The following is a 69389-nucleotide window of genomic DNA, read 5'->3' as shown; positions in this document are numbered from 1 at the left end:
GTATCTCACAGCCCTTATTCAGCACAGGCCATGCCTTTCCTTGGCATGTGTGGCTTCTTGGGGGGTGAATCTCTTGTTCAGTCCTTACTGTGTGACATAACTGTGGTGGGGAGAGTTCCCTGCTATGGCAGTGCCCACAGCAGTCAGCAGCAGCCTTATTTTTCTATTCCTCATCTAAGTTAAGAGTCTTAACTAGCTAAGTTAGCTAGTTAGAAACCATCTGCAATTTAGTTTCCCTTCTTCCCTGTGGAGTCTGGCTCCTCCCAGCCTGAAGAGTTATGTATGCTAGAACTCACTGTGGCTAGGTGTGTGTTTGTGAAGAGAGAGACAGAGAGAGAGAGAGAGAGAATATGAATCAATGTGTGAACAAGCAAATTGAAATTTATCTAAGAACCTATCTCCCTGCCAGGACGATAATCCTAGAACTAGGGAAGCTGAGACAGGAGCATTTTTTTTTTTTTCTTCACATTTGAGTATCTGGGCAGCAGAAGTTACAAAGAGACCTTTTTTTTAAAAAAAGTTCTTGTTTTTGCCTTAGGTCCCAGAGCCCCTAACAGCACTACTCTAAGAAGAGTATTTTGTATTTTAATATTGCCTAAGGGGACAACCACTGGAGAGAGCTTAAATGGATGTATAACTAAACCTAACCACACTTCCAGAGGAGGGAGAAAGTGTGTGTAAGTTCCAGGCAAGCCTGGGTTCCACAGTGAGATGTCTAAATAAAACCATTGCCTTAATTCACATTGACATAGAAATAGGGTATACTCTCAAAACAAAACAAATAATAAGCCCTGTCTGGTCTTGAACTCCACATCCTTAAACCTTAACCTCCTAAATGCTGGGGTGATAGACATGAGCCACCCACTGTGCACACTGAGACAAACCAAAATACAGTCTCCAGTATAAGATAACCAAGGCTCTGCCCTCATGAATGAATTAATCTATCCATGCATTTAGTGGATTAATGGCTAACGGGTTATCTGGAGAATAGTCTGCAATAAAAGCCCGTTTGGCTGGGCCTCTGGGTCTTCTAGCACCACTTCTGAACTTTGCCAACAAGGCCACCAAGATGAACTCTGGACCAGAACTGTGAACCAAAATAAACATTTTCTCTGACTAACATGTGTATGCTATAACATTGGCAGCAATAGAAAGTGGAGCAAGTAGACAACGTATTTTCTGTTTCATAATTTCATGATGAAATTAATAGATCAAGCCAACCCTGGGCAAGGAGCACCTGTGAAGAGCTATGGCTTTTACATGAAGATTAGATGATTGAACAAGGATACAAACTGAACAAAGATAGGAGGACGGAAGATTCATGTCTATCGTTAAGAAAATCTGTATCCAGACATGCCAATTTTGAAGTCAGAAAGAACTTTAAAATTTTGATGAGCTTATCCATCCATATCTGTTTCTCATCTATTAAATGGGTATAGCGGGCAGGCCGGACTCCCTTACCTAACACAGAGGTGGTGAAAATGTTAGTTTCTTGGGGGTTGGAACTCCTATTATCCTATCCCATAATATATAGATGCTCACACATGCTGTCATGCCACATACATGGGGTGGTTCTCTGGTTTATGACAGTACACCCTGGTGACAACTAGGCCAGTGAGAGACAGACCTGCTTAAAAGACAGCATAGTGCCCTTCTTGTCCGTTCTGCCCCTGACTTCTTCCCTTCAGTTGAGCAGTTCTTTCCCAGAAACCCAGCAGCCTCAGAAAGCTTGCCTCCCCAGCCAGCCAAGCACCTGGGGAAAGCAGCAAGCCATCCAACAGTCAACCACAGATCACAACAACGGGGTGCTGAGTTCTACCCAGGGGAGAACTCCTGGGTAGAGCTGGGCCCTTCTCACGGCAGATACAGCAAGATCTTTGGACTTGACTGGAAAAGCCAGGCACCCAGGCTTTGTGACTTTAAGCAAGTAAATAAATAAATAATACTGCTGGGTGGGGCGGCTCATAATTGGGAGTTCTAGCACTGGGAAAGTGGAAGTTGAGGATTAGAGTTCAAGATTATCCTGGGTCACACAGTGCATTTCCGGCCAGCCTGTCTCAAACGTATGTGCTGGGAGTGTTGCACAGTGGTTAAGCACTTGCCTAGCCTGTACAGAGTCTGGGATTTAATTCTTAGTACTTAGAAATAAATGAAAAAGTGAATGTTGGGAAAGTCAAATAAAGTAGGCATGGACTGCCAATGTTCATGCTGACCCTGGTGTCATCTCAGATGCAAACGGACCTTGACCTGTTGTTTCTAGCCAGCATCTCTGCTCCCCCCCACCCCTTCTCTTCCTGCCTGTTTGCTAAGCCCCTGGCTGGAACGAGAAGCTCTTTAAGAACTGGAAATGTCTGCTCTGTGAGAGGGAGAAGGCCACCCACAGCCAGGCTCTATCTAGTGTCTCTTCCTTGGTGCCACTCCCCACCCTGAGTCACCAGGCCTGGGAAATTCCCAGGATGGAATGAAATGGAAGAGCCCAGCCCAGCTCTGCTCACTGCAAACTCTCTGGGTTTGGAAGGCAGAAGGAGATGATCAATACTGTTGGCATGGCCCCAGCTGACCTGGTGGGCCAGGCCCAAGAAGCAGCTGCCTGTAAGGCCTGCCTGCTGGGGGCCTGTTGGCCCAGTTCTCCTCTGACCACAGACAGTGGCTGCAAGGGCCCTGAAGTGGATTGTGTCATAAATGCCTGAGACATTGGCTCCAAATTAACCACCGGAGCAAATCCACTTTGAGCTCCTGCGTTCTCGGGAGCTTCTCCAGGGCCCTGTGGCAATGTTGATATTCTTAAGAATGATTGGTCAGGCTTACTGCCAGGGAATCCATCCCTCTTAGGCCAGAATTCAAGAAATGTCAAAGAATGCATTACAAAGTCACAAGAAAGCACCAGACTTCAAAGTACCAGGCTTAAATGAGAGGCAGCATGAAGGGGAGAGGGCACAGGGCTGACAGGATGGTCATCCATTTCAACTTCCCTTAGATAATGTTCATAAATATGCAGACTATCCTGAAAAGCAATTCTCAAGTGTTCTTAGTGCTCTCCAGCAGTGGGCAAGGGGTGGCTGCACTTTTCCATTTTGTTGCTGCAACATAGATTCTTAGCACAGCTTTCAAGCAGAGGAAGCTTAACCTATTCAGACACGAGGAAGAGGAAGCTGAGAGCAGTGTCATAGGGGAGGGCTGGGAAATGTGAGCAACGGTGACACTGGTCTGGTACGTTTAAAAAGCCAGGAGTGACCCCCAGCACTAAAATGAAAAACACCAGGACATTTGTAATTTGAGCTAAAATGTTGTAAAAAGTAAAAAATGAAAAAGAAACAGCAGCAGTTACTGGTGGTCCAAGCTTGTGATCTCAGCACTCGTATGCAGGGGCAGGAGGATCAGGAGTTAAAGGCTATAGCCAACTGTATAGCAAGCAGTTTCTAGGTCAGCCTCAGCTCAAAGAACAGTTCTGCCCTAGCACTTATGATCGGGAATCCTGGTGTGTGTGTGTGTGTGTGTGTGTGTGTGTGTCCATTCATTTAGTGCGCACTTATCTGTGAGCTGGAACCCAAATCTCCCCAACATGGACTTCTAGGGTCACCCCAATGTACACCCGCTCCACCACTTTCTCCTCCAACTGCAGTAGCCAAAGAACAGAGTCCGGAGCAGGTTCCATCCTTTCTTACTAACCCTTTTTATTTGCAGAGTTCTGGGTCTATTTATTACCTACAAAGCAATTATTCTACCAAGCAACAACCCCAGTCCTTCTAAGCTTCTAACTCTCCATCAGTTACAATGTAGTGGGAAATCTTCCACCTCACTTGCAACCAGAGCCTCCCTGCTGCTCCTCAGACCCCCCACCCCCCTTGCACTCGGTCTCAGGGCTGTTGACCTTCCTGGTGCCACTGGTCTCGGATGGCTCATACAGCTTCCTTGATGTTCCCAGCTTTATCTTAGGCTACCTCAATCTTGAGGTAGAGGATGACTTGATTGAACTGATCCACCTCCCACCCTCACCTCTTGGGCTGTTCTTGTTCTATTTACTCCTCTGCCTAGCTTTTCCAGTAATCTGCTGCCTAACACTACTCTATAGTTTAGATTCTCCATTGTCTGTAGACCATGAGCTTAAGGTTGAGGTTGGCTCATTCATAGGTGGTGAGTACTCGATGATTATCTCCAGTTACTGAATCTAGACCTGACCATGCAGGACTATATATAATCCAAGATACACAGAAAAGGTTGAGACAGGAGGATCAAAGTTCAAGGCCTGCCTAGGTCACAGAATGAATTCAAAGCCAGCCTGGATAACTGAAATCTTGTCTCTAATAGGTAAAAGATGCAGAGGATATGCTGACTTGTATACTTACTGACACAGAGACACACAAATATCTCCAATCTATTTTTTGAGTGGCCAGACCGTGGGCCTGCAGAACACATCTCCTACTTGAAGCATTTAAGTTGCCAAGCAAAGGAAAGCAGATCTAACCTAAAATACCCATTAGAGAACCCAGATCATTGTATAGGTTGGGAGGGAGCGAGGGAAGGTGAGGTACCATGAACTCAAGAAACTTACACCAAGGAGGTTCAGCAGCCCTGCAAACATCCAGGCACCATCCTCTCACCTGGTAAGCTTCTATGATCCCTTGTGATGACATACAGACTCCCTGAAATCTCTTATAAACTCAGAAAGCCCTCAGTAATTTGCACTTTCAAGGAATACCTTGTTCAGTGGGGGCTCCTGCAAAGGGCAGGCATGGAGGACACTTGCTTTATAAGTGACAATTTTATGGTCATTGGCTTGCCCAACCACCCCATCTCCAGTCAGATGGTGCAAAAAGTGTGAATTCTCCCCTTTGAACCAAAGCTAGGCTGTTTTTGGTCAGTGTGTTTTGTTTTGTTTTGTTTTGTTTTGTTTTGTTTTGTTTTGTTTTGTTTTGTTTTGTTTTAAGCTGTATATGCTTTAGCAAGCATCTAACCCCAGAGGCAGGCGTGGTGGTAGACGCCTGTAATCTCAAGTTTTCTTAGGTGAAGGGAGTGTTAGGTATAGCCAGAGCTCCAAGATATCTTTTCATTGAAAAGTCAGATTATCCTAATCCCACATTTTGTGGGGCTTGTCATGTTGTCCTACTGACTCAGAACTGATAAGCAGCCAGAGTATCCAGACGGGACCTGGTATTAGGGTTGATTACAGCAGCATGGCACGTCGTTTGCAATGTGATTGTGTTGTTCCTTACGGAACTCCTGTTTCTTGTCCCTCCTGAATTGTACTCTGAGCATTTTTTCTCTAGTTTTTATTTATTTACTCCCCCACTCCCCAGGACAGGAATTTTGTGTAGCCCTGGATGTCCTAGAACTTACTCTGTAGACCAGACTGGTCTTGAACTCAGATCTGCCTGCCTCTGCCACCCAAGTGTTAGGATTGAAGGCGTGTGGCACCACTCCCACAGTTTTTTGGTTTTTTTCTTTTTTCCTTGGACAGGGTTTCTCTGCGTCGCCCTGGCTGTCCTGGAACTCACTCTGTAGACTAGGCTGGCCTTGAACTCAGAAATCCTCCTGCCTCTGCCTCCCTAGTGCTGGGATTAAAGGTGTGCACCACCACTGCCTGGGCAGCTTCTTTTTCAAGAGTTTCATGTAGCCCAAACTAAACTTTCTAGATAGTGAAGGATACTCTTGAGCTCCTGATCTTCCTACCTCTTCCATTCTGGGAACTAGAATTATTAGTGCTGAGATTATAGGTCGCTGGGATTACAGGCATGCACCACAATGCTTGGTTTACATAGTGCAAGAGGTCAAACTCGGATGGATGCAAATGCTGCCAAGTGAGCAAACCAACAACAGCGCCATGTTCAGTATCCCATGTACCTCAGTCTGGCCCAGGACTCTGTAGCCAAGGGTAACCTAACCTTAATCTACCTAACCCCCTGCCTCTGACTTCCAAATATTGGCTTGTAGGCATGTGCCAGTGTACCTACTAGCCCTGAACGTATGTCACTAAATATTTTGAAGGAATTGAATCCCCCCCCCACACACACACAAATACATATTTACAAATGTTTTCTAGTCCTGCTGACCACCATCTTTCATGGAGTTGGGGGACTTTTACATAGGACGGGACTCTCTGCTGCATCAAGAGGCTCTGTAGAGCCATCCCAAAGGAGGTAGCCCACAACCACCCTAGACATCACTACTTCCCTCCTACTTTAAATTGCCAAAGGTAGAAGGGCAAAGTGACTACCATCTGATCCAGGAGTCAATCAACCCTTCTGGAGGAGGCAAAGACCTCCCGCTGAGCAGGTACAGTCTTTGCAGAAACCATATTTCCCAAAGACTTGGGAGTGACTTGACGTGGGGGCTTTGAGTTGAATTGTCTTTAATCTTCTGCCACCCAGGAGCCTGGAGCCATCCCCTTCCTCTTATAGACTGTCTGTACCACACAACCAACTAGGCATGTCAGAACCCTGTACCTTTCATATCTGAACCATTCAGGCCATACACACATCGTTAAATTATCTGCTGGTTTTACCTCCATTTCTCAGGTAAACTCAAAGCTCAGCCCATGCTCATGTTCTGGCCCAAGTTTCAACATAGTTTCTGTGAATCGTCAGACCCTTACAGCCAACTTCTCCTAGGCCTAGGCAAGATCAGGGAAACCCTTTCCTTAGCTCCTCAGCAGGCTACCTTGAGGAACGAAGGCTTGTAGTATTATAAGGTTCTTGGCTTTAATAGCATAAGAACATCCCCATTACACCAAGCGAAGATTCTCTTCGACACATTCATAGCCTTCACGCTGTCTCGGCTGGAAAACAAGACAATCTATGTTCACTGTGCCTGCCTCCAACATTCACACAGAGAACCTCCACTTTTACAAAAACCATTGCTGAGCAGAATCATTGCTAAAACCCTCAGTCCTCATCAGCTTTCATACCTGGAGAGCTGGAGCGATCTTGGGAGCAATCGGAGAGCTGGAGAGATCCGGGGAGCAGTCAGAGAGCTGGAGAGATGCTGAGATGCTGAGAGCAATCCGAGAGCTGGAGGGATCCTGGGGGCAGTCGCTTACTGCCTGAGAACCATCAGACACTAGCTTTTATACAGCCCAGTTAAACTACATAATTTAGCCACACCCATTTAGCCACACCCCTAGAGCCAGAAAGCCCTACCCAGAATCTTCTCTAATCCTCATTCAATCTCTCGGAACTCCCTCTGTAGACCAGGCTGGCTTTGAACCCAGATCTGCCTGCCTCTCTGTCTCCCAAGTGCGGGATTATAGGTGTGCACCATCACTGCCAGGCTTCCTTTACATTTCTTAATAAATTTCACTCCATCCCCCCTCAACGGTATCAGAGAGAGAGAGAGAGATGTTCCTAATCTCAAACTAGTTTTAAGTTTTGTTTGTTTGGAATCTAATTATGTAGCACTGGCTGGCCTAGAACTCCAGGCTAGTCTTGAATTTACAAAGTGTTAGGATTAAACAACCTGTGTCACTAAGGATTTTGGTTTAGGTTTTGGTTTGGTTTGGCGTGGTTTGGTTTGGGTTTTTGAGACAGGGTTTCACTATATGGCTCTGTCTGTCCTCAAGCTCAGGGAGACACACCTGCCTCTGTCAGCCCAGCGTTGAGTCCAAGGCATGTACTACCATGCCGGGCTAACATTATCATTTACTTTTATTTTTACTTTATATTTATTAATTTGTTTGTTTGTTTATTTGGGTTTTCTGAGACAGGGTTTCCCTGTCTAGCCTTAGCTGTCCTTACCCTAGCTCTATAGACCAGGTTGGCCTTGAACTCGGAGATTCCCCCAGTTTCTGCTTCCTAAATGCTAAAGTTAAAGGTGTGTCTCACCACCACACAAGGATTACATTTTTTTAGACAGTGTTTCACACTATAGTTCAAGCTGGTAGCCCAGGCCCACCTCAAACTTGATAGCCCAGTTCCCACATTACTTTTTATAAAGTTACTTAAGTAGAGGTTATGAGAACGAAACCATTCCATGGAAATTGTTCCTACAACCTGGGATTATTTGCTTTCAAAACTTCGAGTGTATCAGCCGGGCGTGGTGGCGCACGCCTTTAATCCCAGCACTTGGGAGGCAGAGCCAGGCGGATTTCTGAGTTCAAAGCCAGCCTGGTCTACAGAGTAAGTTCCAGGACAGCCAGGGCTATACAGAGAAACCCTGTCTCTCGAAAAAAACAAAACAAACAAACAAAAATAAGAGATAAGTTAAAAGCCATATATTTGGCTATTAAGATGTCATGGTAATCAAATTTGGAAAGAAAAATGTCCACATTGAATACAATGAAAGACAGTATGATTCGTGGCATTTGTAAAGCTCATCTAAGTTAGTAATCCAAACACTGAAATGCTGACACATTCATGAATTAAAGGAACAAACAGAAAACCCATCCCCAGTATAAGTGCTTTATACTGCTGAGCCACCTCGACCCAGGTTTCTGTGCTTGTTTTGTTTTGTTTGCTTGTTTTGATAGGTTCCAACATAGCCTTGGCTTGCCTGAAACTCAGAGATCTGCTTAACTAACTCTGCCTCCAAAGTGCCGGGATTAAAGGCATGTGCCACCATATCCAGCCTTTATTTTCTATATTTTAAGTTTAATTTTAGGTGATATACAAGATAATGGGTTTTGTTCTGGTGTTTCCATACATATATGCCACTGTGCCTTGCTCTCAGGCCACTCTTCCATTGCCCCCATTCCTTGAGCACATATTAAAACTTCCCTGACAACAGAGGTTGTCTGAAGTATTCCTGAAGAAACAGTGAGACAGCTCCACTCCGCTGTTGTTATTAATTCAAGTGGATACCGTTGAGAGGGGATGAAGTGAAATTTATTAAGAAATGTAAACAAAGCCTGGCAGTGATGGTGCACACCTTTAATCCCGCACTTGGGAGACAGAGAGACAGGCAGATCTGGGTTCAAAGCCAGCTTGGTCTACAGAGGGAGTTCCGAGACAGCCATGGCTACACAGAAAAACCTTGTCTCCAAAACACACAAAGAAAAAGCATGAAATATTCATTACAAAATAAGAAACAAAAAAGGAGAAAAACTGTTCTCAGTATAGGAGAATGGTGCCTTCACACCTTGAAGATTGTAGTACTTTCATTGGCTGAGCTAGGCTTTCATTGGCTGAGCTAAGCTTTCATTGGCTGAGCTAGGCTTTCATTGGCTGAGCTAGGCCTTCATTGGCTGAGCTAGGCTTTCATTGGCTGAGCTAGGCTTTCTTTCTTTTTTAATTAATTAATTAATTAAATAAATTAATTAAATTAATTAATTTAATGTATGTGAGTACACTGTAGCTGTACAGATGGTTGTGAGCCTTCATGTGGTTGTTGGGAATTGAATTTTGAGGACCTCTGCTCGCTCTGGTCAACCTGCTCACTCCGGTCGGCCCCACTCACTCAGTCCCTGCTTGCTCCGGCCCAAAGATTTATTATTTTACTTAAGTACACTGTATCTGACTTCAGAGGCACAAGAAGAGGGCGTCCGGTCTCATTACGGGTGGCTGTGAGCCACCGTGTGATTGCTGGGGTTTGAACTCAGGAACTTCAGAAGAGCAGTCAGTGACTTGCCGAGCCATCTCACCAGCCCTGAACTTTCTTTGGATGAACTAGAATGCTTTTTGTCACTTAAAATGAACATTTCAGAAAAAACATACAGCAACATGATCCAATGTAACAAAGAAATTATACAATGAGTCTGAATCACGCAATAGATCCCTGGACAGACAGAAGCTGAAAAGCCGAGGTCCCAGCGTTAGGAGGGGATGTAGTTGTAAGGGCCCTAAAACCGTTTTTGGTTTTGTTTTCAGTGTCTTGCTATGTAGCTCCAGGCTAACGTGGGACATCCTGACAGGCTACCTTGAACTTGTATCAATCCTCCTGCCTCAGCTTCTCACTGCTAAGGAGCATGCACCACCACACCCAGCTCCATAAAAGTCTGGAACCATAAAGCCTTTTAAAAAAATTTATTTTCAACACTTTAATAATTTTGTGTGAATATGAATATGCATGAGTGCAGTGTATATGCATGTGTGCTGGTATCTGTGGAAGCAAGAGGCATCAGACCCCAAAGATCTGGACGTACAAGCAGTTGTGAGTTGCCCAATTAAGCATTGGGAACTACACTCAGGTCCTCCGGAAGAGCAGGAAGCAGTCTCTCTCTCTCTCTCTCTCTCTCTCTCTCTCTCTCTCTCTCTCTCTCTCATTTTGAGGTGTTTTTTGCTTTGTTTTGTTTGTTTTTCTAGACCGGAATACTGTTTAGTCCTGGCTTCCCTGTAGACCAGGTTGGCCTTAACTCAGAGATCCACTTGCCTCTGCCTCCTGAGTGCTAGGATTAAATGCACGTACTACTAAGGCCTAGCTAGGAAGCTCTCTTAACAACTGAGCTATTCCCCCAGGATCTCTCTGCACACTTTTGGAGATAGGATCTCATCTAACCTACGCTGACCTCAAACTCGCAGGGAAGCCTAGGCTGACTCCTGCCTCCATCCCCAAGGCTGGGATTACAGGCATGTACCAACACATCGGTGGTGCTGGGGAGAGAACCCAGGGCTCTGTGCATGCTAAGCACTCTACCAACTGAGCCACATCCCCAGCTCTCATAAAACATTTTATTTGCTAAAGCCTTCATCCAACCTCCAGCTGCTAAAAGAAAGTTGTTTTTGTTTTGTTTTTATTTATTTTTTAATGTTTTTAAAAGCAATGTCAGTCAGGTGTGATGGCACATGCCTTTAAGTCAAGCTTTTGAGAGGCAGAGACAGGTGGATCCAGGGATCCAGAATAGCGAGGGCTACACAGAAAATCCCTGAGCCTCAGAAGAGGGTGTGGGGGGGGGGTGTTAAAACGGGGTAACTAGGTTTGGTAGTAAATTCCCAACATTAGAGAGACAGAAATAGGGGGAATCACAGGACTCAGGATCATCCTAAACTATACAGCTAAGTCAGAGGCTAGCCTGAGCTACTCTGGATCTTGCTTCGAAAGAAAGGAAAAAAATTACTACCTTGACCTGAGTGATATAATTACCTAGAATATGGGAGGAAGCCCCAGGCTCACTACCTACTCCCTGCTCATCCACCTTCCAACCCCCAAAAGAAAACTCTAAATGAAGAGTCTCGAGGCTACCCTGCAATCTGACTTTAGAGGAAGGTCAAAGTGGCTGGGCCTGAGTCTTTCCCTAGGAAGACGCTGCTGCTGTGGCCGCTCTGCCTTCATCTGTTGTCCACCCAAGGTGTCCCCACTATCTTGTCCTGCATATGACATCAGATAGTATTGAAAATGATACCAATGGCTGGTACAGAAGGAGGTGCCGAGCCAGGCACACCTGAGTCCTGGCCAAGTGTGCCAACTGTCCTGTCCCTCTGGCAGCCCCAAGAGCATTCAGATGATGCCGTTGAATCAGAGACATGCAAACAGCTATCCTCCAGAACCTGGAATGAGTTAGGGAATGAATGAATGAAGCAATCCACCCTTAAGGACCAGGAAAGCCTAAAGCTGTCTTAGTGATAATACCAGGGCAAGCAGTTTCGACACATTCCTGAAATCTAGCCTGTTCCTATCCTACCAAATGTGAATGGTTGAATTTTTTTTTTAAGATTTAGTGTGTGTTGCCAGGCATGGTGGCGCACGCCTTTAATCCCAGCACTCGGGAGGCAGAGGCAGGTGGATTTCTGAGTTCGAGGCCAGCCTGGTCTACAGAGTGAGTTCCAGGACAGCCAGGGCTATCAGAGAAACCCTGTCTCGAAAAACCAAAAAAAAAAAAAAAAAAAAAAAAAAAAGATTTAGTGTGTGTGTGTGAGAGAGAGAGAGAGAGAGAAAGAGAGAGAGACAGAGAGAGAGAGAGAGACAGAGAGTTATATCTACATGTATTTCTGAGTTCTATGTGTATGTCTAGCATCCGTGGAGGTCAAAGAGGATCCTCAAACTATGGATGGTTATGAGCTGTCTTGTAGATGCTGGGAACTAAACCTGGGTCCTCTGCAAAATCAATCAACTGCTAAGATATCTTTCTAGTTCCTGGAGCTCTGATATTATGAAACAGGGTCTTGTCTGGCTGGCCTAGTCTTATTAGAAGTCCTTCTGCCCCAGCCTCCCTGGAAATGCTGGCATTACAAACCTGTTTAACCACCCTGGCTAAAAGGATCTAATGTAACCCAGGTGGGCCTCAGGCATAAACTTGGAATATTTTTCTGTGTTTGTTTGGTTTGGTTTTGGTTTTAGTTTCCAAGACAGGGCTTTTCTGTGTAGCCCTGGCTGTCCAGAAAGCTCTCTCTGTGTAGACCAGGTTGGCCTTAAACTCAGAGATCTTCCTGCCTCTGCTTTCCAAAAGCTGGAATTAAAGGTGTGCACCACCAACACCTGCTAAACGTGGAGTCTAAATCCTTCAGCTTTAGTCTCTGAAGTGTGGCTGCCTGTGTTCCTCAACCACCGCAGTTTAGGCACTGTGACTGGTCAAATCCTGGACCTCTGATATTCCAGACCTGCCCTCTAGTCACTGTGCTATGTCTCCAGAAAAATCATGGTTCTTGAGTTAAAACCCTCTAGCTGGGTTATGGCTGTTTCCTTGGCATGTGTGAGGCCCTATCCAACACTATGAGGATCATCTTGGTGCCTGATAAACTCTTCTTGTGGGAGGGAACAACTGCTCCCAGGGGAGGGGACATGTTGGCTGTCATATCAGAGGACAAGGGCTACTGATGTCACTAGTAGGCAGAGGCCAAAGGTTCTGTAAAGACCCTAGAATGCACAGGACTAACCCCCAGCAAAGAACTGCCAGCCATGTGTCATTGTCCCAGAACTGAGAAGTCCTGACAGGTCGCAGATTTCTGTTTTCTTCATAATGGGTGGAGATGGCCCCTGAAATTCATGCCTAGACTCTGGCTCCATTCCACCCCATTACTCCTTTCCATTCCTACTCCAAAGTTGGCAGAGTTAAAAAAAAAAAAAAAAAAAAAAAAAAAAAAAAAAAAGTGGTCTGTTCTTATCACAGAGATGGGAAAAGGGAATTCAAGGAAAGTTAAATGATTGTTTGCTTCCTCTAGCCTAACAAAAACAGATTAAGGGAGTTGGACAGATGTTTGAAATACCTGGGATGACTTCCTGGAGCCCAAGTGCAAGGAGCTCCTGGGGACAGAGAAATTCCAGTAACTACTTGAAGGGATGCCTCTGCCACACATGCTGGCCTTTGTGATCGATCACTACCAAAAAACTGTCACGGTCTCTCGTGATTCTTTGGGTGCACGCTATCTCGTGACTCAGGTTGGGGGTATCCCCTCGGAGGTCTTTCACCACCAGGGTCTGAGACTAAGCTCTAGAGATCCCAAGGGCTTCTGGGCTGTCACTGGGCTGTCACATGTCCTCTCAGTGTCAATCTCTCTGCAGTTTTGACAATTGTCTCTCTCGCCTTGTCTCTTGCTCCTCTGATATGCTTCATTCATTTCCTCTCCTGGCTCCAGGCTTGGGTCACAGTGCTGCTGACAACTTGGTGACACTGTGACTTCCCTCACTCCTATGAGCAGTTTTCTCTGCTCCATCAAAATACAACCCAAGGTCACAGCTTGGCATCGGTGAGTCCCTTACAGCCCTACTGCGGTGGTCAGCATGGCCACAGATTTATGTGACCGTGAACTCAGCCAAGTCCGGAGAGATTCAATCAGGCAGAAGTAAATTATCTGAGGCATGGGGCCCGGGAGAAATGAGAATCGATTAAGAGAGAAGAAAGTTCTTCAAATTTACAGTCTTTCAGGTTACATAGAAAGGATATTTTTTTTAAGATTTATTTATTTATTATATGTAAGTACATTGTAGCTGTCCTCACACTGCAGAAGAGAGCATCAGATTTCGTTACGGATGGTTGTGAGCCACCATGTGGTTGCTGGGATTTGAACTCGGGACCTTCGGAAGAGCAGTCGGTGCTCTTAACCACTGAGCCATCTCGCCAGCCTCAGAAAGGATACTTTTAAAAGTATCTGGAAACTAAAACAAATAAACAAAATATTAAACAAAATTCAATTTAATTTAAAAATGCAAAAGGAAGGAAGGAAGGAAGGAAGGAAGGAAGGAAGGAAGGAAGGAAGGAAGGAAGGAAGGAAGGAAGGAAGGAAGGAAGGAAGGAAGGAAGGAGAAAATAAAAGAGAAATCAAGGAAGATGCAGATTTACACTACTGCCACCTGGACAGAGGAAGAGGACCCCAGGGCCTTTGACAGGACTGTGAAAAGGCTTCAGCCCTAGACCCATGTGTTTTTTATCCTTTTATCAACGAACAAATTTAGTCCTATTGGAGATTCAGAAATAAGCAAAGTAGCAGCCACGGTGGCTTGTGCTAGGAGACAAATGCTGAAGCATGTGAGGCAGGAGGATCAGGAACTTAAGGCCAGCTTGGGCTACAGCTTTAGCTAGGCAGTGTGGCTCCAGCTTGAAACTCTACCACTTGGGAGTAAAGAGGGCAGATGAGAGGCATCCTGCACTGTGCCGTGAGTTCCAGACCAGGCCAAGCTATGCGAGACCTCATCTCAATAAACAACGCCAAAAGAGAAACTGTTGGCTGGGATGGTGTCAGCACACAGGAAACTGAATCAAGAGGCATGCATCACAAACTTTTCAGGATGGCTGAGATGACAGAGTAACACTTAGTCTTATGAAAGAAAGACAGAATACCAAAAATATTAACATTATAAATGAGATGACTAGCATATACAAGGTCATGAGTTCAGTTCTCAGAACCACATTAAACAAGGCTTGGTGGAATATATTTTGGTTGTTGTTTTGATTTTTCATAACAGGGTTCCTAGACCAGGCTGGCCTTGAACTCACAGATTCACCTGCCTCTGCCTCCTGAGTGCTGGAATTAAAGGTTTGCACTGCTACCACCCTGCTCATACTTGTAGTCTGAGTACTTGAGAGTTGGAGATATGAGGATTAGAAGTTTAAGGTCATCTTCAGTTACCTAGGAAGTTGAGATCTCATAGTGAACCCACATGCATGTACACACACACACACACACACACTGTAAACGTGGTTAAGGCTGTGGCCCAGTGTAAGGTACCAGCCTGACTGCGTGAGGTCCTGGGATACTGTGAACTCCCCAGTACTACAGAGAAAGAACAAAAGAAAAAGTATAATTGAAGTTTATGATGTAAGTTGTAAATAAAAGACTTTTAGCATTGTTTGTTCAAGCTGTGTTAGCAGGTTTACAAATCATGTAAAGGAATTTATAAAATGAGTTTATGGGTTTGGGGTGTAGTTCAGTTGGTAGAGTGCTTGCTTAGCATGCTTGAAGTCTGGGATTCAATACCCAAAACTAATTTAACTGGGTGGGTAGTGTATGCATCTAATCCCAGTACTCAGGAAGTACAAGTAGGAGGGTTCAGAAATACAAATCTTCGCAGCTAAGGAGCTAAGGATTTCAAGGCCAGCCTGGCTACAGGAAGCCATATCTAGAAGAAGAAGAAGAAGAAGAAGAAGAAGAAGAAGAAGAAGAAGAAGAAGGAGGAGGAGGAGGAGGAGGAGGAGGAGGAGGAGGAGGAGGAGGAGGAGGAGGAGGAGGAGGAGGAGGAGGGGAGAGAAGAAGGAGAAGGAAAAGGAGAAGGAGGAGGAGAGGGGGAGGGGAGGGGGAGGGGGAGGAGGAGGGGGAGGAGGAAGAGGAAGAGAAGAAGGAGAAGAAGGAGGAGGAGAGGGGGAGGGGAGGGGGAGGAGGAGGGGGAGGAGGAAGAGGAAGAGAAGAAGGAGAAGGAGAAGAAGGAGGAGGAGGAGAAGAAGAAGGAGAAGGAGAAAAGAGTTGGGGAGACAGTAGTGAAGGAGGCAGGAGGGGAAGGAGGTAGATAAGGAACTGAAGATGGCTTAGTGGGTAAAGGCACTTGTTGACAAATGGATGACATGAGTTTGAGCCCCAGGTTCAATCACATGGTGGAAGGAGAGAACTCACTCTTACAAGTTGTCTTCTGACCTCCATATGCATGCCATGTGTATGGACAGATACACAACACAAATATCTTTTTTAAAGAAAGAGGTATAAATTAAGTAACTAATAGCACGGTTTGCCCTGGGACTCACTACATTGGTGCAGGACTCCTTCCTTCCTGCCCCAGTCTCCAGGGGATGAATGTTAGCCTACCTTAGCCTGGGTGCAGGGACTCAGATCTAGATGTTCCTGTCTTATGGTAGGCTTATGTTGGAGGGATGCAGACACAATGTGCCAAGGACTAGGAGCAAGGGCAGGTAAGCACAGAGGTGCTCGCTGTTTTGAAAGAGTACCCATAATGCAAGGAACAAACAAACTTTGTACAGAGACCTTAGATGTTAAATGAAGACGTCCATAGAAAACCTGGGCATCTGGGCAGCCCCAGGTGAAGCCAAGTCCACCTTGCTTGCCGATAGAAGGGAGGACAGACATACGGGGGCAGGTAGGAATGTAGCCTGAACAGCTGAGAGGTGATTCTGTTACCGGGAATGCAGGAAGGAAGCAGAAAAGTTCAGGTCAAGAGGTCGGCTCTCTGAGATCCCACAATGAGCTCTGATAAATATCAGGCAAGAGGCAAAGCCGCTAACACAGCACTTAGACCTCCAGCTATCTCAGAATTAGAGATGGAAAGTGGATACAAAAATAGACACCCAAACAAAAGCGAAGTCACTCTGGATCTGTAACTGAGGCTCACAAAGGAGCAGCCTTTGAGCATCCTTCCCAGAGGAAAACAGCGGGTCCCTGCAACCATGGGTGGGAGGCTGTGTGGGCTCTGGCCTCTGAGCAGAGACCACTCACACCAGTCTGTGATGACCTTCAAAAGTACCAAGATTGCAAAGAGGGAGGGAGGGAAGGGTCAAGTGAAGTTAATGGAGAAGATATCTTCTCTCTCTGTCCCTGCCCAGGAAGATGGTCCCCTGCCAATGGAGCCTTTGTTTCCTCTGGGACATGATAGCTTTGCCTTGGCATTGGACCTTTAGTTTTCCAGCACATGGCTTCTGAGAGCCTTTCCTGATCTAGCAGATCCTCTCTCCTAGAGCAGCCAAGAGAAACACTTTGGTGTCTGTCCTCCAACAGCCTGCCCCTGGGGAGCCACACTCTATCTACATTGGATGACATCTCTGCATTGCCTATAGCAAGATCCACTAACACCTCCTGGCAGCAGCTCTCCCACTGCCCCTGAGACCTGCCAGCCATCAGTCTATAGCTCAGGAACACTAGAAGGTTCTCTGGAGCCAACTGGGAGGAACGAAAAGAGGAGGGCAAGACACCCCATTTTCTGGCTTGCCTGAGAGCACTCAGGCTTTTCTTCATTGTGTCTACTTCCTCTGCTGCCAAGCATCTTGGGACAATAGTGACATTTTGTTTATTTGTTTACCATATATTCTAAGCAGTTGGTGTGTGTGTGTGCATTTAAATGTATCTATTTTTATTTTTATTATGAGTTTTTGAGACAAGATTTCTTTGTGTAATCTTGGTTGTCCTGGAACTTGCTCTGTAGATCAGGTTGGCCTCAAACTCAGAGAGATCCACCTGCCTCTGCCTCCTGAGTGCTGGAATTAAAGGCAAGTACCACTACCACTCTGCTTGTTTTGTTTTTAAACATTGCATCAAAATATCATTTCTAAGCCAGGTATAGGGCACACACCTTTAATCCCAGCACTTGGGAGGCAGAGACAGATGGATCTATGAGTTTGAGGCTAGCCTGGTCTACAGAGTGAGTTCTAGGACATCTAAGTCTACATAGAGAAACTGCCTTCAGAATCAAACAAAATAAAACCAAACACTATTTCTATTGATTACTTTTTGACAATCTCTTTAATTTTGTGACTGTAGCAGGAAACTCCTTCACTTCACCCTAGGCTGAGCCATTAGGCTTATCCTAGTGGATAAAGTTGAAGATTCAAACTTAAAACTAAAAGAGGTTGTGTGTGACCCACACCTGTAAAATCCCAAGACTCAAGAAGCCAAGGCAGGAGGATGACCTTGAGTTTTAGGCCAGCCTGGGTTACATAATAAAACAATATCTCGAATGAATGAATGAATGAATGAATGAGTAAATAACAAAGCCAGGAAAGTTCTGGGGAAACCAGGCAACGCTAGTCACACAGAGTGTGCCTGAGTTAAAACACCAGCAACATCATTCTGGCTTGGACCCAGCCATGTGCTCTCCGTGCTCCAGTTCCTGTTCTGTGCTGCAAGGACAATGGCAAGAACTGGGCTAATTCAGTAAGTGGGGTATGGTGCCTGACATGGCATGTATCCAGAACTTTGAGCCAGGCTGTTGCATTATTAACTGTTGGCACATGCCAACTAATGGGTAGACAGTGGTGCTGAGGATGGATCCAGTCTGGCTCTGAAGTAGCTCGTATCCCTGTCAAAAGTCAGAAATGTGAGCCGGTATTAGCAAAAATTTTATGTGCAGTGCATGTGCCTGGTCACGGGCCAGGAGTCGTGGAGCTGTTTCCTTCCCCTCCCTTTCCTTTCTCTCCACCCCTCTTCCTTCTCCCCGATTACCAGAGAAACTGGGTCTTGCCAAAGATCCAAGAGAATGTGGACTAGTTGGGGAGCCAGCCTCTGCCCTCAAAGCTGGTTTTATGCCATGGCCCCTCAGTATCTCTGCATGTGTCTGGCAATGGCTAGGGCTCAGTAGAATAAAGAGCAGGTTTCTGGGTTGACTGTTTTTGGTTTGATTTGATTTTTGGTTTGCTTGTCTGTTTGTTTGCCAACCTGACACAAGCTAAGCTAGACAGTACGTGAAATGAGGGAACCCCAGTTGAGAAAGTGCCCCCCCATAAGAACGGTCTGTAGGCAAACCTGTGGGACATTTTCTTCATTAGTGCTTGGTGTGGGAGGGCTCAGCCGATTTTGGGTGGTCCTAGTTAGTAGAAGAAAGCAGACAGAGCAAGCTATGGGAAGCAAGCCAATGAGCAGCACCCCTGCGTGGCTTCTGCATCAGTTCCTGCCTCCAGGTTCCCGTCTTCAATTCCTGCCCTGACTGCCTTTGGTGATGAAGTGTGATCTGAGAGTTACAGGCTGAAATAAACCTTGTCCTCCCTAAGGTGCCTTACCACAGCAATAGAAACTTGGAGTAAGACAGAAGCCAACCATTTAGCTTTCAGAAAATTCCTCACTTCACCAGCTAGTGTCCATCAGTTGGTTCTCTGGAGCAACATAGACATGGCTTCCAGTTACCACTGGGGCCTCCTGGGCCTGGGCTGGGAGGGAGACCTCCTAACTGTGCATACTTCTGTGTGTTCTTGAACTTGGTGCTCTCTGAACATGTTTACTACCAATTTGTAAATAAGTACTAACCTCCAGGTGCATGTCTGAAATCCCAACACTTGAAAAGCTGAGACAGGAGGATCAGATGTTCAAGGCCAGCCTGGGTCACATCAGAAGACACTGTTGGGTGAGGTGAAGGGAAAGGAAGGGAGGGATAAAAGGTGGTGTGGGTGGGGGTGGGGAGCCACATAGTACAACTGGCCGCGGTGGCCATACTTGTATCTTAGACATTTAAAAAGCTGAAATGAGAGGATTCCTTGAGCCCAGTGCTTGAATTCAGTACTAACCTCTGCAGTAGAATAATAAGACATCCTCACACAAACACACATGCATATGCACACACAGAGAGAATAAATAAGTAAAAATAGAAAGTATAAATAAACCCAAAAGCTATGAGCCATCACCAGGACTACACTAGAGGTGATTAAGTTACAATATACCAAATTTTATGTCCTTATGGGGCCTTGTCTTCTGTCAACTTGGCACCAGCTAGAGTCATCTGGGGATCCAGAAACTGCCTCCATCAGATTAGACTGTAGCGAAGTCTGTGAAGCACTTTTTTGGTTCATCATTGATTACGCGGGGTGGCCCAGCCTATTGTGTGTGGATCCGCACTTGGGCAGGTGGTCCTGCGTTACATAAGAAAAGTAGCTGAACAAACCAGGGAAAGGAAGCCAGGAAGCAGCTTTTCTCATTGGACAGTAGGCTGTGAATGAATGAAACAAACCCCTTCCTTCCCAAGGTGCTTCCAGCTATGGTATTTACCATAACAATGGAAAGCCAGGACCGGCTCCCAGAACAGACTTTTCTAATTGGCAAAGTAAGCCTGCCTCTGACAGGCTAAATCCATTGGGTCTTCAAGACCACCTAGATGCAGGACTTCCTGCTGATCTCAGACAGACCAGGAACGGCATGGCCTAGATCATTCTCCTTAGGACTCCAAAAAATATGGTTCAGGCCTAAAAGAAGCCTCACAGAGCAGCCCTAAGAATGTGCTTAGAGGATATAACCTGCCTAACCAATTACTCCTTAATCCTTTCTTGGTCCATGGGGGGTGGGGGGGGGTTGGTGAGGGGCAGGGTAGGCTTTGGCAGCCAGCAGCTTCACATTTGGGATTAACTGTGGAGTCCAAGGGGCACCAAACCACAGCCCTTCTGAAAGGAATTTACTTACTCCTTCCTGGCTTGGTCACAAGATTCAGAACCTTGTGCAGCAAGAGACACAGGATAGTGACCAGGGTGTGCAGATCCCTAGTTGTGACTCTGTCCCTAAAAGGGTCATCAAGAAGGCTCAGGTCAGCAAACCTCTACACCTGTGGTGTTAATGAGTGGGCTGCTTTCTTGAGCTCTCCCCACCCCACCTCTGTCATTTTTCAGCCTCTCTTTTCCCACAGACCCCCCCAAGAGCAGAGGTCACATTGAATGTAGGCCACGCACCCCTGATGCCAGGAATTGGATTTTCACTCCTTCTTTACAGGTGTGTTGCTTCTTAAGGTCACCAGTTCCACACAGGCTATCCTCCTCCTCCAGGGTCACAGGGGTCACCCTGCACAGGTGAAGCTTGCTTCTCACCTTAGGTGGTACATGTCCTGTTGCCATCACTGGAGTTTCTGAAACCCAGGTATTTGATAGGATGCCAGGTTAGACCCGCTCCCTTGAGTTTAGACTGGAGATCTCCGTGCCTTAATGCATTGAGGACAAACTGTTCAGGACAGGTAGGGACTTGTGAGCCACATAGCCTGGGGCTCAAATGCTACAGGAAGTCCTCATCCTGCTATGCAAAGTAAGATCTTCTGCCTTTCCACTCTGGTGGAAAGCTTAGACTGTGTTCTCCCTACCCCCAACCCAACTGGTTGGACCAGAGAAGACATCAGACCTGAGCTGGACTTATTAGCTCCTTGCATAGAATTTTGAAATAGTGCCAATCGTTAATCCCTCAGTGCTTGGACAAATGAAGAAATCCTGAGGTCTGCGGACATCCTTTTTCTATTCTGTGAAGCCAAGAGCATGGAGGCATGTACCTACAATCTCCTCACTTGAGGGTAGCACCAGAAGGAGCATGAGTTCAAGGCAAGCCTTGGCTACATATGGAGTTCCAGTCTAGCCTTGGCTATATATGGAGTTCCAGGCTAGCCTCGCCTATACATCTTGTGAGAGCTTGTCTCTAATAAAATTGAGTGTAGTGATTGATTCCTGTACTTCTAGCACTCGGGAGGCAGAGGCAAGAAGATCATGAACTCAAGATGTTCTGAGATTACATATGAAGTTAGAGGCCAGCCTGCACTACTTGACTACTTGACACGCTGACTCAAAAATAAACTGAGAGAGGGAGGGAGGGAGGGAGGGAGGGAGGGAGGGAGGGAGGGAGGGAGGGAGGGAGGGAGGGAGGGAGGGAGGGAGACAGAGAGAGAGAGAGAGAGAGAGAGAGAGAGAGAGAGAGAGAGAGAGAACATGTTGATAGTACTTATGATGCTCCACTCAGCTAACCCTTACAAAACCCTGTAAAATAAGTGATTGTTAGCTCACGTAAAGGTTAGTAGGAAATAGGATCAGAGAAGGTGAGGTTAAGACAATGGAGTTTTGGGAGAGCCTTCCAGAAAAGTATGAGGTACAGGCAAAGCTTAGCAGGTGTGTTGCCTCAAGCAATGTCCTGGCCGGATCAGTTTCTCTTGACATACAGACAACTGCCATGGTGTCTGACACCATCAGGTGAAGCCAAGGGGATGAAGAGACAGGAGAAGATGCTAAAAATCTTTGAGAATGAAAAAGTGAATGCATTCATAATGGTGGGAATAAGGTCTTCACACTTCTGTGAAGTTAGTAGACTAGTTTGTGGACAAGCTAGTCGCTTAGTTTGTTGTGATAGTCTCACTTTATAGTCCTAGCTATCCTGGTACTACCTAGGTAGATCAGGATGCACTCAAACTCACAAAGATCTGCTTGCCTTAACCAAGTATTGGAATTAAAGGCATGTGCCACCATGCCTGGCTAACTTTCTTCAGAGTGCTGTAGTTTCATGTGTGTGCCTTCATGCCTTGCTAGATTACTGTCCATATAGAAGAGACAACAAAATGGCACAAAAGTAAACAATTCATTTCAGCAAATTCTATTTCCTTTTTTATGGCAGGGTCTTAGGTATTCCAGTCCGGCCTTAAACTCCATATATAACTCTATACGGCCCCCATACATTCATATGCTTGAATACTTGGCCCCCATTTGATGGAACTGTTTGGGAAGGATTGGGAGGTGTAGTCTTATTGGAGGAGGTGTGTCACTGGGGGGGGGGGGTTAAAGAGCTTATTTATTTAATGTATATGAGTATACTATCATATGGTTACAGATGGTTGTGAGCCACCATGTGGTTCCTGGGAATTGAACTCAGGACCTCTGGAAGAACACTGAGCCATCTCTCTAGCCCATGGAGGAGGGCAGGTCTTAAGGTTTCCAAGTGTTCTCTCTCTGCCTCTCGCTTGTGGATCAGGATATAAGTTCTTATGCAGGCATACTTTTAATCCCAGCACTTGGGAGACAGAGACAGGAGGATCTCTGTAAATTTAAGATCTGCCAGATCTGCATAGCACAGTCCAGGACAGCCAAGACTACATAGAGAGACCCTGCCTCAAAACCCAAACAACAACAGCAAAAAGAATGTAGGCTCTCAGTTGTTCCTGCTGCTATGCCATTGCTCTGCCATCGTGGACTCTAACCCTCCGAAACGGTAATCCCAATTAAATCCTTTCTTTTATAAGTTGCCACGGTCATGACTTTTGTCACAGCAACAGAAAAGTAACTAAGATACCCAGCTTTATTTGGTGCTAGGGACTCCATACATGGTAGCCAGGCAAACAATATACCAACTAAGCCGCATCTGCAGCCCTCATTCTATTACGTATCTTTGTTATTGTTGTTTGTCTGTGTGTTTGTTTTTAAGATTTATGAGTTGAATGTGCATCAGGGCACGCAGGAGACAAAGGCCAGCCTGGTCTACAAAGTAAATTCTAGTACAGCAAGAACTATTACACAGAGAAATCTTGCTTCAAAACAAACAAAACAAAACAACAACTAATTATTATATATATCTCTGTCTATCTATCTATCTATCTATCTATCTATCTATCTATCTATCTATCTATCTATGGGTGTTTTATCAGCATGTACACTTGCATACCAGAAAAGGGAATTGGGTTGTGTGGCAAAGATAACACACTCATAACAGCTTCATAAAACAGGTTTGTTTCTTGGGGGTGGGGAGGAGGGAGGGGTATTTATGCCCCTAGGTAGGTGGCCACTATCTCTGGGGCAAGGTTTATGTGGCCATACACCATTGGGCAGGACAGAGGTGTTACAAGATGCTTCATCTGCATATTCAGAGACTGTAGGGGGCAGGGTGGAAACCTTATAAGGTCAAACAAGGAGTGTCAGGATAAGGTAGGGTTGATGGTGAGAGAACTGACTTTATGGCACCAGGTTGGAAGAGGGAAGAGAGCCAACTCCTAAGATGTCCTCATCTGACATCCAGAGTTGAAGTCCTCCATAGTCCTGGGCTATTACAGTCCCACAAAATTCCATGGGATTACAGTTATAATCTGTTGTGAGCCACCATGTGGGTGGAGATTGAAATTGGGACCTCTGGAAGAGCAGTTAGTGCTCCTAACTGCTGAGCTATCTCTCTATCTCCTGTTAGTTTTGACATAAGGTCTCACTATGTAACTATGGCTGTCCTAGAACTCACTATACAGATGAAGCTGGCCTCAAAATCAAAGAGATCTGCCTGCCTTTGCCTCCAGAGTACTAGGACACAACATGTATACCTCCACACCCAGCTTCATATTAGTAAATTTCTAACCCTAGGGTCTAGTTATTTAAAATAAAAACTTATAGGGCCTAATAGAAGATTCACACACAGTTCATTTGCATTTCATTCACTTTTTCATTCAGTAAAGGTATACTGATTATCTGCCATAAGCCAGGCATGGGTGCTGAGGAAGGAAGGAGACAAGAAAAATGGTATTTTCATCTTTAATAAGGAAGAGACCACAGACAAGGAGCTATTTAAACAAGCAAAACAGTTGTAAGTTCTAATAGTTGTTGTTATATGTGTAAACATACATTAGAATGCTGGGCTAAGCAGTGTGTGGACAGGGGAATGGAAGATGGTGGGTGTTCGTGAAGCCTGGCTGAGGAAGATACAAATAATGTCATTCTCCTCCCTACTACCTGCATTTCTGTATCATCCTCCTGGACCTCACAGTTGTCCTGTCCCAGATGAAGACTTCTTGCCTCAGAGAATCATTGGCAACTTCCCAAGCTGGGGACAAAGAAACCAGACAATCACATTCTCTTGCCAATGAGCTATTAGAAAGAAATCCTTGTTAGTAGAAGGAGCTATTGTGTGCCTGGTAGCTAGTCAGAAAGCTGTCCTGTATGTAGGACCTGAAGATTATGTCAGCCATGGAGTTAAGGTTCCCAATGGACGAGATGGCCTTCTTCTCCTTTGTTTAGCAATCAAGGGCTCTGCCCTGAAGACTAGATTCGATAACTGAACACAGACCATCACTGAGTCACTAGAAGATTTGGAGCTGTTTTAGTCTCAATGGGCATCACTCTCTGTCATCCTAAAGTGACCTCCATTGAGACTTGGACAAGAAGCTATGTGACCAGAAGCCTCTTGCTGATTGCTCTAGGAACAGCAACTGTCTTACCGGCTCCAAGAGAGAATCTGGGACACTGCTCACACCCTCTGAATCGCTGATGTCCTTGAAGGATTAATTTCTGTGCCTTTGAGCACCTGGCATCTTTCCCTAAAGATTGCTCATAAAACGTTTACCTGCTTCCAGCAAGAAATCCTGGGACAGAGTCCAGTTCCACTTCACACATCACAGACATGCATGTAAGCCCAGTTAAGATGATACTGGGTTGAGTTTCTACAACCATTCTGTCATTCTTCAACTCTAGGAACAAGAATAAGATAGAAATGTTTCTGTGTGTGTGTCTGTGTGTGTGCCCATGCACATCACGGTCTCTCTGAGCAGCTCTTCACCTTTTTTTGAGGCAGGATCCCTTACTGAACACAGAACTTGTTGAGACCTGAAATCGTGTGTGTGTGTGTGTGTGTGTGTCTGTGTGTGTCTGTGTGTGTGTGTCTGTGTATGTGTGTGTCTCTGTGTGTGTCTGTGTGTCTGTGTGTGTGTGACAACAATGAAAGCAAAATGAGAGCAAGTGGGATACATGAGAGGGGTTGGAAGGAGGAAATAGAAGGGAGAAATTATATATAAATAATATTAAATATTATAATAAATGTTTATATAATATATGATATCATATATACACATAATTATACATACATATGTGTACATGTATTACATGTATGTCTTTGAAACAGGGTTTCCTCTGTGTAGCCCTGACTGCCCAGAGCTCACTCTGTAGACCAGGCTGGCTTCAAACCCAGAGATTCACCTGCCTCTGCCTCCCAAGTGCTGGGATTAAAGGTATGTGCCTCCACCACCCAACTATAATTATATTTTAATTTCAAAAATAGAAAGAAAGAAGAGATGTGATAGCAGCAGCCTAGGACATACCTGAATGCTTGCCCAACAGGCACACATTCTAGCTCTGTTCCTAATACCGTGGAGTGGGGAGGGAGGAAGAAATAGAGAGATTTTCTCACACATGCAGCTCCTTGGGGCCAGCTCGGATCTCTCAAACTTCTGAGGACATATCTTCCAGGAGACGGGTGGCAGGAACAAAAGCAGCATCTGAGAGACAGAGAGAAGAGATGAGCTCAGGCACTTAGGCCTGTTGTGTAATGTATCAGGACTCAAAACCTGAATTCACCAAGCAATTACCTGTAGGACGAGTGCCGTCACTACAGCGTTTAACAGGTCAGCGGAATCTGTGTCACTGGGGTAAGGGTCAGGGTCTATGGGAGATCACTTGTCTAGAATATGTAGGACTCTGGGTTCCAAGCTCAGCACTGAGAAACACACAGAGAGAAGAGGGGGTGGAGAAGAAGGGAGGGAGGGAAAGAGGGAGGGAGGGAGTTTCTTTTGATCTGCCTGAACCAACCACTACTGCAGCAGTTTGCCTTGCCACAGGAAACTATGCAAGGAGGAGTCTGGACCTGAGGCATCACGGTTACAGTATCTGTCTCCTAAATCCAGCCATGAAAATCACACAGCTTTAGGCGTGATCACCGAGAGTCCAACATGGAAGGGAAGGAAAAGGGCTGTGCTGTGCTATCAGTGCAGCTAGAAAACTGCTGGTGTGTGTTTCAACAGACAAGAATTCCCCAGCTAAACTCTATCCCAGCTATTGACCCCTCTAAGAGACGCCTGTGTGATTTGGCATATATAAATACTTAAATAGTTTCCCTCCATTACTGCTGAAGTAGAACTAAAGGGCTTATAAAGTGTGAAATGAGAACCGGACATGGGTTGGCTTCATGCTAATTGTTGCTCAGGTGAGTGGCTGGGCTTCCAGACTTACAGCTCCCAGATCAGGACGTGATTAGAGACTATTTTAAGGCCACATTATGAAGCCTCCCAATGCTTCCTAAGTAAGGAGAATGTTATGGGCCGCACAAATCTTTCCACGTGCTAATTGTTTCAAGGACCTTGTGTATATGAGGTGACTATTAAGCAGTTGAACCTTTAAATACTTAAAGCAACAACAACAAAAATATTTTTTTTTTTTTTTTTTATTTTGAGTCAGGTTCTCAGTATGTAGTCCTGGCTGTCCTGGAACTCTTTATATAGACCAGGCTGGTCTGGAACTCACAGAGATCTGCCTGCCTCTGTCACCTGAGTGCTGTGTGTTCCCACACCAGGCTAGAGAGAACTTTAAACCTAAAATTTCCCTTTCCAACAGTTGGGTAGTCTCTCTTGTCTCAGAGGCAGAAAACCCAGTCTATTCACCTTACCTCTAAGTTTTCAGTTTCTGATAAAAATGGTGTTTCTAGCCGGGCGGCGGTGGCGCACGCCTTTGATCCCAGCACTCGGGAGGCAGAGGCAGGTTGATTTTTGAGTCTGAAGCCAGCCTAGTCTACAAAGTGAGTTCCAGGACAGCCAGGGCTATAAAGAGAAACTCTGTCTCGAAAAACAAAAACAAAAACAAAAACAAAACAAAACTGGTGTTTCTTTTGTGCTTTTTCTTGGGCTATACCAATTGGGATGGAACTGGGCTGGAACAAAGAAAGAAGCCATGAGGGAAACTAAAGTGTTTAGTGATGTGGTTCTCACAGTGTTTCTGTTGGTTTACAAAATTAGTGATAGCATCCATAATTTTTCCTTCAACTTGCCTTTCAGAGGGTTGGGTGCGTGGCTCAGTCGGTAGAGGGTTTGCCTAGCATGGAGAAAACTCTGAGTTCATTCCCTAGCCCTGTATAACAACGTGTTGTTGTGTGTGTCTGTAGTCTCAGCACTAGGGAGGACAGGAATGAAGACTGGGGGTTCAATGTCATCCATGGCTGTATAGCATGTTTGAGGTCACCCTTGCCTATACGAGCCAAGTTCTCAGAAATAAGAATGCTGCTACTGCTTCTTCTCCTCTCTCTTCCTCTCTCTCCCCCTCTCCCTCCATCCCCCTCTCTCTCTGAGTCCATACCCCTTTCTCTTTCTTCTTACCCCTCCAACTTACCCCCCCCCCCATTTTCCCCATGGCAACTTCCCTGGCCTTGGTCCTTGGAGCGAAAGAAAGAAAGAAAGAAAGAAAGAAAGAAAGAAAGAAAGAAAGAAAGAAAGAAAGAAAGAAAGAAAGAAAGAAAGAAAGAAAGAAGAAAGAGAGAGAGAGAAAAGAAAGAAAAGAAAAGAAGAGAAAAGAAAAGAAGGAAATAAAAAGAAGGAAGAAAGAGAACAAGAAACTGAGGCTTTCCAGATGGCTGAGCATGTAAACACTCCTGCCATACAAGCCAAATAAACTGAGTTCAACCCTGAGAACCAATGTAAAAAAGCCAGATTTGGGAAGCCACACATCTGTAACTTCAGCATCCCTAATGCAGATGGGAGATAGAGGCAGGGGACTCATCTAGAGGCTGGCCCATGGCTGAAGCAAAGAAGAAAGCCAAAATCTGCAAGTTGTCCTCAGGCCCTCAGAAGCTCACGACCACCTTACATACTCCCCCACCCCTCTGCACACAATAAAAAGAAAGAAAAAAGCCTTTTTATTCTATGCCTATTCACCCAGAGCCAAGTAGTCACCTTTGACTCTTCTTTCAGCTTTTACACCCACCCTCCTCCTTCTAATCCTATACATCCATCACCAATCTGCTCTGAACCATCTCTAAGTTAAGGCCAATCTCAGGGCCCTTTTCCCATGCCTGATACTGTGGTCCTATCTCTGGACCTGGGAATGTCTCTGTGGAGCAGTATAACCATTCTCTCTGGCCACAGCCAGGTCTGCTCCATCTTTGCCTTTGTGACGGTGTAAAATCCAGTCCTGCCCATGCCTTGTTATTACACATAAAGCCTTTAGGATGCCCAGGCCCCATCCCTCCAAACATAGTGCTCCTTGCATCTCCCTTGTACTGGGGTCTTCATCTCTCTCACTAGATTGCGTGTCTCCTGGGCTGGAGCCATGTCTTGCTAGAGGAGAGTGCTCATATACTGAGGCAGAATCTTATCTTCTACAGGCATCACCCAGAACCCTGCTTGGCTAAGTTCTCAGAACAAAGAAGGAGGGATTCCAGCAGTGTGGCCATTGTCTGTCCACCAAGATCCTCTAGTGTTGGGGAGTGTCTCCTCACAATGAACGGGGCCTGTTTCAGTGTATGTCCTCACATTTAACTTAATGCTCTGTTGCTCCCATCTTGAAATTCAGAAGACATTTTTATTGAAGGGTCAACATTTTTTCTTTGGCAGTAAGCCTAGAAAATTGTATAGAGGCCCTGACCATTACACAGAAAAGTCTTAAGGTTCAGGGCCTTGCCTCTTTCGTCTCACCCCTGTCTCATGGAAACAAAGACCAAGTTCCATCTCCTTATAAAAGTATTATCTTTGGCTAGCCTAACAATATGTAGCACAGGATGCCCCCACTTCAACATTCCTGTTGTATTAGCCTCCGCTGGGGTCATGGACATGAACGAACACATGTGTCTATCTACTTCTGTTATTTTTCAAAGGCACATAGGCACTTACATTTAATAAGATGCACATTTACTTGAAAGAGTTCCTATATTCTAAGTGGACTTGTACAGTTACATATATTTTGTGGGAAAAGAATTATCACTTGGGTACCAGTATCTGCTGCGTGATTCTCTTAGTACTTGCAAAGCTCCCTTCGTGAACAGTGGGAAAAAGGATATAGACTCGGAACTCGAAGCAGAAATGTAAGGTTCAGCCAGCCTAGGCTACATATGCAGCGAGTTCTAGGGCAGTCTAGGCTGCACTGTAAGGCTCTGACTCAAAACAAACAAAAGAGTTAGCAGGATGCTGTCTCATTTGTATAAGCCCTGAGTTTGGTCTCTGGTACTCTCAACTGGGTGTGGTGGTACGTGCTGTAATGCCAGCATAGGGGAGGTGAATGTAGGAGGATCAAGATGGAAGTCATCTCTCCCCCACTTTGTAGTGAGTTTGAGATTAGAACTTTTCTCAAAAGCCAAACTAAACCAACAATATCAAGAGGCATGGATGAAGGAAGAGGAAGAGAAGCAGGAGAAGGAAGAAGAAAAGGAAAAGGAAGAAGATGAAAAAGAAGAGAAGATGGAAGAGGAGGAGGAAGAGGGGGTGGGGAAGAAAAGTAGCCCCAAGCACCCACACACAGGAAAAGAGATATGTGAACAGGCAAGATGGCTCCAAGGTAAAAGCTCTAGCCACCGAGTCTTCCGATCTGAGTTCAATGCCTGGGCAGAGCACACATGATAGAAAGAGAGAAACAACTTCTGTGGATTGTCCTTGAACCTCTGTGTGCTGGAATGAAAGTTACGGCTGTGAGCTCAGCCAGAGAAGCAAAGGATACTGCCATCATGCCCAGGATCTTGTCTGCACCGTTCTCCTCTGTGCCTACCTAACTTCCCAGCCGGAATATCTAGATACCTAATGACGAATTCCCTTTATACCAGTAACCAAAACTGACTAGAAGCCGGACACATTGGGGCATGCCTATGATCTCAGCTAGAGGCTGGAGGAACAGAGGAGTTCAAGGTTGTCCTGGGCTACAAATCAAGTTCAAATCTGGCCCATAATAACTGAGGCTTTATCTCAACAAACAAACTAATGTAAAACTGATTTCTAAGCTGAGGATTGGCCCAGCCCTCCGGCAGCTAAGACAGGAGATAGTGACTATCAACCATAAAGTAAAACCTTAAAAAAAAAAAATCTGATGTGTTGCAGACTCCTCTTCCTTTCCTGCTCCACCCCTGCCTGGACCCAGTATGACAACAGATAGCATCAGTGGCTTTAAGATCCACCCAGTGCTGCCACAGATCTACCCATAATTTGTGCTTGTCATTTGACTGGCTAGGACCTTGGTATTAGTCCCCACCCTCTCTCCATCTACCTTTCCACCTTGGAATTAAGAGTTAAAAATATGTACTGTGTCTTTGCAAGTGAATATTTTGTCTCTTTTGAGACTGGACACAGAGTCTGGAACCAGATGGCTGGGGTTGTTGGTTAGGGGTTTTATTTTGTTCCTTCCTTCTTAACTTCCTTCCTTCCTTCCTTCCTTCCTTCCTTCCTTCCTTCCTTCCTTCCTTCCTTCCTTCCTTCCTTCCTTCTTCCCTCCCTCCCTCCCTCCCTCCCTCCCTCCCTCCCTCCCTTCTTTCTTTCTTTCTTTCTTTCTTTCTTTCTTTCTTTCTTTCTTTCTTTCTTCCTTTCTGCGGTTTTTTTTGGGGGGGGGCGGTGTTTTGTTTTTGGACAGGATTTCTCTGTGTGGCCTTGGTTATCCTGGAACTCACTATGTAGACCAGGCTGGCCTTGAATCAGAGATCTGCCTGCCTCTGCCTCCCCAGCATTGGGCTTAAAAGCACGTGCAACCACTATGAGCTTGTTTTCATATTGGTTTAAAGACAACCTCTTATGGAGTACCCAAAGTTGGTCTCCATCCTCCTGCCAGGTCTGAGCCACATGTATAGATTAACAGCTGTGTTTCCTGAACTGAGTGTGGTGGCTCATGTCTGTAGTTCTCTTGCACTTTGCGGGCAGGGGTTGGCGGGGGGTGGGGGTGGGCTGCTGTGAGTTCCAAGTCAGCCTGAGCTGTTCTGACCCTATCTCCACCTACAGAGTGCTTTTCTAGTGTGCACAAAACCCTGCATTTGATCCCTTTGCATAAAAGGCATGGCGGCACACACCTGTGATCCCAGCAGAAGCAGCAGAGAGAGATGAAATTGAAGGTCAATGAGAGGAGAGCAATAGCCTGGAGTTCAGAGTCTTCAACCCCAGTTCTTGGGAGCAGAAGCAGGAAGGCCTTGCAAAGAAGGTAAAGGAGTTTGAATGGCCCCAGTCCAAAGGCAAGGCCCTGAGACATTGAGAATTTGAGACACTGAGACATTGAGACAGTTGTGTTTGCTCATCTTGTTATTTCTGTGTCATTTGGTTCTCGTAATAGCCCAGTTAGGAGGCTTATCCTCACCACCATCTCATTTGTCTTATTGAAAACAAAAACAAACAAACAAAACCCAACACCTTGGAGGGTGGCTTTACACTCCACCAAGTGGTGAAGCCACAGAACAAGTCCTGAGAGAGTCAGGGTCTTTCCTCAGCACAGCACTGCCTTCCCTGAGTCCGTGTAGCTGAGTGCAGTCTATTGAGACCGTGCATGCCATCTGCCCCAATCCTGTGCTGTATTGAAGAACAGCTAAAGAAATCACATCTGTTTTTCATCAAGAGACTCTCCAACTGCCAACCCCAATCCCCAGTCTGCAACAGAAACCTAGGTCATAGTGAATTCAAAGCCAGCCTAGGCTATAGAGTTTTCTTTTTTTATTTATTTATTTTTTAATTTTTAATATTTTTATTACATATTTTCCTCAATTACATTTCCAATGCTATCCCAAAGTCCCCCATAGCGCCCCCCACTTCCCTACCCACCCATTCCCATTCTTTTGGCCCTGGCGTTCCCCTATATTGGGGCATATAAAGTTTGCCAAAGCGCCTTGTCTCTGTGTGACACCCAGCTTAATACAGCATTCCAGGTAGAGCTGTCTGTTTCCTCTTTAGGAGGCCTGAGTAGAGGTGTGGCTGGCATGCCTGCGTTTCCCCTCCCTCCATCCCAATGGCTTGTTATCTGGATGCTGGTGTTGTTTCCTGGGTCCAGTCATCTGAAACCAACCACTCATGTGTGCACGCTTATTTTCATGCTGCACGTAACCTGGCACCAACCAGGCCTTGGCTTTCCGTATATCCTTCTATGTTTTGCTTCAACATTTGTCAATTTTATTTTGATGATGTTGTGATTGGTTTGAGTTTGCTTTTGAGCTTGCTGCAAACTCACAACATACAAAGATGACACTGAACTTCAGGTCTTCCTGCCTCTCCCTCCTAGTGCTGTGGATTACAAACATGCACTGATATACCCAACCTGTGTGGCACTGAGATTCCAATCCAGGATTTCATGAATGCCACATGTGATGCCAGCCTCTGTCTGCTTGTGTCTTTGCAATGATCTTTCTGTCTCTGTTTCCTAAGTTGTGAAATTAGAGAGGAGAGCCACTCCTGGCCCAACCTTACCTTGTTTAGATTGTTAATGGTGATAAGTGGCCACCTCAATTTATTCTTTATTATTTTTATTATTACAGTTTTTTGAGACAGGGTTTCTCTGGTTGCCCTGACTATTTTGGAATACCCTCTGTAGACCACCCTGGCCTCAAATTCATAGATCCACCTGCCTCTGCCTCCTGAGGACTGGGGTTAAAGCCATGTACCACAACCACTGTGCTTCAATTTAGTCTTTTAACCTGGTATTTCACATATGAGTATATGTGTAGTTACATCACAATTTATTCCCCTGTTGGCATAATGGCTATTAAAAAATAGATATTTTTAATTTAATTTTTTGTTTGTTTGTTTGTTTTTTGTTTTTTTTAGACAAGTTTTCTCTGTGTAGCCCTGGCTGTCCTGGAGCTCACTCTGTAGACCAAGCTCATAGATTGGTCTGCCTCAAACTTACAGATTGGCCTGCCTCTGCCTCCCAAGTACTGGGAATTAAAGGTGTTCACACCTGGCTGAAATAGGTTTTTTTTGGTTTTTGTTTTTTGTTGTTTTTTTTTTTTTTTTTTAAATTGAATCTGAATTTACTGATTCATCTAGACTGGCAGAGTAGCAAACTTCAGGGATCCTCCTCTCTCCTTGGTACTGGGGTCACATGCACTGAGCCTGGCTTTTCTATGTGGCTACTGGGGACTTAACTCAAGTCCTCAAGTCCTGAATAGGTGGCAGCCCCCTCTCCACACACAGCCCCACCCCCACTCCGTGAGCTGGGTGTAAGACTGAATAAAGAGGAGAGAGTAAGGTGAGCACCAGTATGCATCTCTTCCCCTTTTCCCAACTGCAGGTGCCATTGGCCAGCTGCCTCAAGCTCATGTCCCCATGACAGCCTTAATGTGGTCTGGACTGTACCCACAATAAACCCTTAAGTCACTTCTGTCAGGTAATTTGTCACAACAATGAGGAGAGGAACCAATACAAGGATGTAGTTTAATTTTCTCAGGTCTCTTCGTGGTGGCAATTCAACTACTCTCAGTCAGACAATAGAAATGTGTTGGTGTGCAGAACCATCAGCTGAGATGTGCCTTGGGTGCAGAGGCAATCCCACCTCTGTCTTAAAGCAGTCCCCTGTGATGCGTGCCACAGCAGCCCTGAGGGACCACTCCAGAGTCCCCGCTGGACACATACTGTTGAGGCAGCTTCAGATAATGACCCATGCCAGGCAGCACCAGATCTCGACCAGGAAATGAAAATCCCCTTGAAGGAGTGACTCGTTTCCCGTTATGGCTGCACCTGCCCCAGTGCTGGGAAGACCCTGGTGGGTCCCTGGCCACTTGTAGAAATGGTCTGTTACCTCTGCCAGGAATTCCAGCTGAAACATGTAGCTCACAGGAAACATTTTTGGGGGAGGTTATCAACCACTGAGGGTTAATACTGGTTACTTTGTCACTTGCAGTTACTGAATCACTGAAAGTGGAGATGCCTTTGTTACGGTTCAGTTCCAGTCATCAGAACTCCCCTAGAAGCTGTGAGTGAGGCTTTGTAGCCAAGCATGCACACACTGTGGCTCTGCCACCTTCTAAATGTATTGTTTGCACAGAGCCCCTCCAGTTGCACTTTGGATCCTTTGTCTCTAAGTGGGGACTTAAAAGACAAGTGGGACTGGGGCTCCATCAGCAGAGTGCTTGTTTAGCTTGCAGGAAGCCAGGGTTTAGTCCCCAGCACCACATAAACTGAGCATGGTGGTACACACCTGTAAATCCAGCACTCAGGAGAGGGAAAGAGGATCAGAGGTTATCCTCAGCCTCAGAGTTCTAGAATAACCTCAGATCTCAAGGGAAAAACAACAACAACAACAGCAGCAGCAGCAGCAACAGCAACAACAAGAAAAATTGGTTGAATCAGGTATGGTGGCAAACTCCTAGGCCAGATAGTGAGTTCCTGGACATTTTAAACTATAGAGTAAGACTCTATCTCAAAAAGAGTAAGATTAAAGGCAGTGGTGGCACTTGCCTTTAATCCCAGCACTTGGGAGGCAGAGGTAGGTGGATTTCTGAGTTCAAGGCCAGCCTGGACTACAGAGTGAGTTCTAGGACAGCCAGGGCTACACAGAGAAACCTTGTCTCAAAAAAGAAAAAAGAAAAAAAGAAAAGAAAAATCAAGGTTGTGGGGAAGATGAAGAAGGAGGAGAAGGAAGAGGAAGAAGAAGACAAGAAGAAGGAGGAGGAGCAATAGGAGGAGGAAAAAGAGGAGGAGGAGAAGGGGGAGGAGGAGGAGGAGGAGGAAGAGAATATTGCTGGCTCCGTTGCCAGTCCACTGGGCACCAGCACTCTGACCTTCTAGAATATACTGCTCCCTTACTTAAATTTTGAGTGGTAGTACCACCTCTCTTATGAGAGTTGGGAGGTTGACTTGACTAAGTAGACAACTTGTGTTCTTACACCAATCAGGTTTGAAGGCAGGCACGTGATGGAGTCAAGGATAGTGATATAATAAGACTCTCTGGGGCACAGGAGTCAACTCAGCCTGGCCTTGGGGTTGCTCTGGAGTGGAAGGTAAATTTGAACTTCTGCTGTTAGCCCCCAAGTGTTGGGATTACAGGCATGTGCTATTGGCTCAGCTGAAATGAGATTTTCAGTTTCTTCAGAGGGAGCTCTGCTCCTCTCTCCTGTTAAACGTGAATTTGGGATGATGTGAACTTGGGCTCTCAGAAGTTACCAAACTTCTAACCAAGAATAAAAATATTGCAGAAAACTCTCAAGACCTATTGGCATTGTACTTGCAGATCAAATGATACCAACGGCTAAAATAAACTCCAGAGATTTTCCCTTCGTTATTAATGTCCTTGCTTACGATAAGCTGAGTTAGGTTTTCTGCATTTATAGCATTTAATGTTGGTTGTAACCAATGCCTGAGCTATAGAATGAGACCATGTCTCAAAGCAAGCAAATAAGTGAGCAAACAAAAACAAAAAAGGGAGGTGAGAGAAATCACTTGCCAATACAATGGCTTTCTTTGTTTGTTTGTTTGGTTGGTTGGTTTGGTTTATTTTGAGACAGGGTTTCTCTGTATAGCCCTGGCTGTCCTGGAACTCACTCTGTAGACCAGGCTGGCCTTGAACTCAGAAACCCACCTGCCTCTGCCTCCCAAGTGCTGAGATTAAAGGTGTGCACCACCACCGCCCAGCTTGGCTTTCTTGACATATTTAAATGTCATATGGAAAAGAATGATACCTAAACTAGACATGGTGGTACATGCCTTTAAACCCAGCACTTGGGAGGCAGAAGCAGGAGGATTATTGTGAGTTTGAATCCAGTCTGGGTCTATATTATTGAGCACTAAAAGAGCCAGGAGTACGGGGCTGGGGGTGGGGGTGGACCTTGTCTCAAAAAAGAAAAAAAAAAAAAAAAAAAGGAGGAGGAGGGCTAGAGAGATGGCTCAGTGGTTAAGAGAACTGACTGTTTTCCAGAGGTTCTGAGTTCAATTCCCAGCAACCACATGGTGGCTCACAACCATCTGTAATGGGATCTGATGCCTCTTCTGGTGTGTCTGAAGACAGCGACAGTGTACTTATATAAATAAAATAAATAAATCAAAAGAAAAGAAAAGAAAAATACCTAGACTGAGACAGTAAAGCTTAGCAATTGAATATAGAGTACACTTGATTTTTTTTTGCTTTGTAAATAGTTATTCATTTACATTTATTCACGTTTGTTTGTTTATTGCTATGTGTGTGCACAGATGAGACTGCACTCAAACCCTTGCCATGATTGGCATGTGGAGGTCAGAGGACAACTTTTGAGACTTTAGTTTTTTCGTTTCATCTTGTTGAGACAGGGTCCTGCTGCTGCTGCTGCTGATGATGATGATGATGGTGATAATGATGACAACAACGATGATGACAACCAGGACGACTATGATGATGATGATGATGTTAGCTCTGGGTCAGCTGACTTTCTAGGTTATTCTCCTGTCTCTGCCTCACATCTCAAAGTAGGAGTTCTGGGACTGCAGAGACACAGACTCCAGGTATTTGGAGCTGGGATTTTTGTGACTTGTAGAGACAAAACTTGGGTTATAGGCCTGTGCAGCATCATTTTTACCCATTTAAGCTGTCTCCTCAGTCCACTTTGTTTCAACATAAGGAAGAACTTTCTAGAAAGTCAGGTCTCTGGATTGCATCAGTGAGTAGTGGGATTCTCACTGAAGTGACCTTCTTCAAAATGGAAACTGACTCTTGTCACCTTCTGGGGAGTTACTATTTCTGGGCAGTGCTTTTTTTTTTGTGTGTGTGTGTGTGTTTTTGTTTGTTTGTTTGTTTGTTTTAGAGACAGGGTTTCTCTGTATAGCCCTGGCTGTCCTGGAACTCACTTTGTAGACCAGGCTGGCCTTGAACTCAGAAATCTGCCGGTCTCTGCCTCCCAAGTGCTGGGATTAAAGGCGTGCGCCCCCACGCCTGGCGGTGGCAGTGCTCTTTTTGCTTAAAGAATGCCATACTTCACCTGGGAGGCAAAGGCAGGCAAATTTCTGAGTTCGAGGCCAACCTGGTCTACAAAGTGAGTTCCAGGACAGCCAGGGATACACAGAGAAACCCTGTCTCAAAAAACCAAAAAAAAAAAAAAAAAAAAAAAAAAAAAAGCCATACTTAAAAGTACCAAGTGTGATTTCTACCCATGACCCAAGCATAACAAGGTCAATAATAGATTCTAATAATAAAAAGGTTTTATCTAGGTGTAGTGGGGCACATCTGTAATCTCAATGTATGGGAAGCAAAGACAGAAGGATCCAGAGTTCAAACTCAACCTTGGCTGCATAGCGAGCTAAAGGCTGACCTGAGCTACATATGACCCTGCCTCGATAAATCCAAAAGTCAGAAAGAGAAGAGACAGAAAAGAAGACAAGAAAGGGCTTTGTTTTCATTTTTATTTTTATATGTATGAATGTTTGGCTGTACCTATATTTGTTTACCACATTATGCGAAGTGCCAATGGGGGACAGAAGAGGATGGTAGATTCCCTGAGTGGTGATTTAAATAAGAATGGGCTCTGTATTTGAACTGAATATAGGTTCATATTGGAATGTCTAGTAAGCAGGGAGTAGAACTGTTTGAAAGGATTAGAAGGACTAGTAGGTATGCCTTGTTGGAGGAAGTGTGTCACTGCAGGGTGGGGCTTCAAAACCCTACACCAGGCCCAGAGTCTCTCTGCCTACAAACAGATAGATGTAGAGGGATTTTAATCCAGCTATAGGGCTACTCTGGTTAGAATATATAGACATGCCCTTAGCACACACCTTTATTCCAAATGAAGGTAAAGTTAGTTTGTACAAGGAATCAGCTTGAAAATGATGTCTACTTGAGTGACAGACAAAATGACGAATCAGAGAAAAACTTGGCAGACTAGTGTATGCCCAACTCTCATGAGAAGAGAAAGAAAAAGGGAGGCTGCTTAAAAGAGCTCAGCTCAGAGAAAGAAAAAGGTTGCAGAGAAAACAAGCTAGACTCAGGTGAAGGCAGAACAACCCAGAAAATGAGAAGGAGCCGGAAGATTAGAACATATTGCTAAAGTCAGTATGAGGCCAAGCACAGCAATTCAGTCAGAAGTCATAAGAAGCCAGTTTGAATTAGTCAGCTTGGAGAAGAGTTTGAGCAAGAATAGCTGAGTTGAATCAGCCAGCCAGAGAGCAGAGAGAACTAGGAAGGGTAAGCTTATTCAGCAGTAAGTCTCAGAGGTTGAAAACATTCTAGGCCTAGATTAGATTATACGAAAGCTAGAAGCTTCCAAAACTAGGCCTAGGTTAGCAGAGGGAAGCAGGTAAGCCTCAGAGGTGACAATTGTATCAGGCAGATAAAAGATACTTTTACATCAGGATAGCACTCTCAGTGACTACCTATATGAGGATCATGCACTAAATCTCTGACACTGTGAGCAAGCCTCCAAGTAAATGCTTTCTCTTAGAAGAGTTGCTGTGGTCATGGTGTCCAATCACAGCAACAGGCATGGTGGAACAGGAGTTACAAAGGTTTGTGAGCTGCCATATGGGTCCTGGGGAACAAATCTGGGTCCTCTGGAAAAGCAGCTAGTACTTTAAATCACTGAGCCATTTTCCAGCCTTATTTATTATCTGTCTATCTATCTATCTATCTATCTATCTATCTATCTATCTATCTATCTATCTACCTAGCAATCTAGCTATTTATCTATTCATCCATTTGAGATCCACAGTGTCTATGAGGGCCAAAGTCAATGAGACATCCCTCAGCCTACCGTACCAAACTAGTCAGCTCTGTTTAGGCCAGCATTACCTAAGCACCCTGTGGCCATGAGGCTATGAGGAATATAACATGTCACTGCCGTAAAGGGGTGGAGCCTGGGACACAAATTCAGCAAATAATGTAAATCTCATCTAGATTAGTCAGCAATCTTTTTTTTTTTTTTTGGTTTTTTTTTTTTTTTTTTTTTTTGGTTTATTGAGACAGGGTTTCTCTGTGTAGCCCTGGCTGTCCTGGAACTCACTCTGTAGACCAGGCTGGCCTCGAACTCAGAAATCCACCTGCCTCTGCCTCCCGAGTGCTGGGATTAAAGCAACGCCCCGTTTATGTGTCTTTTTTTTTTTTTTTTTTAGTCAGCAATCTTGGTAGTGAAAATAATTCCAGCTGCTCAGATGACAAGTCACTTTTCTTGGAGGGAGAAGTCCCTGTAGACCCATGCCACATGGTTGGTGACAAGTCACAGGTGAAGGGCTTGGAGCCACACTGGATTCTAGGAACAGACTGTGCCAATTTGTCTGGCAGGTTTTGTTTGTTTGTTTGTTTGTTATATTGTGCATGGTTTTTGTGTTGTTTTGTGTTGTTTTCTTTGGCTGGCTAGTTGATTGGTTGGTTATGTCATCCTGACTGACCTGGAGCTTGTTTCATAGATTCCCAAGCTGATCTTGAATGCATGCCAACCCACCTGTTGCTATATCACGAGTGTTGGAATTACAGTCATGGACCACTATACCTAGGTAACACATTGGCTTTTTCCAAAAGATAATTAATTGAAAAAAAATGTTTTTCAGTACCAGCGATTGAAGCAGGAGCCTGAAACATACCAGGAAAATGCTCTCCCACCCTTGCTATGTGCCGTCTCATAAGGGTATAATCTTGAACGACTTAATTAACCTCGCTTGCTTTAAGTTCTTCAATATAAAATGGAAGTAATTATAGTGCACCTTTCTCCAGGGGTTGTATAGACGTAAATTAGCTGGGCAAAAATGGAAAAAAAAAACCCACTATACTAAAGGCACTCAATAGATATTAACTACTTGGCTCACTTCCTGACCACCACACACGCTAGTACACGGTCAACAGTGCCGGCTGTGATTAGTGATTGTCTACTGTGGTCTTAGAGCTAGTATGTTCGAAGACCAGTGTACACCAGTGCACAGGGTTGACCTGGGCTAGACAGTATGCTTACCCCCTCAAAACCATTGTGCAATGTGGAGCTTGTTGTGCCTGTTTTCATCACAGGGAACTGAGATGTGGGAAAGTAGATGTGGCCTGAGCTAGATTAACAAACTGGCATCAAGAAAAGCATGGATAAATTCTGCTGTCTGGACCTAGAACCCTACTTCCATAAAGTCCATTCTTTTTCTTCAAACCTCGTCTTCAGTTTGGTGGCACAAGGCCATTATTCCAGCATTCAGGACAATCAGTCAGCTGGGGCTCATGGCAAGACCCTCTTGAAAAGGGGGTGAGTTGGGGACTAATAGCTATTTGGAAGACTGAAACATGGGTCTCAGAGGTTCAAGGCCTGCCTGGACTGCAGGCTCAGTTCAAGGTCAGCTTGGGGAAGCTAGAGAGCTTCTGTTCTCAATATAAAATGCAGACTGGGGACAGACTGGAGCAAGAGCCCAGAGGTTAGGAGAATTTACTGCCTGCATCAGGTTCTCAGCACCCACACGGCAGCCTGACCATTGCTAACCCTATTCCGGGGCATCTGACCTCCCTGGGCACCGAGCACACATGTAGTATATATACATATATGCAAGGACAACACTTATACACATAAAATAAAACTAAATAAATCTTTTTAAAAGGTGGGTAGTGGCTAGGGATATAGTTTAGTGGTAGCTTACCGGGCACATGCAATCCTCTGGGGTCACTTCTCAGTATAAAATAAAATAAAATAAGGCGTCCAGCTTCCTCTGTGACCGTATCTGCCCCCACACCTTCTCTAACAGTGGAGAAAATGGACAGCTTGTCACAGAAGTAGCACAGGTCTGAGCTTGTACAACAAAGCTCACTGGCATAACCTCTCTGCTTCACTTAGCTTTTCATATACTAGCCCATCCGGAATCTGTGTCTACTAGAAAGAATTGCAAACCTCTCTCTTTATCTTGTCGTGTCTCCTCAAGTTTATCGTTTCCAGATAAGAGGCCTATCGTCTCAAGACTTAAACATTTGGTGGTGGGGGTGGGGAGGTGACTTCTGTTTCCTTTTCTGTGAGGTTCCCCTTTATACATAAAAGTTAAAATATGCAGGGGAGGCAAGGGTATTCAAGAGTCTGAGGCAAGAGGATTTCTTGACTTCTTCTTTAGCAGTTCAAGACCAACCTGAGCAACATCAGACTCTATCTCAACCACAAGTTAAAATATTAAACTTTAGAAGTTGTCATTGTATTTAACAGACTTGTATGGTTGGGAGGGCCCACATGAATGCCCCAGCAGGCCTGTATACTGTTTTTCTCCTATCATTTGGGTCCTGGGGATCAAAGATCATCAGGCTTGGGATTGGGCACCTGTACCCACTAAGCCATCTTTCCTGTCTGGATCGTCTCAGTCCATCCAAGCCCCAGGTAATAGGGCTTCATTGGGAGACCAGCTCACTTCTTTGGGGGAGAGGAGAGTTGAGATGGCTCTTACTCTGTTGCCCAGACTGGGTTAAAATTTACTGTATAGCCTAGGTCAGCCTAGAACTCAAAGCAATCCTCCTGCCTCAGCCTCCTCAGCGCTGGGCCAACAGGCATGAGGCAGCACATAACTCAGCTTTGCCTTCTAACCCAGCTTCCACACACCATAGCCAGGCTAAATGGGATCATCGACTTCTGCTCACAGGTCCAAACTTACGATGTCCCTGTTGGGCCCAGACCTGCTCCCTACTGTCAGATCCTCCAGATCAACTAACGACCTCCAGGTTCCTAGGGATGCCTTTGTTGTTGTTGTTGTTGTTTCAAGACAAGGTTTCTCTGTATAGCCTGGGTTGTCCTGAAACTCACTATGTAGACCAGGCTGACCTCAGACTCAGAGATCCACCAGCCTCTGCCTCCCGAGTGCTGGGATTAAAGATGTGTGCTGCTACTGCCCGGCGCACAGGATGTCATTTTTCACCCTCTCCCCAGTTTTCATGAGTGCTATGACACTCATGCCTCTCACCTTCCTCTTCTACCCCTCCTCAGCCCTCTGTACCTCCTACTCACCCTAACCAAAGGCATACAGCAGCCCAGCCTCTTTTCCCCAGTCTGCTGTGTCCCTACAAGAATGGAGCAACCTGAATTCCCAGGGGTACTTTTGCACATCCACCACCGCCCGGCACAGAACAGAGGAATCAAATCACTTCCGTGACAAATGCATGGCTGAACAGGTAGCTGACACTAATTTATACTCTGGTGCTTTAGATTGCCATCAGCTGCCTTCTCTCAGCAGATTGCTATTTTTATCAGATCACATGAGTTGTGTGCCTACAGCGTGGGCACAGGCTCAGTTTTGAAGCCAAGATCATCTACTTCCACCTTTCCCAGAATGTGCTATCTATGCTGTTTCTGCCAAATTTTATATATAGGCTGTTTGGCTCATGTTACCTGGTACCAGGAAAAAAAAATCTTTCCATGTCCAAATTCTGGGTTCCCGGTTTCCAGCTGGGGTATGCGTCATCAGAGTACACTGGCGCAAGGAAGAGGGGAAACCAGTCTGCTCGCTCACGTGAGGTGTGTTCACGGAAAACTGATTCTGCAGGCAGGGAGAAGACAGGCTGTGCGTGTTCATCCGGGTCCTGAAACTCTCTTGTAAGCCTCACAGGCAAAGCCTTTTACCGGCCAAACTGCCCTGTCCTGCTTTTGTTTCTGAGACAGTGTGTCATGTAGCTGAGGTTAGCCTCAAGCTCATTCAAGAGCCAAAGATGGCCTTGAACTTCTGATGATCCCATCTCCACCCCAGGTTCTGGGATTACGGGAGTGCAGCATCTCTATGGTAGGTCAGCATCTGGTAGGTGAAACAGACCAACTACACTTGCTAGAGCGAGGCTCCCAGTAAGCCCACCTCACGGGCACATTGAGGTTAAACGTTAAAAGATAAAGTACAAATAAGAGCATTTCAAAAGTCTCCAGTCCTCAGTGTAGGTCACTATAGAAATGTTAGCAACAGTCTAGGGGCCCAAAGGCAGATTCAGGATTCAGGTTAGCCGAAATCTTAAGCAGACATCTGGGTGACATGTAGGTGCATTTCAGTCTGAGAGCATGCTAAGATGCAAACTGGGATCAGTGGGCCACAGATGGGGCCCAAGAATCAGCATTTACAGCAACACTTTGGGGACAGAATGTATCTGAATCCTAACAGAAACTCTCTGGAGGCTGGAGCAATGGCTCGGGGGTTAAGAGCACTTAATTGCACTTCCAGAGGACCCGGGTTTGATTCTCAGCACCCACATGGTGCTGTAACCCCAGTTGCAGGGGATCCAATGCCTTCTTATGACCTCTATGGGCATACACATAAACACACATGCAGGCAAAACACCCGTGCAAATAATAAAATAAGCAGATAAATCTAAAAGAGTAACACTTAGCTGCATTGCCCACTGGGAGCACAGGAGAGGCTGCACCGTCCACTCCAGGACGATCCAATTTCATCAGCAGGGTGCAGCCATGGACAGTTAAAGAGGCTGGAAGGATGGCTCAGGGGTTAACAGCACCAGCTGCTCTTCCAGAGGATATGGGTACTAATTCTTAGCACCTACACGGAAGTTCACAATGGTCTGTAAATGCAGCCCTCGGTGATCCGATGACCACTTCTGGTGTCCACAGGCACGGCACACACACGGTGGACAGACATACATGCAGGCAAAGCATTCATAAACATAAAAAATTTTTAAAACAAAAAGAAAGGGAAAAGCTGGGCAGAATAGCACATGCTTTTAATCCCAGTACTGGGGAGGTCGAGAGGCAGGCAGATCTCTGATTCTGAGGCCAACCTGGTCCACAGAGTGAGTTCTAAGACAGCCAAGGCTATCCCCACAGAGTGAGTTCTAGGACAGCCAAGGCTATCCCAGGCTTATCAAGGATTTGGGAAATGGTGAGATATGTGGAGCTTTCAAGATTATAATATGCATTTCTTTCTCTCTTCCTTCTTTCCTTCCTTCTTCCTTCATTCCTTCCTTCCTTTCTTAACTGAATCAGAGTCTCTCACTGAATCAGCTCAGTGATCCTGCTAGTTTAGCTAGTCAGTATGCCCAGAGACCCCCAAGAACTGGGAATACATGCAGGCTACCAAGCCCACCTGACTTTCAGTTGACTTTGGGGATCCAAACTCTACTAAGCACTTCATCTACTGGAGTGAACTGCTTCCCCGGATCCTATTTGTTGCTGTTTGTCTGCTTCTTTGGTTTTTTTGTAGACAAGGTCTCACTGGGTAGCCAAGGCTAGCCTGGAATTCATTCTGTGACCCAGGCTAGCCTCAAACTTGTTATAATTCTACTGCCTCTGCCCCAGTGCTGAGATTACAGGCACGAGCCACATGCCTGACTATTTACTTACTTACATATTTGTTTATATTTGCGTTTGGAGACAGAATCATCCTATGCAACCCAGCTGACTTCAAACTCTTCATCTTCCTGCTGCTGCCTCTGGAAGTGCTGGCAATACTACTGTATATATAGTACTACACCCTTCATGGACTGCACCTTCCTATTGTCCTAACTTGACTCTGCCCCGGGGGACTGCACCAGTGGCTCAAGCATGGTGACTCTTCCTTTGGATCTTCTAATTAGTGTGCAAAAGGAGTCCTTTGTAGGGCCCAGCTAGGAGGCCACTTGCTGTATGATGTCATTACAAAGATCAGAGTTACCACATCTGTAAAATGGAGGGGAGTGAGGCAGGTTGTTTACAGAGAGCCGCTGAAACTAAAAGCTTGCAGTGGATCAGGCCCAGGGGAGCCTTAGGGCACAGCCCAGCTAAATGGCCTCCACCCTGCTATCAGATTAAACCAACTGCTCTCTGCTCACCTGAGGGGCACGTGTGTACCCTGACCGACCAAAGAGGAGGAGGAAGGAGGAAAGGAGGAGATCTGGAGTGGACTGCATGTGGGCAGGAGAAAGAAAGGTGATGGCCCCAGAATAACTGAGTCTCTCTCTCTCTCTCTCTCTCTCTCTCTCTCTCTCTCTCTCTCTCTCTCTCTCTCTCTCTGTGTGTGTGTGTGTGCGCGCGCGCGCGCGCGTGTGTGTGTGTGTGTGTGTGTGTGTGTGTGTGTGCTCACGTGCGTACTTGTTTCCAAGAAGATAAATTCTAAACATTCTCAGCCTTAAGGGCAGGAAGAAATCACCTGCTTTCCTCCCAAATTCCACTAATCTCAAAACGGAATCAGCTGTTATTCGGGTCACAAGCTCTTTGGCCAGGACCCTTCCAGGTCCAGACACCAGAACTAGAGCAAAGGGAGGACGGAGAGGGGCCAGGCAGTGGCACCTGGCCCTTAAAGGACTTGGGCACAGTTCCTTACCAGCTGTCACTTGGAGAGAGGCAAACAGTCAGAGCAGGCTTAAAACTACTTTGGGGGGTTGCAGGGGCTTATGGGTCAGCACAGCATACTCAGAACACGAACCTGAAGGAAGATGTATTGGCTTTGCAGCTTTGGCAGTTTCCTTCCAATCCTGTACTGTTTCCAGAACAGTAAAATGGGTTCAGTCTCCAGTAGCTACCTACTGGGGATGTGGTGAGGATTCCAGAGTTTCTGTGAGTACCGTGCATGCGTTCTGCCTTGCACATAGCCAGAGCACAGAAACCCTGTTTTTTATAAAGAGCTGATATCCTGTTTTTATAAAGAGTTGATATCCCCCTGTCAAATTTTCTGGGGACAGGGTCTGGTATTTCCACATAATTCTTCATGGACCCTTCTTGTTTTTGTTTGCTTGCGATAGAGTCTCACTGTATAATTTCCTGGCTAGCTTGCAACCTGCTGTGTAGAGCAGGCCAGCCTGGCCTCAGACTTAGAGCAATCTTCCTGCTTCTATCTTCTGCGTACTGGGATTAGAGGCATACATCGCCACACCAGCCTCTTCGTGGAAACTATTCCTCCCAGGCCAGGCAGACTGACTTTTTCTGTTCAAATGTTCCAACTTCTTCTCAAGGGCCCCTCTGTGGGATGGTATCTTTCTTTGTCTCAACTGGAATACCACGGTCAAACTCCCTGAGTTTTGTCTCCTGACCAGCGGTGCCCTGAGGCGGGTGGGCCTTGGACACACAGACAACTTGGCAGTTTCAATACTACCCATGATGCCCAGGACTTGTGCTGTATATTGATGATGGTCTCAATTTCCATGACCCTCGTGACTCCCTGTCCTCTTCTCTGATGCTCAGAGAGCTTCTTGCCCAGTGTACAACACAGTCTCAACCCAAAACCAAGCCTGATGGAGAGCCAGCCTCAGAGTGCCCACTCACACAGCAACCAATAAGAGTGGCAGGAGCATTGTGACCATAGAAAAAGAATAAGAGAAAGAAAGAAGAGTCGGAAAGGCTATGGCCACACCATAAAGAGACACTCTGGAATGGTAGCTTGGTCTCAGACATTAAGAATAGGAAAAACTCAGCCGGGCGTGGTGGCGCACGCCTTTAATCCCAGCACTTGGGAGGCAGAGGCAGGCGGATTTCTGAGTTCGAGGCCAGCCTGGTCTACAAAGTGAGTTCCAGGACAGCCAAGGCTACACAGAGAAACCCTGTCTCAAAAAACCAAAAAAAAAAAAAAAAAAAAAAAAAAGAGAAAGAATAGGAAAAACTCAGACCAGAAACCGTGGCTAGGCAGGCTTGGAGCCAGGGTGCAAGGTGTCTGTAATTCTCTCTAGTGTCCGGATTCTCTTCATGAACCTTAGGATTTTTGTAGTTTTCCAAAGTCAAATACACTGCAAGAAGATTAAAAACTAAACCGAATGGATGGGGGCGCTGCCAAGGGATTAAACTCAGTCTCCTGGAGCAAAGTTTGACTATGATAGCCTGTTTGTACAGGGCTGGCATGCAGGCATCCTGGAGTCCAAGGGCAGGAAGGTCCCACACCTCTGTGGTCATGAGTTAATCATGCTGCTAGAAGCCTCCTGATCATGACAGAGGAGACTTGTACCTGGCCAGAAGGGCAACAGTGCTGACCATCAGGTGAACCCTGACTCAGGGGGTCCAGAGGAAGGAAGAATTTCTGAGATTAAAAGTCCTGTCCTGCTGTGAGTTTCCGCAGAGGCGACAGGATCCCATGTGGACTTGGGACCAACGATTGATTCCTCTGGTTGTTATGACCCAAATTCGGGCAGTTCCTCTCTGTGTACCTCTGGTCAGGGAAGAGGGGCATTGGATTCTACAAACCAAAGGAAAACAAGATTGCAAGGCCTTCTGTTTAGAAATGCCAGGTCTGGCAGTGCACACCTTTAGTCCCAGCACTAAAAGGAAGCAGGAACAGGTAGATATCCAAGTTCAAGGGCAGCTTGGTATACAGAGCAAGTTCTAGGATAGCCAGGGCTACACAGAGAAACTCTGTATCAAAAACTAAAAAACAAAACAAAACAAAACAACGACAACAACAAAAACAGGGAAAACAACCAGTCAATTTGAAAGTATTCTCTGCAAAGAAATGGCTCAAATTTACAGCTTCCAGGCTCACAGGTACATGGTGTTGGGGTATGTGGGCAGTTGGGTCAGAGAATAACTGGTGGGAGACCCTGTCTCATAAATAGGTAAACAAGTAAACAGATAAAGGCCATTAGCAGAAGTAGGCTTTATCCTTGTTAACTTTGTAGTTAAATTGTAGGCAAAGGTAACTGAGTCAGGCTAGGCTAGCCAGCATGCTCAGGACACTAAGATTGTGGGGTACATTTCTACCTTGTGACACTTTGTAATCCAGGCAGCATCTGTGTTTGGTCTGAGCAAGTAGGAAGCTGCCACTAACTGACAGGAGAGAAGCTGCTGTGGGAGCAGGCTTGCAGGCTCATCAGGAGTTCAAGCCCACTGGAAGCAGAGACCTTGCCATTTATCGAGGAGCTTGGACCTAAATCTATGGATGTGAAAGCATAGGCGTAAGTCAGGTTTGGTGGTGCCTAAATGTGATCCCAGTGTTTGAGATATTGAGGGAGGAGGATCAGGAGCTCAAGGCCACCCTCAGCCTCATGAGATACTTTTAGAAAGAGAGATAAAATGGAGGAGTGTGTGTGTGTGTGTGTGTGTGTGTGTGTGTGTGTGTGCGCGCGCGCGCGTGTCTGGGTTTGGTTGCACTCAGCCAAAGGTATAGGAGAAGTTCAAGGGCAGAGGCTTAGCAGTCAGTCGGAAAAATGAGGAGAATCAAGGGAGACTGGGAGTGGCCAGTGGGACAGGAGGCGTGGCCATCCCCAGATGGTCCATGCTATTTTTCTGCACACGTTCTCACTAGGACCACACAGTAAATATTTTCACCCTCATGAGCCACACGCCCCTTGTTGCCACCACTTCATTCTGCCATCATAGCACAAAGCAGCCTCAGACTCAAGTGAGCAGTAGACATCCCTGCACTCCAGTAAAGTCCATGAGAACCTGCATAGGCTGACTTGACCTGCGGCTCTCACATGCCAAACACCTGGTAGAAACCAATGTGGCCCCAGGAGCTGAGCCATGGGGGCAGAGAGTGGGAGAGCTGATGTTCTATCTGGAGGCCGAGTTGGCAGAGAGCTGCAAGGCAAAGCAGTACGTGGGATCAAATGCTGCTGACAGCTAGAGTGGATAAAAGAAAACCAGCCAGTGACAATGGGAACACGGGGGACAAGTGGCCTCGACTACTGCATCTTGGTACAATGAGCAGGCAGGCTGATCAGGATGAGGGCCAAAGAGTGGGAATTCCTTTGAAGAATTCTGGCTTCTGTGGGGCGGGGGGGGGGGGGGGAGGAGCTCAGAGAATAGCTGTTCTTTTTGGTCAGTGAACCAGGAACTGCGGTTGTTAGTCCCACAGAATCTGTTACCAGAGCACAGGAGTGGCTGAGGTTTTCTTAGTCAAAGCATCCCATCACAGCAGTGGCATTTCAAGGAGTCCACATTATTGAGATTTACAAGGGCAGAGGCTTGGGCTCCAGCTCTGAGTTAGAAGCCATGGAGAGATGGCTTCAGTACGGTGGTACTATCCTTAGGCAGTGTTCGATGGCAAGAAGCTACGTGGGGCACACGCTTGTAATCTCAACACCCAGGAGGATGAGACAGGAGGACGCCACTCTCAGCAGCTACTTAGTTTGGGACCAGCCTGGGCTGTGTGAATCCCTGCTTCAAAGGGGATGGGGGCAGCTAGGTGCAATGGTTCATGCCTGTAATCCCAGTGCCCAGAAGGCAGAGATAGGAGGATTGGATTGCAGAGTGGTATAAACTAACCAGGCTACCCAAGGCTACATTAAGAGACTTTGTCACAGAGAAAAAAAAATTTAAAAGAAGAAAAGAAGAAGGCTGGGGGGTGGGGGGATGGGGACTTGAAGCTTATGTACCATGGTTACACCATTGAAGCTGATGTACCAGGGCTACACCAAGGCCACAGATTTATTGAGCAGAATGATTTTATCCTGAGATCCAAGAGTAACCCACACAGTCCTGCCATCTACACAGCCAAGCGAGTTTCTCATTGACTGTAATCAGGTATTAGCATGGGGGTCCATCCAGCCATGAAGCCCAAATTTATGCCATACTCTGCTTCCCAGGGAGTCCAAACTATTTCATATCAAGTACCTCATCGATTGCCCAAGCCCTCCTGTGAGATTTAGAATTATTATTTCTTCTTCATTTCAACATCCTCCTTGCAGAAGGGCAATAAATATTATATCTCAGGGTTTATGATGTGAGACCCAGGACCATTTGGTTGGTGGCCTTTGCCTCTGAGAGGAGCCCTAGAGGGAAGCAAGGAGTTGGAGAGGTTTGATGTAACAGACCGGTCCCTCTGTGAGCCCCATACTGATGCCAAATGACTGAACTGGGCAGGATCTCACCTTCAGAGCAGCTTATCAGTCAGCTGCCCAGACCTCCTGTGACCCTGCGCCAGATCCTAGTACCATATGAAAAGCTGGGTCCTCTCCCATATCCCCTTCCCACACACAGAACACAAAAGCAAAGTTTTTGTGGGGGTCAAACTCAAGGCCTGGAATCTACCACTGAACTACATCCTTGGCTCAGCTGGAGCTGCGTCTTGGCCAAGTGTCCCCATCTGACACTGGCATGGGGGAGGTCCTGGATGGAGGGAACAACCCTGAAGATCCAAGAATGTCTACAAGCAAAAAAGGGGCTCCCATGCTATCTTGATTTTATTTCATTTATTTCAAAATAGAGTCTATGTAACTCCAGCTGGCCTAGAATATACGATTTTCGTATTTTAGCCTCCTAGTGACGGGGTCGCAGGTGTATACCACCACACCACGACTCCTCATGAGCCTCTTTGCTGTCACTAATGCAGGCAGAACCCCAAGACAGGCCTCTCTCTTTGGAGAGAGAGAACACAAGTTCCTTACAGCCTAACACATTCAACTCACTCAGCCAAGGTCAGGAGCTAGGGCTCATAGAGCAAGTGACACCATAGTGTCAACAGTAGCCCGCAGCTCTGTCTGCTAGAATCACTGAGGGGTCTAGGTGTGGGGGTCCATGACTTGAATCCCAGCACATGAGAGGCAGAGGCCCAGGGATCCATGACTTTGGGGCCAGCCTGGTCTACATAGTGAGTTCCAGGACATCCAGACTCTGTCAAAAAAAAAGTGATGTTGGGAACCAGACCTAGCATATGGTGTCAGGGGGTCCCCAGCAGACATTGTTAGTGCATTTTTCTCTGGGAAGTAGGATCTGGAACTGTTCCATACACGGGAATCTCCAAGTCTCATTTCCACGTGCTGAGACACTGGCTTCACCAAAGGACTGACCTAGAAGCAAGATAAGATCCCCTTTCTGGGCATAATTCCTTGGCTCTCCTACTTGTATTGCCTACTTCACAGACAACTCCTTGTCTTAAACTCCTGAAGGACAGTCACTCTCCAATCTCAGCCCAGAACTGATACAAAGCCACCTCACACAGTTGTAAAACCATGAGATAATCAGCAGTAATTCTACTGCTAGACAATAATTCCCAAGGGAGTACAAAAAAATGTGCCCAAGTCCCCAATTGATATAACGAGAGGGCTCTAAAGCCTGAACCTTTGTGAAATCTCATACAACATGGTTTTCCAGAAAGACAACTGGAGGCGATATCTTCCGGGTCATAAGGAAGCAGCCTCAAGCAGCTGAGATCAAGTCCCCATAACAGACTAATGGGCACTACAACTGCCCTATTCTCACCAGGGCCAAAAGCTTTCTGGGAAGTTGGAGGAGTGAGGAATAGTAATTGGGTAGATAAAAATGTACAAGCCAGGGATCAGGGAGGCGCGAATGCTATCCTGAGTGGGACGAGGGAGTTCTGCTCTTACAGTGCCAGCCGAGGTCCATGGCAACAGAGAAGCCAACACAACTGCGTTCTTGGAACCTGCTTTGGAAGTTTCCCAGTTGGACGGCGAGCCGTAAGTCTTGCTTCATTTCTCTGTTCAATACAAAATTTCAGGTTAGCAGTAGCAATATCAGAAGGGCTCTCTCCCATGTTGGTTCTCAGTCCTTCGGGGTACTTTTCCACTGTTCTAGTTGAGGCACCAAAGAGGATAATTCACTTAGCATTTCCCAAGAGTACTTAAGTTGAGCTGGAGGAGCAAACGAGATGTTGGGGGAAGTTGAGCAAGGACTGATAGGTCACAGTTCCGTTTGATTTCTTATAGCATCAGCTCTTCAGTTCAGAAAGCAAATAACATCTGTTTGTAATATTGTTCTTATAAAAGCTCTCCAGGCTGTTCATTTTTAAGAGCAGGGGCTGGTGACAAGCTAAGTGGCTACTGTTTACTGTAACTCAATCATATAAAGTTTAACTTGAAAGTCAAGATGCTGCGTAGAAAACTGGACAATTCCTCCTTCCTAGAGGTGTGGTGTTGGCTTGGAGTAGCTACCTTCAGAGTTTCATTCTGCATTGTAAAGGGTTTCCATAGCGCCTAGCACATTCTGTAATTCCTCTTGTGAGACTGCATTTCAAGGTCATAATGAAAGACACATATGTAAATCTGGTTTTCAATTGGAACAGTGCTCCATGGTTCATCTGCTCCCATACTGCTTTGTTTGTGTTCATTTGTTAATTGTTACGAATCAAACTAAGGCCAGGTGGTGGTGGTGCTTGGGGGAAGCAGAAACAGGTGGATCTCTGAGTTTGAGGCTAGCCTGATCTACAGAGCTAGCCCCCAGGGTAGCCAGGGCTATGCACAGAAACCCTACCTTTAAAAAACAAAACAAAACAAAACAAAACAAAACAAAACAAAACAAAACAACAAACAAAAAAAACCCAAATCAAACAAAAGAGTCAAACTCAGGGCCTCTTGCCTCGTTGGTAAGTGCTGGCCCTGCCAATAAGCTATATTCCAACTTCAAATTTCTATTCTCTGTTACTCCCAGATGTGACCTCAAATGACAGTGTGTTTGTTTATAAACATCAAACCTACCTTGAAGTCACAGGACAAACTTCAGAAGCTGTCTTATACCATCTGTCTTGTAGAGGCAGTGTCTCTGGTGGCGTTTCTACCACTGTGCAGCACACGCCAGAGTAACTAGCCCTTGAGCTTTCAGCCTGTTCTGTTCATATGCTCCATGTCTGCCCATAGGCTAGATCAGAGATGTGTGCTCCTCCATGCCTGACTGTCCTCAAACTCATGGCAGTTCTCCAGCTGCAACCTAGGAGTGCTGAGTTCATAGGCATGAGACACCAGACTTGGCTCCCAAGAATTACCGTCTTATCTAAAAGTGAGAAACAGACCACTAGGGTCACCGTGGGCTCCACTGTCTCCCATAGCACACTGCCACGGGAATGACAAACGCTATGCTCAGAAACCACACGCATGGGCGTCTTGCTAAATTCTTGGTTTATCTTTAAACATAAACCAATACTAGCATTGATTTGCCTGAAACTGGACCTGCTATCAGAGCAGGGAGCCCTGATCTCTGGATAATCATTAAGACTCAGGCCCAGACAAGTTAGAGAGCAGGCCAGGAAAACAGGAGCAGGAAGAATTGAGAGCAGACTTTATAAAGAATGGAGGACCAAAAGCAAAGCTGCCCTTCATCCCGGAAGAGTCAGAAAGACCTTCTACAAAATGAGGTACAGAGAGGCTTCAGCAGAAAAAAAAGCAGTGCACTCTGGTCCTCCTGACAGGTGGGGGGGGGGGGGGGTCTCAGGTCTCTGTGATATGGGTTAGAAGAGGAGGAATATTGGGTTTTCCCCCTAGCTTATTTAAACACGTTTTAATTATATTTTTTAATTATTGGAGAGAGAGGCGTCCATATACCCCTGTGTGTGTGTCAGTTGGAGGTAATTTTTGGGTGTCGATTCCTTCTACTATGTGGGCTCTGGGGATGGGACTAAGGTATTGATGGCAGGTACCTTTACCACTGAGAAACATCACTAGTCTTGTTTATTTGTGTGCCCGTGTCTGTGTGTGTGTGCGCGTGTCCATGTGCACACGTGTGTGTGTGTGAGTGTGTATGTGTATGTCTGTCCATGTGTGCACAAGTGTGCATGCTTGAATGTCAGTGTGTGTGTGTGCATGTGTGAGTGAAGTGTGTATGTGTGTCCATGTGCTCACATTTGTAAATGTGTATGTATGTCTGTGTGCAAGCATGTATGTGTGTAAATATGTGTGCCCATGTGCACACGTGTGTGTAAGTATGTGTGAGTGTGTATGTGTGCCCATGTGTGCACATGTGTATGTTTGAATGTCAGTGTGTATGTGTGTGAGGGTGTGTGTGTGAGTGTGTGTGTGTGTATGTGTGTGTGAGTGTGTATATATGTGTGTGTGTGTGAGTGAGTATATGTGTATGTGTGTGTGAGTGTGAGTGTGTGTGTGTGTGTGTGTGTGTGTGTGTGTGTGTAGGTCAGACTTGCTGCAGTTGGTTTTCCCCTTTCACTGATGGTTCCGGGATGGCACTGAGGTCATTAGGCTTGTGCAACCCTTTGACCTACTAAGCCATGTCACCAACCCAAAGTCTACACATTTTTGACTAGAACATTATTCTCAGCTTTTTCCTTATTTCAAGTGAGATTTCTTTGCCTCCTTTTAAACTCAAACTCTCTCACTGCCTGATTAACCAGGGGAGGCGCTGACCTCTTGCCCATTTCCCAACTCCATGGAAGTCTTTGCCTTTTCATCTGGGAATCTAAACAGCAGTAAACCAAGATAAGGAAGGGCTCCTCGTCTGGGTAAAGCTGGAATTTTCTGATAAGCCGGAGGTGTGCAAATGAGGAAATTGGAATTCAAAGGAACCTGGTGACTGCTCAGTGCCTGAGAGCTTGGAAGGCCGCAGCCTATCTGTCCTTTCTGTCTCTTTCCTTTCTGAGAGAAGCAGTTCCTGCTTCCTGTGTGCAATTCATCGTTTACACGCCAACACACACCTCACCCTTCTTTTGACAGGAACTCACATGGCCTCAGACGTGCTCTCTAGCCAAGGATAACCTTTAACTTGCTGAGCCTCTAGGAAGACCACAGCATATACCCAAGCTTCCTGCAAAAACTCCTCAAATTACAATCTCTTCTGGACCAGAGCTGCCCTTCACGTGCTGGGATTGCAGGTGAAGCCCATGTATGTGTATGTGAGTGAATACCACATATGTGCAGGTATCATGGAGGCCAGAGAGGGTTTGAAACTTGGAACTAGAGTGATATATAGTTGTGAGCCATTTGGAGTGGGTACTAGAAACCAAAATCCCATCCTCCTCAGGAAAAGCAAGTGTTCTGAACCTCAAAGCCATCTCCCAAGTTCTCATCACCATAAACTCAAAGAAGCACACACAGCTGGGCCTGTCTTTATTTATCCCTGTGTTCCAGAGGCATGAGAGGTCAAGTGAACTTTCATTCCTACAGCTAGTCAACAGCAGCAGTGTGCACCCAGTCTTCCTGTCTCCAATACCCTTGCCCGCCTAGCCACCATACACTACCATCCTTCCTTTCTTGACCGTAGGGAGTCACTTTACAGCCAGTCAGTGTCTCACATCTGTAATCCCAGCACCCAGAAAGCTGGAGGCAGGAAGATTACCGTGAGTTCAAGGGTATACTAGAACAGTAGAGTGAGTTATAGACCCATCCGGACCACAAGATGAGACCCTGTTTCAATGTCTTGCTACATCCCCCAGACTGATCCTCTCAGCTGTTCACTGCTGTGCTTAGCACCATACCCGCCATAGTAAATTAACAGGTTCTACACCTACCAGTAACCATAATGGTCATGAGGAGTAAGAGAAGATGGTGACTAACTGGAATGTTGGTAGACCTTCAGAAAGCAGATCCATGTGTGCCATGGCTATCAAACTGTGGAGTGACACACAATCATCCCAGCACTCTGGAAGTGGAGGAAGAAGGATCCTGAATTCTTGGCCAGCTTGGATTAAATAGCAGGAGCCCACCTCCAAACAACAACTAAACCAGAACCAAAGCAAGGGGGTTACTCTTTAAGAAAAGCAGAGATATCCAAATAAGGCGCTTAGCCCAGGCTGGCCACCTCCAGCCTCAAATCTCCTGAAAACAGGGAGTGAGCTGCCACACCCTTTGTCTCTTTAAGACTTCCTTCAGGCCAAGTGGTTGTGGCCACATACCTTTAATCCCAATACTCCAGAGGCAGAGGCAGGTGGATCTCTGTGAGGATAGACTTGTCTACAGAATGAGTTCCAGGATAGCCAAGGGTACATAGAAAAACCTTATCTCCAATTTTTTTTTAAATTTTTAAAAAAAATAAAAGTGTGGAGGTGAATAAGGGTGCGGCAGGTCATTTGGTGAGATGCCCCAGGCCACGCAGCAGAAAATGAGCTTGTGAATCCAAGCCCAGTCCCCTGGCCTGAGTTCTCTTCCCTCTTCAGAATGCAGGAGCATGCTTCTGGGTTTATTGGCCCTGTCTGTGCTCTAAGCCTGGAGCCAGCTGGACTTTCTGGACCCCCAGGCATCTCTGATGTCATGAAAGTTTGCCTCAAAGGTGCCAGGAGGGATTTCTCAGAAGAGGTGGTGTGCTGAAGGCACCCAGAATACAACCCAGAAAGCCAGGGCGTTAAGTCTGTTCTTGGCATTACACGGTGGAAACTTGAAGAGCCACAGAGGAAAGTGCCCTGCCCAAATTCCAGAATGGAGAAGGAGCTGGGAAGTAGTGTCTGCATGCTGAGTGTGGTGGCACACACCTTTAATCCCAGCATTTAGCCAGAGGCAAAAGCAGGTGGATCTCTGTTTGGAGCTAACCACTCCTACATAGGGAGTTCCAGGAAAGCCAGTGCTACCTAATAGAGAGAACCTGTCTCAAATATATATATACACACATACATACATACATATATAGTGCATATATATAGTGCACATGTATACACACATACATATAGATCATTTATTTGAAAAGGTATAAGCTGAGTGTGTATGTCTTATGCCTGTAATCCCAACACTTTGGCTGCTGAAGCAGGAGGATCACCAAGAGTATCTGGTACACAGATATACATGCAGACAAAACACTTATACCAACAACAGTTTTAAAAAACTAAAAACACCTACTTTGTTATTTTATTATTGTTGTTATTATTACTCACTTTTGGTGGGTGTTTGTTTGTTGAGACAGGATTTCTCTGTGTAGCCTTGGCTTTCCTAGAACTCACTCTGTAGATCAGGCTGGTCCGCACCTCACAGAGATCCGTCTGCTTCTGCCTCCCAAGTGCTGGGAAAGGTGTGTGCCACCACCCGGCTAAAACACCTACTTTAAAAATGACTCAAATAAAATAAAAGTGACTCAGTTAATCTGGTCATGGTGTGCAGCCTCAGCACACAGGGAAGCGGAGACAGGAGGGCCAGGAGTTATAAATAGGCATTCAAGGTTATCCTAGGCTACAAAGCAAATTCAGTCCTAGTCTCATAAAAACAAAAGCAGAGCAGACACAGCTACAGGTGTGGAAACGTAGCTCAGTGGTTAGTGATTTCCCACCATGCATCATGGGTTCCATCCCTAGCCCCACCACAGCGAAACCATGAGAGCCAGGCATGGTGGTACAAACCTGAAACCTTAGTGAAACCTTAGCACTTGGAAGGTAGATATGGGATAATCAGAAGTCCATGGCCAGCCTTAGCTACATAGCAAGTTCAGATGGCCAGCCTGGACTGTAGGAGACTCCATCACTAACAAACAAACGGCTGAGTTAGGAAAGGGCTTGCCACCCAAGCACCAGGAGATGAATTCAAGCCCAGCACCCACATAGAAAGCTAGGTGTGAAAACTAGTGCTTGGTCTTCTTTTATTTTTAAAATAATTTGGTTATGTGTACAGGTGTTTCGCCTGCACCAATGTATCTGCACCACATGCATGCAGTGCCTACAGAGGTCAGAAAAGGGAGTTTTATCTCTGGGACTGGAGTTACAGAAGGTTGTGAGCTGGCACATGGATGCCAGGGATCTCATCTGGGTCCTCTGGAAGAGCATCCCGTGTTCATAATTGCAGAGCCAGCTCCCAGCAATTGCCTCTTATACACACTCAGTGAACGTTTACTGAGACTGAGACCGCGATCTCTGCTTCCGGTCCCACCGTGCCCTCTCTCTGCTGTAGATACAGTATGATCAGCTGCCCCAAGCTCCTGCTGCCAGGGTGGACCGTGCCCTCAAAACCATGAGGCAAAAGAAACCCGTCCTTCCTTAAACTACTTGTGGTGGATTGAATCAGACATCCCCGTAGTCTTAGAGCATTCGAACGACTTGTTCCCAGTTAGTAGAGCTGATTGGGTAGGTTTAAGAGGTGTGGCCTTGCTGAAGGAATGACATCACTAAGGGTGGGCTTTGAGGTTTCAAAAGCCACGCTTCATTTTCTGTTCACCCTGTTTCTGCTTGTGGTTCAAGATGTGTGTTTCCCAGCTGTGGTGTTTACCACCCGTTGCCCTTCTGTCCCTCCACCGTAGATCCAAACCCTCTAAAACTATAAGCCCAAAATAAACTTTATTTTATAAGTTGCTTTGGTCATGGTGTTTTATCACAACAATAGAAAAATAATGGATTTACTGATTTTATTGGCATTTTGTTGTAACTATAAGAAAGGTAGCTAACATCCTGTTTCTCATTGGTTCTTGATTTGTCAGTAAAGAAGTCTTTGTACCATTGCTGGGCAGAAGGTACAAATGGGACTTCCGGGTCCCAGGGGACAAAAGAGACACAAGGAAGGAGAGTGGTCTTCCTCTCATGCTTTGGAAGAAGAAGAAGACAGCAATCATGTGAGGTCTCAGGAGAAAGCTTGGGCAAGTAGCCTCCTCTACAGGCAGATGGCCAAGGATGTTTGGCAGGGGCTAGATGGGACTAGCCACTAAGTTTATGGCTGGTGGAGAGACGGAGATAATAAATCGATAATGGCACACTTTTCCAGATAGGAGATATCTGCGCCCAGCAATTGTGCCTAGAAGGCAAGTTGTAAAGCATCAACCTGTGTGTGTGTGTGTGTGTGTGTGTGTGTGTGTGTGTGTGTGGTGTGTGTGTGTGTGAGTATGTGTGTCTTTTATCCTCAGATTCAATCAAGAGTCATGGGAATGGGCTAGTAGCAAGGTCACCTCCTGGAGCTAAAGGAGAGTAAAGCAAAAGAGAAGCCAGGAGGGGCTGGTAGCTCAGCCTGTCCCTGGCAAAGGCAGTAGCTATTTAAAACTACACGCAACACACCTTATATACTCACATGGCCTGAAGCCACTGCACAGCATAACGGTTAGTGCATACAGCCTGCCAATAACATGAAAACTGCACAGAATTACAGGATCTTAGGGCTAAGATACTTAGGGCTTCCCTTTGATAACTTCTCCTATGTGGGAGGTTGAGATTTAGGAAATCCCAGGCTCTTGCCTAAGGCTACATTGTAAGCAATTATTTGACCACTTTTGACCTGAGGATCTGTATACTTCCTAGGTGTTTACACAGGGCTCTTCACTCTATTGGGATAGGCAAGAACTGGAGTGTCGGAGCTGGAAGCACTTGGCTCTGGGCTCAGCCTCTCCCCCGGGGCTGAGGCCCCAAAGCTCTCCAACTTGGAAGATAATTTTATGTAATGTTTTGAGTGTACCTGTGTTCTGTGACCAGGTTCTGTTCCATAAGGACAGATGTGGAATTTTTTCATTTTTATTTACCATATTCGCACTCAGAACGTTTTCGATTTTGAGCATTGTCCATTTTGATTTTCACATTCAGGGTGCTCAACTTGAATGTAAATGAGGGCCTCTGGGGTGGTCAGAAAGATCACTTACAACAAATCTTCATTTTCAATCTCTCTCTCTCTCTCTCTCTCTCTCTCTCTCTCTCTCTCTCTCACCAATTGGCATTGTACACTTTCAAAGCAGATTAGGAGACTGGAGGCACAGGCATGTAGAATATTCTGGTAAATAACTCGATGTCAATGCCTTTGCTCAAAACTGGAGCCACTGGCACCTCACTACAGGAATGGTGACAGGAAGTGGACTCTCCCACTTTGAGGTTGTGTCCTGAATAGACTAACACGTAGCATCCTGCACCATGTCCCTCACCAGCCTCTGCAGAGAAACTTAACAGGTGAGTGTCTAGCATCTCCATGCAGATCTCTGGTTCCTCCACCCACTAGGCCTCTGTGAACACCCTAGGAAAGCCAGTGTCATCCGTGTTGAATCTAGGTAACAAAGAGCCAGTTTCTGCGTTGGTGGGTTGGGATCTGCTTGCAGGCTGGTGTCTCCAGAAGCATGAGACATGAGCACCAGACATGAGCAGGTCCCAGGCTCAGTGTCTAGGTTGGTTTCAGTATCTTGAGTCTTCAAGTATATCAACATCCTCATGCCTCCAGCCACTTTGCTGCCTATAGATGGAGATCGTGGGCTGGAAATAATACTTGGTGGTAGCCCTTGCTGAATAAGACTATATAACATTGATCAGCATCAGAGAAAAGGATGAAATCAATTGTGTCAATAAGGGAGGCAGCAAATATGTGTGAGGCCCCTGCTCTGAGTGGCATCCTGCATCAAAGCCAGGTTTTTATGAAAATATTATAAAATAATTAAAAGGCTAGATATACTTTCTCACACCTGTAATCACAGCACTTGGCAGGGTCCTATAAGAGGATCATGGATTCAAGGGCAGTTTAGATCACACAGGAAGACCCTGTCTCAAAAGAACAAAACAGTACTGGGGTAGAGCTTTGTAGCAGAAGGCATGCTTAGCATGTATGAGGAGCCCCTAGTTTCCCCTTAACCAAGAAGACAGTGTATAATAGTGAACAGTATACAGAAAATACTAGTATCAAACATTATATGCTTTCCATGATTTTTGTTTGTTTAATTTTGAAACAAGGTTTCACTATGTAGCCTTGGCTAGTTTGGAATTTACTTGGCAAACCAGGCTACCTTATAATTCACCAACATCTGCCTGCTTCTGCCTCCTGACTGCTGCAATTAAAAGCATGAGCCATGGAGAGATGGATCAGTGGTTAAGAGCACTGACTGATCTTCCGAAGGTCCTGAGTTCAATTCCCAGCAATCATGTGGCTCTCAACCATCTGTAATGGGATCCGATGCCCTCTTCTGGTTTGTCTGAAGAGAGCAATGGTGAAGACATAAAAAATACAAAAAGAAACATTATGATCCAGGCAGTGGTGGCACACGCCTTTGATCCCAGCACTTTCGAGACAGAGGCAGGTGATTTCTAAATTCAAGGCCAGCATGGTCTACAGAGTGAGTTCCAGGACAGCTAGGGCTACACAGAGCGATCCTGTCTTGAAAGAACCAAAAGAGGGCTGGAAAGATGGCTCAGCAGTTAAGAGCACTGAAGGCTCTTCCAAAGGTCCTGAGTTCAAATCCCAGCAACCATATGGTGGCTCACAACCATTGGTAGTGAGATCTGATCTGATTTAAAAAAAAAAAAGATTCATTTGTTTGTTTGTTTGTTTTATGTATGTGAGTACACTGTAGCTGTACACATGAGCCTTCATGTGGTTGTTGGGAATTGAATTTTTAGGACCTCTGCTCACTCAAGTCAACCCTGCTTGGTCAACTCTGCTCGCTCAGTCCCTGCTTGCTCCAGCCCAAAGATTTATTTATTATTATACATAAATACATTGTAGCTCACTTCAGACGCACCAGACGAGGGCATCAGATCTTATTACAGGTGGTTGTGAGCCACCAAGTGGTTGCTGGGATTTGAACTCAGAACCTTTGGAAGAGTAGTCAGCGCTCTTACTCTCTGAGCCATCTCGCCAGCCCCTAAATAAATCTTAAAGAACAAAAAGAAAGCAAGCAAGCAAACAAACAAAAAACAGATTAAACTATTTCGTTGTTATTAACTAAATAGTTTTAGCGTATTAACAAACAAAACTTGCAAAGGCCCGAATCAGGGCAATATTGCTGCAGACTGAAAGTTGAGCCTATATTTAGTGGCTCTCTTCTCTGTTTGCCTCACTCACACATCTCTTCTGGTCCAGAAGGTGAGAAAGGAGTTGGCTGGGGCCCAACCCATCCCCTCCCTGAAACCAGCCTGGCCTTTTCAACTCTAGTTGTTTCTGGGGTCAATGCCCCAGCAGGCCGGAAGAGGACAGGGTGTCTTTCCCACACCCTAAACTAGAAAACAGAGGAGTGAGCCCCTCCTTGGCCTACTCGTCAGACAGGTAGGAGATAAATGCTTGTGAGGAACCGAGGAATGGGGGCCTGGCCCTTTAATGACAGGGGCTCTAGTAGCATGAAACTAATTTCTTATCTGGCCCTTGGAGACCATTTTCTACTTCACCAACAACAACCTCCTCCAGGAAGTGGAAGAGGACCCTTGGGCTCCTAGACATAGAGGGAAGGGGTTGGCTACCTGGACACACCAGCTTGAGAACATTTAAAATGGCTCACCCTTGAGTACTTCCGGGAAGCCTCAGTCTCGAGGATTTCATCTCGGAAAGCCTCAATCGATGGTTGTATTTGTCTCTGGAGAAAAGTACACGGACATCTTACTCCAACTTGTACCTGGGCCAATTAGGAAAGTGGGGTGTATTGGGAGCAGAAAGTGTCCTTCAAGGGCCACAGACCCCCATCCCCCATGTCTGCCTTACAGCAGCCCCATGAACCTTGCAACCCTCTCCCATCACAGTGGGCTGGGATGCAGCTCACTGGGAGACCTCTAGCCCAGCACCTGCAGCAACATTACCCTCCCTCCCAATGGAAACCAGAAAGAACTTCCCTTCTTTAAAGGGCTCCAACACTTGTGCCAGCCAGTATCAGCCAGTGCCAGCCAAAACCAGAATTCCCAGTCTCTCAGGTTTACAGGCCCCCACATTCTGTTACTGTTTCCTTTTTACCCACGAGGAGGCTAAACACAGCTCTAGGAGAGCTGCCTGCATTACCCTAGGGGATGCCTGGATCTCATCATACTCCTGTTTTAGGCAGTAAAGCTTTTTTTTTTCTTTTGAGATAGGGTCTCATAATGGGGAACTGGTTTTCAAGCATTGTCTCTTGCACAGTTTAGGAGCTTTGAGGTGTGTGCTTGTTTATTTTCCTAAGTCTTACAAACCAGGAAATTGGCTCTCACAGAGCTTAAGCAGTTGACCATAAATCATAAAGTGACTAGAGAAAGAGATTGTATCTCAACCCAAGACTGTGTCCCCCAAACTCTGTGCTGCCGGACCAGATGTAATCTTTGGGAGAGGACTGGAGGGTCAGGGATGACAGGGAAGTGCCAGCTCAGCCCTAGAAGATCAGTCACCTTTAACATCACCCACCTCCTCCTTGATGCACAAACATAGGGGTGGCACAGACCAGGAATTAGGCTCCTAATAGATTTGCATTTCAGAAACACAAGGGGGGCTTGGAGAGATGGCTCAGCGGTTAAGAACACTGACTGCTCTTCCAGAGGTCCTGAGTTCAATTCCCAGCAACCACATGGTGGCTCACAACCATCTATAATGAGATCTGATGCCCTCTTCTGCTGCTGTCTGAAGAGAGTGACATTGTATTCACATATACAAAATAAATAAATCCTAAAAAAAAGAAAAAAAAAAAGAAAAGAAACACAACGAATATTTTGTTATGGTTTGGGGTTTTTCAAAACAACGTTTCTCTGTGTAGCTCTGGCTGTCCTGGAACTCTCTCTCTACCCCAGACCTCTGCCTCCCCAGTGCCCAACTACCAGGCTTCAAGGAATAGTGTGTGGTGTGTGGTGTGTGCGTGTAACTGATGGGTAAGTAGAGATGACTTACTAATTAGGGCTGTACAGACAGCTGGTTAAAAGTACCATTAGCTGATCTTGAAAAGAGCTAAGGTAAGGTACCCACATGGTAGCTTACAAGCATATGTAGCTCCAGTTAGAGGGGATGCACTGCCTTCTTCTGGCCTCCACAGGTACTGCATACTTGTGGTGCATATATATATATATATATACACACACACATATATATACATATATATGTATATATATGACACAAAACACTCATATACATAAAAATACATGTTTTTTTTCCTAGAAGAGACAACTTGCTAAAAGCCCATGACCTCAGCTCTTTGATCTCTCAAGGAGCAAACCAAGTAAGGGTAAGGCCCCGTGACTGCCACATTCTGTCTAGAAGATTGCTTCACCACTAAGCAGCAACTCCCGGCCAATTTCAAACAGTACTGAAAGCCAAGAACACTTGAACTTGTGCTTCCCCTTCATCTCTCCATAACACTTTTCGGTTGGCATGATTTTATCTCCCTCTACCTAGGAAGCCAAGAGCCTTTGTCCACACAAAGTGGCAGAGCTAAAATCCAAATGGATGCTCAGTAGAGCCAGACCCTGTCTCAGTAACAAAACCAAAGACAGCAAAACCTCCTCCTACGCGGCAGGATCAGGGGCGGCAGAAAGACCCACTGGTCTGGGGGTGGGGCTTAACTCCACCTGCTTTTGCATCTTCTCTTTGCTTCCGTTTACCATCCGCTATCCGTCACATTTGATAGCACATTTCTGTTCACACGCCTGCCCCAATGGAATTCTTTTTCGTGAATAGTATGCAATGCATTTATGCTCTTACTAGTGAGGCATTCCTTGTTTGTGGTGGGGTTGGTCCACACGGAGTGTGCTCAGCCTCAAGTGCAGGTGCGTCTGCTCTGCCAGGTAACATCAAGGACGCGGCTCCAGGTGCTTGTTCTAGTTAGCCCTCCATGCAAGGGTCTCAGACTGAGTCCCTGTGGAAAGTTAGTTTTATCAGAATCATTACTTTCCGCCGAGTGAGGAGAAGGAAAGTCACCTCCCTTTTCAGCTTTGTTTCTAGGGACAAGTGAAGCTGGGAGCGCTTCCGCAAGAGTCCATTCTGAAGTTCCTTTCTGAGTTATCCTCCTCTTTGGGTACTCGCCTTCGGGGTTTTAAATTTTTCTTTTGTCTCTGTTTAATGTCTATCAACTGTATTTATGTCATAGTCCAACATGGGCATATATCGTGTGCAGTGATCAAATCCATCTCTCCGACTCCTTCCCAGCCTTTTATCACCGCCATCCTATTTGGGTTGAGAACCCGGGGCAACTTCTCTTCCTGCATCTGGTTTATTTCATGTAGCACGTATCCTTCAGTTCTAGACTTTTTTTTTCAAGTGATAGTATTTTTTTTTCTTCATGCCCGACTAAAACTTCATGTTTCACATTTTCTTTGCCCACTCATCTCTTATGCCCGTTGTCTTTGTGTTGTGTGTGCACAAACACGCATGGAGGCCAGGGGTCACCATCCTCTCTCCCTCCCACCGTATTTTTTTGAGACAGGGTGACTCACGAGGTTGGAGATCACTGATTGGCTAACCCAGATGGTCAGTGAGTCTCCAAGATTCTCCCATCTCTGCCTCCCCCACACTAGGATTACAGGCATGTGCCACCACAGCTGGCTTTTTATGGGGTGTTGGAGGGCTGAACTCAAACACTACCACTGAACCATCTCCATAGCATCTCTTTTATCTATCTATCTATCAGCAGAATCACCCTATTTAGCTCTGGCTGTCCCTGGACTCGTTATATAGACCAGGCTGGCCTCTTACTCACAGAGATCCCTCTGCCTCTGAGTGCTGGGATTGATAAGCATCTTTGTCTATTCCATATCTTAACACTTGTGAATAATCCTGAGATAAGCACACACAGGCACATAGGCACGTGTCTATCTATCTCATGTGTCGATTTCAGTCCCTGTGAATATATATATATATATATATATATATATATATATATATATATATATATATATATCCAGCAGTTGGATGTCTGGGTCACATGCTATGGCTAGTTCAGTATTTCCAGGAACATCCATGCTGCCCTCCCTCCACGCATTCCCACCAGAATGAAGAAAATTTTCTTTTTCTCCTATTCTGTTTTATTATTATTATTATTATTATTTCATATATGTAAGTATGCTACACTGTAGCTGTCTTCAGACACACCAGAAGAGGGCATTGGATCTCATTACAGATGGTTGTGAGCCACTATGTGGTTGCTGGGAATTGAACTCAGGACCTCTGGAAGAGCAGTCTGTGCTCTTAATCGCTGAGCCAGCTCTTCAGCCCCCCCTTTCCTCCCATTCTCATCAGTATTTTTTTTCCTAACAGCTATTCTGTATTGTGCCAGATACCTCATTATAGTTTTCGTTTGTATTTTCCTGATACTAGCCACCTGTATCTTTTTATCCATATGCATTATTGAAGAAACAGGCATACTGGCAATTTTTAAGAATGGGAAGAAGTTGCTGGAGATTAAACCCACAGCCTTATGCTTGCTAAATAAGCACCTCATAGTCAGCAGTTAATTAAAATTAATTAATCACAGCGTCTCCATATGTAGCCCAGGCTGCCGTCACACTTACAACCCTGCCTTGGCCTCCCGAGTGCTGGGGTGACATGCATCTAAATTCCCTTGCCTGACTTCCATCAATGATTTATTTAAGCTCTGGAATGACTGGAATTTTGTCTTCACACTTCCCTTTCTAAATTAAGGCTGTTTGGTCAGTCATTACCCTGCTTGGAAGTGGAATTAGTGATGGATTGTGAACACACCTGTTGGCTGTTTCCTGTGGGGGTCATTGTGTTATATGTGCAAAGGAATGGAAACTTACCGTTGGAAACAGCAACCTTCTGGTCAGGACAACCAGTCTCTTACCTGGAAAGCCCTGTCCAATTAGCAGCTCAGGAGGTTAGGCAGTGCCAGAGCCTAAACTGGAGAGACTGAATAGCTCTGCAAAGGTAGTGAGAATGTGGATGGAGCCCCTCCCACTCCCGGGATTCCCGGGAGGGGCGGGGCCAGGAAGGAGGCTGGATACCAGATTGCTGAGTCCCTGGTCCATCGGTCCAGCTCTATGCGAACTACCATGGTATTGTAGGAGGGCACTCATGTACTTGGGTTTTAGTGACTACTTTCCTTGAACAGGATGATGTAGGGGAAAGAGTCATCGAGTTTTGTTTGCTGGACTATGAATGGAACCCAGTGCTTCCGGTTGACTTATCTGCCCAATAAAAGCGACTGTTTGGGGAGTGTTTGTTCTTGAGACATTTCTTGATTTTGGGGCCAGCCTGGAATTTGTCATGTAGCGAAGGATGACCTTGAACTTCTGACCCTTGTCCTTACCTCTCCCAAGTATCACTAAGCTTGACTTACGCAGTGTTTGTTTGAGATCCAACTCTGGACCTCTCTCGTGCTAAGCTACTTCCCCAAACCCAAAGAGGGTTAAATAAGGAGGGAAGACCCACGCCAACTGTAAGCATTTCATGGACTGGGACCCTGGACTGAATGAAAAGGAGACAGTGAAGGGCCAGCAGGATGGCTCGGCAGGTAAAGGGGCTTAGTGTACAAACCTGACACCTGAGAACCATTGCTGAAGTCTGCGTAAAACAAGCTGGAACTGGTAGTGTGCATCTCTGTAAAACCAGCACTTCTCAGGCAAGATGGAAGGCAGAGACAGAAGGATCACCAGAAAGCTCAAGGACCCACTAACCAAGAATACACACTGAGAAACAGTGAGAGGGCCTGCCTCAATAAGGCTCAAAGAGACAACTGATTTCACAAAGGTGTTCTCTGACATCCTCCCCCCCCCCACCCCCCCAGATATGCATGCGCACGTGTACCAGGCAAGGCGAGGTGAGGCACTCATCTATCTCTGCTTCCTGATGGAGGGTTTAAAGCCACCAGCTGCCTCTGGCTCCTGCCCCCACACCTTTCCCACCAAGATGGATGAATACTCAAACCATTCTATGTATTGGACTACCAAATTCTATACTGGATGGTCTAGGCCTACGAGTGACTTCTCCTGTTTGCAAGCTAGTTAAATAAAATCAGCTACAGCCAGTTAGTAGAGGGATTAGAGGCAGGTGGGTTTGGAGTGCTCTGATTGGAGGAAGAGAGACCAGGAGGGAAAGAAAGAGGAAGAAGGTGAGGAGGAAAGAGAAGCTGCAATGGGTTAGGTGAGTCATGAAAACGTGGCCCTGAGGGCTGATGTAAGAGAGCAAGAGCAGCCGAGATGGAACCTAGTAACAGCTCAGGGTTATCAACAGGAAAGAAGATTCTAATAGCATAGAGGGTAAGCATCTTCTCAGCTCGTGTGCTGTTTAAGGAATAATAATAATAATAATAATAATAATAATAATAATAATAATAGTGTGCCTTTTATCCAGGAACTAAATGATCAAGGCGGGGTAGAAACCCCAGATTGGGATAGCAGGGAGAAGAACCATGAGCTCGCAGCCAGGAGAAACAGCAAGTATCTGGGGCACACTGCTGGGGAGGCAGCCGGGGAGGCGGCCAGGCCGGCAGTTAGAAGAGTCAATTAGGGGTGACTTCCAAGTAATTGTCAAAGCCAAATGAAAAAACCATAGTCTGAGTCTCATTTATTTGCAAGCTAGCCAGGGATAAGCTTAAAGTGGTTGTACTACCTAAACCCACTCTTCCTTAAATTGCTTTTTAAAAAATTTACATTGATGCCTTTATTTACTGTGGATGCATGCCCGCGTGCACGCATGCGTACTGACACGACTCTCAGGAGTCAACTCGCTCTTTCCAGTGTTTGTGTCCGGGGAATCCACACTGAGCTCAGGTCTTTGGAAGTGGAGGTGAGTGCCCTTACCCAGTGGCCATCCCTGGCTCTCCTTAAACTGGTTTGGTCGGGCATTTTTGGTCACAGTAACAAGAAAAGTAACTGCCACACAAAACCGTCTCAAAGAGATCGATCTTCCGGTGGTCTCATCAGGGCACGCAGCCATGGAGGGGAAATGTATGAAAGCTAAGCAGAGGAGACGTGGGAACGGCGTCAAAGGCGGAGGGGAAGATTCAAAATAAATCCAACTGGGCTTCTAGACATAAAATAACAGTCGTTTAAATTAAAAATTCAATGAGCACATTACATGACACACAAATCAGAAGGCAGAATAAATAAACTAACAAGCCGCTTTAAGGAGATCATTCTGAATGCAGCTCACAGGGGCGGGAATTGCAGAATCTACAGTCAGTCTTAAATGGGAGTCCCACAGCGGGGACAGAGATGGCAGCAGAGCCTTCTAGCCAAGCCATTATGCAGAGAGAGTAGAAAAATATATTTTAGATATAAAAGTCTTTGAATTTTTATTGCTAACATCACCTTACTAAACAAAATTACCAAATGTGATTTTTTTTTCCTTTTAGCAAGAAAAACAAAACCAGAAGGAAGGGGTGAGAGAAAAAAAAAAAAAAAAAAGCAAATGGGGAACTGAAAAATTATTGAAGGGCTGGTGAGGTGACTCAGTGGAAAAAGGAGCTTGCTGCCAAGTCTGAAGACCAGAGTTCAATTCCCAGGACCCACCTGGTGGAAGTTGTCTTCGAACTGCCCCATGAATATTCAAACACAAGCATGTATATTCATACAAAATAAATAAATATAATATAAAAAAATAAACAGCTGAAAAAGTAAAGAGTATTGACTTGGATATTATAGCAATAACAATGGAAACCAGCTCTTATTTTAAAGGTTGTATACGTGTATGTGTCTGTGTCTGTGTATGTGTATGTATATGTGTATATATATCATCCAACAATAAAGACAGGGTGTTAGGAGCACAAACATTCTACTTGTACAGTGGAGGGAAATATAGGGATAATGTTTGCATCTAAGCCTTTATTCATATGTGCCAATAATTAACCAGCAAGCAAATAGACATTGCATATTCAACTTCTAAGCCAAGATAGGAGGAGAGATAGTCAGAGAAGCAATCATAAACCATAGTAAATAAAAGCATCCAGAAGCCAAAG

General features: G+C 45.7%; 2 long non-coding RNA genes across 2 annotated transcripts; one reads left to right on the top strand and one right to left on the bottom strand.

Annotated features, from left to right (window-relative positions):
* Nucleotides 1-13826: 13826 nt before the first annotated feature.
* LOC110293812 (uncharacterized) lies at nucleotides 13827-52999 on the bottom strand. The gene is made up of 9 exons (XR_003836661.2): nucleotides 52643-52999; nucleotides 51536-51645; nucleotides 25896-25983; nucleotides 25056-25179; nucleotides 24446-24536; nucleotides 20666-20838; nucleotides 20403-20497; nucleotides 19670-19858; nucleotides 13827-13959 (listed from the first exon to the last, which is right to left on the bottom strand). It is a non-coding gene; the product is annotated as an uncharacterized LOC110293812 (long non-coding RNA).
* A 138-nt stretch (nucleotides 53000-53137) lies between these two features.
* Nucleotides 53138-58151, top strand: LOC110294784 (uncharacterized). The gene is made up of 2 exons (XR_003836662.2): nucleotides 53138-53295; nucleotides 54605-58151. It is a non-coding gene; the product is annotated as an uncharacterized LOC110294784 (long non-coding RNA).
* The last annotated feature ends 11238 nt before the right edge of the window (nucleotides 58152-69389 follow it).

The sequence above is a fragment of the Mus caroli genome, unplaced genomic scaffold (genome assembly GCF_978045245.1).
Source record: "Mus caroli unplaced genomic scaffold, Mus_caroli_1 scaffold_4, whole genome shotgun sequence".
NCBI lineage: Eukaryota > Metazoa > Chordata > Mammalia > Rodentia > Muridae > Mus > Mus caroli.
Note: the sequence above shows the minus strand (reverse complement) of the source record. Positions and strands in the feature narration are given on the sequence as shown.